The sequence below is a fragment of the Adiantum capillus-veneris genome, chromosome 17, assembly GCF_014529385.1.
Source record: "Adiantum capillus-veneris isolate H3 chromosome 17, ASM1452938v2, whole genome shotgun sequence".
NCBI classification, from domain to species: domain Eukaryota; kingdom Viridiplantae; phylum Streptophyta; class Polypodiopsida; order Polypodiales; family Pteridaceae; genus Adiantum; species Adiantum capillus-veneris.
Genome location: NC_140947.1, coordinates 81,714,536 through 81,786,624, shown reverse-complemented (window position 1 = coordinate 81,786,624; position 72,089 = coordinate 81,714,536). Strand labels below are relative to the sequence as shown.

The following is a 72,089-nucleotide window of genomic DNA, read 5'->3' as shown; positions in this document are numbered from 1 at the left end:
ATAAAGGGAATTCTTGATGGTGGTGCGGGAGTTAGCATCGTTACAAAAGATTGTTGGGAATCCATGGGAAAACCCCGCCTCAGTGTTACTAACATTGTGGTAAAGATGGCAAATGGTACCATAGCCAAACCTATGGGGATGCTCAAGGATCTTAAGATCAAAGTTCTAGGACACAAGGTACGACATACGTTCATTGTAATGGATTTCTCTAAACACCTTATGTCATATGAAATGATTTTAGGACGACCATTCATGAGGGAAGCACAAATGGTTCACGATTGGTCTAAAAATCATGTCTATTTGCAATTCCAAGACTCTGTCCTTAGAGTGGATTTGGTGACTGGTAAGGTACACCCCTTAGGGAGTAAAACCATTATTGATCATCGCTCTGACACCACAGTTCACTCGGCCCCACTACAATATTGTTACACTTGTAAGAAGGATACAGACATTGGCCAAGATTCTCCTTATATGGATATCCTACCTGGGATGACTGAGTCGGACAATGTGGATTGGGTACACCTAGCTGCAACCATAGATACCTGGGGAAATAGAGGAACCACTTGGGTCACACCAGAGGGGGAAGAGGTACCACAAATTGCACCTCTGAACATGATAAGTGCCATACATGCATCTTCTAAGGGCAAGGCAATTGTGGACCAATCTGACAGTGACACTGATAGCTCAATAGAAGACTTTGACCAACACGACTTGGACACTGACTCCCATAGTGAAACGGATTCTGAATCTCATGAATTAGAGAGTGGAGCAAGTTCACAATCAAAACATTCGGAAGGATCGAGCACATCAACCGATGATAGCTCCTCCGAGAGTGAAGAGGACACCAACGAGGACTCCTTTAGTGAGCCAGATCTAAATGCAAATCAAAAGCAGGTCTCAAATAAGAAAAAGAAAAACCTTAAGAGGCGTCGATATCGAGCCAATGTACGTGCTAGGATAAACAAGAAGAGATCCTCAGCAGAATGGCTCAGTTATATAGGAGCATGTGATGCTCATCGAAAATTGGTAGACAATTGGGGTGAATATCTCCAAAATGTTATGTGGTGTAGACCACGACCCCATGACATAGCCCAATTAGAGATCATAGACAAGCCAAAGTTGAGCCGCACTGCAAGGAGGCGTCAAAACCAAGAGTTAGCTCGACAACACAAGAAAGCAGAAATGGAAGCACAAACCAACGCACAACCAGAATCCACAGACTTGCATCCTGCACCAGAACATTTCAAATCTTACACCACAGGGGAAGCAAAGGTTGTGTACACAAAAGCCCAAAGAATACCTATCGATGGGAATAATGGAATCTATGATGGTCCGGCAATAGTTAAAGAAATAGAATTAGCTGACCCCGGTGAAGAATCAAAACCTGTTTTTATTGCCCAAGACCTCACAGAAGTTGAAGAGGCGGTCCTCAAAGAGCTTCTCAAGGAATTCAAGGACGTATTCGCTTGGACATACCATGATATGAAAGGTGTTCCGCCTTCTGTGGTCCAACATACAATCCCTATGATTAGCACTACGAAGCCCGTACAACAAAGACCCTACCCGATGAATCCTAAGTACGCAAAGATCATTCAAGAAGAACTAGAAAAGCTTATCAAATGTGGGTTCATATATCCTATTGAACACTCTGAATGGGTGTCGCCAATAGTTATCGTGCCAAAAAAGAATGGGAAACTCAGGGTGTGCGTGGACCTCAAAAAAGTTAATGCAGCTACTAGAAGAGACCATTACCCCCTACCATATTCCGAACATGTACTCGAAAGAGTTGCAGGCAAGGAAGCTTATAGCTTTCTAGATGGGTGCTCAGGCTACAACCAAATCACGATAGCCCTAGAGGACCAAGCTAAAACTGCCTTCATCACAGAATTTGGCGTGTTTGCATTTCGTGTGATGGCTTTTGGCTTAACAAATGCCCCTGCTACATTCCAACGATTAATAAACGCTGCTTTTAAAGAATATTTGAGAGAGTTTTGTGAAGCTTTCTTAGACGACCTTTGTGTTTACTCTTCTTGGAAAGAACATCTATCATGTTTGCGGAAGGTGTTTGAAAAATGTAGGTTATATCGTATCTCATTGAACCCGTTCAAATGCCAATTTTGGGTCAAGCATGGAGTTATTTTAGGGCATATAGTATCCAAGAATGGTATCTCAACCGATGAGAGCAAAATTAAAGTGATTCTAGAGTTACCACCACCAACCAATTACAAGGGAGTTCAAAGGTTCATGGGACACGTGGGTTATTATCGACGGTTTATTTTATTTTTCGCTGAGATAGCACGTCCTTTGTACAAGCTTCTCATTGAATTTAAATGGACTGAAGAGTGTGACCAGGCCTATGAACAATTGAAGAAAACACTAGCAAGTGCTCCAATTTTAAGGACACCTAACTGGGATGTCATTTTCCATGTGCATATTGATGCATCAAACTTTGCTATTGGGTGTGTTCTCACTCAACCAGGAGAACATAAATTGGACTATCCCATTAGCTTTGCAAGCCGTCAATTGAACGATGCTGAAAGGAACTACACCACTACAGAGCGAGAAGGTTTGGCAATGGTTTATGCAGTAAAGAAATTTCGCTACTACCTTCTGGCAAACAAGTTTGTATTTTATGTGGATCATCAAGCGTTGCTGTATCTGGTAAACAAGCCATGCTCCACAGGAAGAATCACACGATGGTTGTTAATTCTTCTTGAGTTTGATTTCACGATTGTAGTGAGACCCGGTAAAAGGCACGTCATGGCTGATCATTTGTCTCGCATACCCAATGGTGAAGCCCCTACAGGAGTTGATGATGAATTACCCGATACTTCCCTATTCATAGTTGAGACTATGCCTGAATGGAGTGAGAACATTGTTAACTTTTTAGTTAATGGTTTTCCACCCAAGGAACTTCGTAAGGATATCGCTCGAAGGCTAGTAAAAGAATGTGAACCCTATTGTTTGATTGCCGGAACCCTGTATAGATTAGGCAAGGACGATATTCTTAGGCGTTGTGCCCGCGAGGATGAATATTTGTATATCTTGCAAGAAGCACATATGGGCATAGCAGGAGGACATTTTTCAGGGGACCTGACTGCTAGAAAGGTGCTGCAATCAGGCTATTGGTGGCCAACTTTATTTAAGGATGCATCACTTTTTACAAAAGGGTGTGATGAGTGCCAACGTTACAAGACCACACAGCGCAAGGATAGAATGCCCTTACATCCTATTAAAGTAACCCAACCATTTGAAAAATGGGGCTTAGACTTTGTAGGTCCAATTAGTCCCGCAGCTCACAACACTCAATCTCGATATATTCTAGTTGCTACGGACTATGTAACAAAGTGGGCTGAAGCTAAGGCTTCACAAAAAGCTGACGCGAGGACAACAGCTAAGTTTCTTTTTGAGAACATTATCACAAGATTTGGTTGCCCTTTTGAAATTGTTAGTGATAATGGTACCCATTTTATAAATGAGGTAATAAGAGAGCTTACCACGACCTTTATGATATCCCACCATAAGTCTACACCTTATTACCCGCAAGCTAATGGACAAGCCGAGAGCACCAACAAGACTCTAATCTCTATTTTAACCAAGACGGTAGAGGCTCATCGCACTGATTGGGATTTGAAGTTGACATCTGCTCTATGGGCTTATCGTACTGCTTATAAAGTGGCTATTAATTGTACGCCATTCAAAATGGTATACGGCCAAGAAGCGGTTATGCCTTGGGAGTTTGTCATTCCTAGTCTTAGGGTAGCTTCGCAAGAAGGATGGAATGGTAACCCCTTAACCGAGCGTTTGTTTATCTTAGAAAAACTAGACGAAGAGAGACAGTTGGCTGTGCAAAATGCTCTTGTGGAAAAGGATAGGAGAAAGAAGTGGTTTGATCGCCATGTGAAGGACAAGGATATCAAAGTTGGTGATAAAGTCCTTATGTATGGAGTACGTAAAGAGAAGAAAAAGTTGAAATATGCTGGTAAAGGACCATATAGAGTATGTGAAATTACCCCACAAGGTACCCTTCGTGTGGAAACTCTTGATGGAGTTGAAACCATTGGATTCCTCAATGGGAGTAAATTCAAAAGATATTATGATCCTTTAAGCCAAGAAGAACTACGGGCCATTCATCAAAAGAAGGCCGCCAAAGCACAAACCGAGTTAAACAAGATACAAGCTCAAGCTGAGGCTAAGGAGCGACAACAACGTATAAGACAAAAACGAGAGGCTAACCTTGGGGTCACAAATGCATTCCACGTGGAAATCGAAGAGGATGGGTTGGACTCTGACACACGTCTACGATACCCCATTGAGTTAAATAGTGCCTATGGAAAAGTGCTATATAACGCCTTATTGGACACGGGTGCTAAATACAATCTGCTATCCTATGGGGTGTGGTGTCAGTTAGGGAAGCCACCTCTATCTGAGAGTATTATCCAAGTCAAGGGTGTCAACAAGAAAAAAACTGCGGTTTTTGGAATCTGGCACACTTCTGTCAGTTATGACAATGGGGTGGTAGCTCAAGACTTTTTGGTCATGCCTACTGGAACTATGGAGGGTAATATAAACCTAAGCCGCACGTGGATGATAGCCACCAAATGCACTATTGATTGGGGGACTGGGGGTGTTACAACGCAAAAACCAACTCTTAGCCCTACCACTCAAGCCATAGTCCCTGAGATATTGCCCAAGGAAATAAAACCCAAGACATTGCATGTCCAGGAGGTTGAACCATACGTCCCCATAGCCCAACTCTCTAGAGCTTCAACTAATGTAGTTGAAAGAAAGCTTGAGACACACAAGAACCATCCTAATATAACAGAGAAAACATACAAGTGGGTCCCTAAAACCTCTGTAGTGAGCATGGTTGATGCAAAAAAACGGAAACCTAGTAAGAACCGTACCACTCGCTCCAAGAAAAGTAAGAAAATGTTGCGATGGATCCCTAAACGACTATTGGAAGCCCAAGGCTACTATCAAGGAAATGATCAAATCTGGGTGCCAAAACGTAGATTGTGCTCTTACCTGTCACCTGGCCCATGTAAACCCAATCCTGTGGCTCCAAAACAAATTGAAAATCGCGGAAAGGAAAAAATCATGGAATGTTACACACCTGTTCTAGAGCTAGTTTGGGTACCAAAGAAAGAACGATTTGTTCCACCTAGCTCAGGAACAGGGAAATCAAATGAAGCTTCTTGCTCTTCATGTAGTCCCTATATGCAAATAGAAGCTTCGACACAACCTCCACCTAACACTGTACATATCCATCCAAGCACGAAAGAGTTTGCACCTTCCGGGGTAAGTTCACCACCTACAACAACGTTGCAAATAAGATCCTGGGAGAGTACCTTACCACCCTTACAACTTGACGAGGCACCTAGGGTAATAGAAAACTACTGGAAAACATCATCACCTATTACCAACTGGAACAATTGGTTTCAAAGGGTGACAAGCTCATTTCAAACGGTATGATCTACCCAAGGAAGGGGGGAATGTTTGTGGACATCCATCATTCACTTGCTTCCCTCTCAACCTTTTTCCCTGACCTCTTAATCTCCGATCTTAGGGAATGTATATATATAGCCTTATACTCACAAAAAAACAAAAATAGTAAAGAGCAAGAGCGCCTAGCAATGAGAGAGCACCCTATCAGATCTTACATATAAGTCCAAATTCACCGTGTCAATTCAAGCAACACACAAAAACAACTCTTATGTTTTAAAGGCCTAACCAAATCTATCTGTCTTGTCAGAAATGGCTACTTCACCAGAGGCATGCACTTCTATTTTTGATGAAAGGTACCCCTTGTCTTTTCAACAAGTGTTCTACGTATGCTACCCTATACTTTCTTGCGAATGGGATTTGATAGAGAGCCTTGCATGTGAGAGAAATTTTGAGGAGTTAGAATGGCTGATACGTCTATGGCTAACTAGTGATCCCTACCCAGTGGCGAATGTGTCTCCAATGGCACATGCTTATTCTTTTGCACAAGATGAGTATCCACGCATCACGAGGTTCTTGATTAGCATGCTTGCACAAGAGGATGATGAAGAGAAACTAATAGAGACCGAGGAAGACTATGGCCTCACGGACAACGATTTTATTTATCTAGATGATGAGGATAGAGGCCTAGCCTTAGGGTGGCCACCCGGTTTATATAATATCCTCTTTCCTTGATTCTAAAAGGGGTGACAGATAGGTAGGTTAGGGGTCTAGATTGTGTTTTGAGTTTGTTTTTTAGGAGTTTTAAATTTTCCCACTGATGTGCCTCCTAGAGGTATTCCTTTTGTTTCCTAGTGTGTACAGGAGCGTGTTGCTATTGATAGGATTTGGACCTTCATGGACCCTTTCTCTCGTTCACACTTCATATCAAGCGCGACCATCAACACAAACAGGTGTTTCTTGTCCATTAGCATTGCCCTTATCTTTTTTGCATCCATGTTTGTCTGCTTTGATTGTGATTGGTAGCATACTATTCAGCGCATTGGCTTAGTATCAAACATTTAATTCAATGCAATCTTTTGTCATAATCACTTGTTTAGGTGTAAAAATCAAGCAGTCCGACTAAGCTAGTTTGACCAAGCTAGGTACTAGAAATCTTCTCTTAATACCATGGGGAATGCCTTCCTAATAAGCAATGGTTACTTAGGTTCTTAATCCGATTTAGGAAGCATTGTATGAAATGTACTAGGGCTTTCTAGTGGGCTTAACCCTATTGACCTTTAGCTTAAGTATTATAAAGGGAGTTTACTAATGTGATGAGCCTGGGGAGGGTAACAGTGTTATATGACCCCCCAAAGTTACAAAATTAAAATGATGAAAATGAACAAACAAAAAATCAAAGTGCCACAATGTAAAATTTTAAGCTGGAAGAGAAATCTCAGCTTGATTTGGTACTTCACTCACATGTATTGCCTATGGTACTAGAGCCCTAGAGGTTCCCAGTGTGGGCGCTTTTCCTTGAAAAGCAAAAAACCCAAGGCATACAAAATAAGCACACACATCATAATTGAATCAATGTGAAAAGACCTTGGGGGGTCAAAGAAAAAGTAATCAGTCAGGCGATGATTTCATGAGAAATTCCTTTTATGGTAGCTTAACTACAAGGTTTTCTAGATATAGCCTCTAGTCAGCCCTCGAACATGAATACTTGGCTCTCGCGATTAAACAACTTAATTGACCACAGAAAGTTAAGAAGCTTACCCATGGTATTAATATTCGATCTCTAGTGCTTTTCGACTGTCAAATTAGCGACCCCAGACTTGTTTAATTTTTTGCCTTTACATCTGTTTATGCATTTGATTACATTGCAATTTAATGTTCATTGCTAACAAATTGTTTGAAATTCTTTGACCAATCAATTTTTCTATCTAAAACTGCATATGCTTTTTAAGAGAATGCAATTACTGTGCCAATGTTGTTTGATTTTGCAGTGACTGAAGAAGGCTAAGGACATTCATCTCAAATGCTCTTCCACCTCGACGAACCAGCTTCAACTCAATAGCTTCCGAGGACGGAATCTACATCAGGAAGGGGGGCATGTTAACCCTCACGGCACACGGACACCCTATGATCTATAAACGTTGTATTATGTATTTGGTAGAGTCAGGTACCGGGCTTGTCGGACCAATAGGGAAAGGTAGAGTGATCGCCAATGAGAGGCGCACTTTAACTTGGACATTCAAGGGATTAGTTGGTTAAGCATGGGCGCCCAAGTGTGAATGGGGTGAGCTCCTATAAAAGCCAACTAAACCTAATTTTTACTCATTCTCTCATTTGTGCAATTGAAGAGTGCTCTTGCTCCATCTCCATCTTCTTCTTCTTCACCTCCTTGTGTGTGTGTGTGAGAGAGAGAGAGAGGGAGAGTGTGTGTGCGATCGAGCATTACGAAGGCACGACGGCGGCGAAGCGGTTGAGCGCGGCACGACTGCAGCTTCTTCTTCATCGCGGCGAGGAATCCACTACGAAGGCGAGCGTAGAGCGGTGAGTGACACACCCTTTGTTTTCTTGAGCTTGCTAGTTTAGGCTTGTTGTGTGCTTGGAGCCGTTTGTGGCTCGCATACGGTGTATTGGCAAGTCCCTTGCTTCGATAGTGCGGCAAGGAGCGCACAGTAACTCTTACCAATATCGATGGCGAACGTGATGCGTCTAGCACACGTTTAAAGGAATGCAAATAGTTCTGAAAAGAAACGAAATCTTTATGTTGCAATCTTTTGCAAGCTTTGCTGAAACGTCTGAACCATAATAGAAGGTGAAACATTGATCACTTCTAGGTACAGACAGTGAAACTTTCTCATTAACAACTTATAGCCTTGCTATATGTATAAACAACCATCTGTAATGTTGTTTAGTAGTATTTGTAGCTGAACAAGTCATTCTAAGTACCCGACAATTTTTGGCCACTAAAATTGCGCCTGATACGTCGTGCTAAAAATGATCTAGAAAACAGATTTGACCAGCACCTAGGGACTTTGTCGTGACACATATTTGAAATAGAGGCGCCAGTGTCGGTCCCAAAGACTCATATTCGCCACATGTGGAATATGTCTCAACTAAGGATGTCTGGAAAAAGAACATCCTTCAAGTACAAGATGTACTTATGTGTGGAGGTAGCTCTAAACACTCTACGACAAGAGTGAGAGGGACCCTCATTCATTGCTCCACACCGGCTAAACCGAACTCCTTGAGTTCCTAGACCACGTTGTATCCCCTATGACAACATGTGCAAAATCAAATCCTACAAGTGGATTCATAATAACATAAGGCAGAAAGATCGATTGGACACTTGGCCCAAAATACTTTGTGCCAACATGCCCTTGGCATGGTTGTGTAACATTCAAGAGTACTTATATGTCTTGAAAAACCAGCAAAGCATACTAAAAATGGAATAACACCAAATCAATAAATGCGTACCTGGAGATTTGAACGTAATGTTCACTTAACCGTATTCAAATGGAGAGGAGCACGTCCCCTACCTGGAAAAAAAACAAACACCATTGCACTGGGAACCCTGGGTGTTACCTTTGCAATCCAAACTCGTTGGGTAGAATCTACATAGTCAACCCCTTGGTAAGACCCTATGTAGAAACTGCTCAACTAGGAGGTAAAGATAACCAACATAGGTAACCGTGTACAGAATGATGAGAATCAACTTGAAAAGTTGAATTTTTCCGCTGCCGCCTGGTAGATTGCGGAATTCTTTCCTTGAAAGTGTAACGGGAATAGATCAAACTGTGATCCTCAATGTCTATGGGTGATTTAGTAAGCACCCGCTATGGGTCGTACCCCAGAACTGTGATGTCATAGACACTCGTAGTACTATAGAGAGAGCAAGAAATCTACACAAGTGAGATGCCTAGCTCGTATCAATAGCCATGCTGTCGCAACTGTTTGCTGTCTCTAGACTCCATGGTATAGATCAGCTGATGTAAGTGCAAGAGTATCAAAACCTCAACTTGAGCATTGCACTAGAAACATATAGTGCAAAAATGACACCCTAATCCTCCAAAATGACAAGACTCTTGCTCATCCATTAACGTCGATGTATTCAAAGTGTACTCCACTGGGCAGATCTGTTCGATCATAAGAACAATCACGGAAGGAATGTCAATAGTTGGGTCCTACCCAAAATTTGACAATGGCTCTTAGCCAGCCTGTGTGCGGCTCCTAGCTCTTACGATAGTAAGTGTTCAATCGATAAACCGATGAAAAATAATGTGAATGGCATCTTGGCCCATTTCTAGCTGAGAGTTAGAGCACCTTGGCTCATGCTGACTTCCAAACAAAACATGTATGAAAAGCTTCTTAGGAAGGTTTCACTATTCTTGAGAGAAATAAGAAAAAGAGAGAGAGGAATAGCATGCTGGGCTGAGGAACTTTCCTTAAGTGACGAGCTTGTATATGTTGTGCCCAATCTGTGTCCTCTGACGCATCTTATGCGAGACTTGTAGCTTATCGTATAAGCATTCCCCAGTTTTCCGGTATGACTCTTGCATCAAGAGAGGTAACAAAAAAACACAAAACTCATTCCGATCCACCTACCTTGCAGGGGTCGTGATTGCCCGTGAAATCAGTCCTAGAATTAGTCTCCTTTTGGTGTTGTGTGTTGATAGCAACCAACAATCATATTAAACAATCTATCCTTAATATGTCCTTGACAGAGTTGCGTGTGTGATAGCGGAAGCGTAATTGCATGAAGTGGGGGAATTGAATCCACCTCACTAGCATGCCTTGCATTCAGAATTGTAAGCCCTTGCGGAGAGTGATGGCATCAATCGTGAGAACCAAAACCATAAGTGTTGTGCACAGTTTAGACTGGTAGGGATTCTATGAGTGATATTCCCTATTTTGCCAGTTCCTTGAAGCCTTGCTTCATATGAAATTGCCGAAGCACTTTGCTTTGCACAATGACAATAACTGCCAAGTAAGGTGTAACTTGGCTAACCTGGTCGTTGTTGCTGCAACCAATTGTCATGAAATTTGGAAGAAAAAACTCATTCCAAAATGGCCCATATCCATATCTGCACAGATGCCCTCGTATATCCTATACACCCGTCTGGTACATAATGAAATAACCTGCAATATGAAATATTCTGCAAACACATTGCCTATTTCTTCCCAATTTTGTATGCTCATAGAATATGCCACACATGGCCAACCTCAATGCAGGTGTATGTCTGGCCTCATTGCCAACAAATGCTATTGATGACAGATATCATAACAAAGAGACTCGACCTTGTCGATCATGCACAAAAAATAGACCTTGTCTACTTGTAGATCTGCTGGAAAAACAGAATGATATCTGCAACGTATGTTTATCTTGTACGTGCTTGAGTGTATGAATGATATCGACGATCAATCGTAGACGCACTTTGCATAGCATAGTTATGAAGCACATGCTCAATAAACAAATATCAACTACGTACCTTATTGAGTACACCTGTCGACGAAGCTTACCGCCGGAAGAATTGAATTAGTTGCCAGCAAGAAGAAAATCGAGAAATGATTTTCCAGATACTGATGTTTGGTTCAATAGACATGGCCGACAATGGATTCAACTTCACCTGTTTTGATTGCCTGCTGTTGAGAATGGAATTTATAATCGGGACCGGTCTTGCTAATCCGTTGCCTTATAAGGCACAAGCCATGCCCGAGTTGCCTCTACTATGAGACAACCATGCCTCGTGGAAAAACCCATACAGAGGTTATCTTTATTGGAGCCGTGCTCCGTAGTCCAAATCATGGTAATGACTACCAAAATTGGACGTAATATGTCGATCTTGGTCATACTGGACTCGTAGGAAATCTCTCAGGGCACCATGGCCGAGATTAACATAATAACAAACGCTTGCAATATAATTGTACATAAAGCTATGAAAATTGCAAGAACGTGAAATTGCAAACCTGAGAATCCGTTTGTGTGCCTGTCCGAGGTCAAGTATTGTCTTCATCATCGATTCTTGGGAAACTCAAAAACGTGACCATATAATTGCCACTATCGACTCCGAGGCAAGTCGAAAACATGACCATAGAACCTTCCTTGATGAGCCATGCTTTCATGGCCGTCGAATTCAACGTGATGGAGTACTACGCCCTTACTTTGTGTGACAAATCATGGCCCATTATCGAGGACATCCGGCAAACTGTCGCTGCTAAAGCCATATCTGTTGGTATGGAGCACTTTCGGATGCTCAAAAATTCAGGCACGGTGGCCTTGCAGGCTGTGCTTTGCATGTCGGATTGGCCACATGGCTAGTGCTTTACTCGAGCTACTGCCGGTTTGCCTTCTGAACTTCTCTGAAATTCTGCAACCCGATTGACCTTCTTGCCATGGTTTGGTTCGGCGACTCAGTGTTGCTTTTGCATGGGCTTCAACTGTGGGAACTCCTCTTAGGAACCTATTTTGGGCCAAACCCCAAAATAGGTTATCTCTAATGGGAACATAAAGTCCCAAGCTCAGCGATGGCGAAAACCGCAAGGCTGCACAGGGAAAAACGCTCGCACTTGTTCCAACCACACCCCTACAACGCTCCGGACTGTGATGAAAGTTATACATCTTATCGGGGCGCATCCTTTTGGTTCTGCTTTTGCTTGATTCCATGCAGGTCGACTACGCTCCACTCCCCGGCTAAGCCCGCCTCCCAGGCTGGGTCTTCTTCTGCAACATAGGCTCTATAGGGGCGGTGTCCCATCACCCGAGAGAGAGAGAGAGAGAGAGAGAGAGAGAGAGAGAGAGAGAGAGAGAGAGAGAGAGAGAGAGAGAGAGAGAGAGAGAGAGAGAGAGAGAGAGAGAGAGAGAGAGATCATGCAACCATGCGTGCAAAAAACATGCAAGGCTCCCTCCTCCTCCATAGCTCCTCCCTCCCCCCTAAGCTCTAATACCAATGTAAGACCTAGGGAACTGAGACATCGGATCCTCCTCCCTACCGCCCTTTATCTATGCCTAGCTCCTAGCTCTTGCCCTAAGCGGATCCCCAGTTCACACTGGTCCTGTCCAGGCCCTTGGCCTAGGTCCCTGACCCCCTAGGTTGGGCCTTGCCCCGTAGGACCCTTGTCCTGACATCTGTTGGGCATAACCTACAATCAATGCATTCCAAGAGACCGCATCTCGATAAGGAAGCTCGTCAAGAACTTGTTGAGCTTTTAAAAGTACACCACACTTGGCATACATGTCAACCAAAGCATTGCCAAGCATGACAGTTGTTTTCATTGACAATCTGATCGTGAATTTGTTTGCTCATATCAATGTCTCGCATAATGCCACATGCCTTCAAAATGCAAGCATAGGTGATCGCATCTGGAGAGAAACCCTCACTTCGCATACAATGGAAAAAATTCAAAGCTTCCTGGCCCTGGCCTTGTTGGGCATATCCTGCAATTAATGCAGTCCAAGAGATGACATCTCGGTTGGGAACCTCGTCCAGAACTTATTGTGCTTTCCAAAGTACACCACAATTAGCATACGTGTATACCAGCGCATTGCCAAGCACGAAATTATTCTCCAACAACCTCTGACTGCATCCAGAGAGAGGCCCTCGCTTCGCAAGCGATGAAAACAGCCCACAGCTTCGTGACCCTACCCATGTCGGGCATATCCTGCAATAAGTGCAGTCCAACCGACGACATCCCAGACTGGAAGCTCATCAACAACTTGTTGTGCCCTGACAAGTGAACCGCACTTAACATACATACTAGCCAACAAGCTCTGTAACGTGTGAACTGCGTGTGGAGAAGATCGGGTAAACCTCTGACTGCATCTAGAGAGAGGCCCTCGCTTCGCAAGCGATGAAAACAGCCCAGAGCTTCGTGACCCTGCCCATGTTGGGCATATCTTGCAATAAGTGCAGTCCAACCGACGACATCTCGGACTGGAAGCTCATCAACAACTTGTTGTGCCCTGACAAGTGAACTGCACTTAACATACATACTGGCCAACAAGCTCTGTAACCTGCAAACTGCGTGTGGAGAAGATTAAGTAGCTTTTGACGTCGTAGTTTTTTATAGAGGTTGTCAGCGCTAGGTTTTTTTTAAAAAAGAGGAGCCACGTGGGCTAACGAGAGGCCAGGAATTTGGAATTGCCCACTACACTAACGAAGTAAAGAGGGAGAATAAATTCTTTTCACATCATACGGACAATCTCAAGATACCTCCAAGATTGATGGGATAGGGCTTGAACTCAAGAACTTCAACATAAGCGAAAGAGAGAGAGGCATGGGACAGAGAGAAAAGGAGAGGGAGAAAGAAGTCACAGGATTGTTCCTCCACAAATATCCTAGATCTAATGCATAGGAATGATCCCCAGAGACCTCCAAGATCTAACAGGACCTCTGTCAATCATTGCATGCCAACGTGCACTGTTTGCGAGCCATTTTGTAGAGTGTTATATTGAGGGATCATTTTGCTGCTCAAATCCCTGGACCTTCTCTTTTCCTACTGCCAACAAGAATAATTCTGTATGGGGATTTTTGCCTTGGCAAGGATGCCTCCTCAAGCACTTGCGCCATTGCATCCTTCTCTTGTTTTCTCTGGTTTGTTGTGTCTCATTTTCATTTGCTTTGTGCACGATGGAAGGAAACGTCAAGTTAGCAGTTAAGAGAAGCCCACAAGAGAGGAGGCTTTTGGGTTATTACCATGGAAACATGTCCACCTAGAAGCAAGCCGAGTCTAGGAGCTTCACAATGTCATCTTCACATGATGCTCATACAAAGGATATGTCTGCAAATGCGGCATGGATGCATTCTCAAGCTGCTCTCCATGGTCTTGGTGCTGTCTACATGAAAGGCGCAAAACCCATGTAGAACTTGATCATTGCAAACCTTGAAGAGCCCTGCGACATGCTTGATTTTAGTCTTTTCTTGCGGACTCTGTATTGGAGCCATACCATGTTGCAGTAGCAAGGGTTTTGTTAGCGGGCCACTTTTTGTCTGATGCATTTTTTGCGGCGTGAATTGTTTGTAGAGTCCATATGGTTTGACAGCAGCAATGAGGAGCTCCATATGGCCACTCACATCAGCAACGCGGAGCTCCATTGCTCCATTGAGGGACCATTTTGTAGAGCGATGCATTGAGGGATCATTTTGTCGGACATTTCAGGGATATTGTTGAGAGATGCATTGTCGCTATACTGCCGTATAATAGGCTTGCATGAGATTCACAATGATAAATATCTACCTCCAATTGAAGTTATGATGAGTTGGAATTTGTTATGGTCACCTATGCATGGTCACGTGCTGAAGGCAAAATGACCCATCTTGTGTTGTCTACTAGGCATCATTTCCTTGACCTTCCATCACGGAGGTCCAACCTCTCCATTTCTAGTCGACCAAGATGGGCTATTTTGACAAAGGATTGCGTTCTTGGTAGGATCAATGAACCTTTGCCACTCTAACACTTAAACCCTTCCTAGTGCCTTTCTTGCATTATAATGAATCTTGCACTCGTGTGCTAACTACAAACTACCAGATTGTGTTATGTTATTAATGGAGTTAAATTTTTTCTCATTCAATTGGAAAATGAAATCATGTTGTCATTGTCAAAATGTCTTTCATTTCAATTGTAAGCTACTTTATTATTTTCATGTTCGCTCGGTATTTCTTGCTCGGCTCACGGTAAGACTCTCATACTTGAATGGAAGTAAACAAAGGTAGTGTCGTGCCAAATCCATGGGAGAGATGGCCACACCAACAATAGCTCGTTGATGTAAGAGGTCTTTTATGTAGTTGATAAAGGCCTCAACTTTCTTTCCTTCAAGGTTTTCAATAGTCAATTGATTTTCTAGATTTTTAATTCTAGTGTGATTGTGAGACTCATATGGCAAAGACAATATGCTCCAAGTTGCATGTGCTTTAGGAGTGTGTTGAATCAAAGTGGGGACATATTTACTTCCACACATGAAAATGGTGCGAAGAACATCTACATTTCTTCTCTTCCACGCATGTAGAAGCATTGCATCAAGAGGAATTGTTTGACTTGAATTTCTTCAATCAAATTTGTAATGGACTTGGTTTTTCACTTCCAACACTGTATCAAACAATTTGTAAGCATCAAAAAATGCAAACATTTTGAATTTCCACAAGGTGAAGTTTGTGCCATCAAGTTTTCCTTTTTGTGAAGGTTGATGATTGGAAGAATGCACAACACCATCAATAGAAACATTTGAAGAGGACAACATCAAATAACAATAAGAGTAAATATATAGGAAATATTAAGTATTCTTGCATAATAATAACTACTAGCACCTTCTCTCTGTTGATGCCATGAAAGACTAAAGAATAGCAAAGTGAATTCCTTCAGTAAATGAAAGTAGATAAACACTCCATATTAGACAATGAAGAGAATTGTTTCAATTACGAACTTGATAAAATGTGATAGAGCCATCCACCCATGTGCTCTCAAGGTAGATCTTACATGGAAACTTAGACAACTCAAGCTAATAGAGTGTGCAAGTAGTGGGTTGGGGATGGCACAACATTGGATACTTTGGCTCATGCTAATGGCCTCTATCCATAGTGTTGAGAAAGGGTGGTAGTTAGTGTATATAGCATGGGCGCTTTGGGTAGCATTGACTACACACCCTCCACCTCTCCTAGCCATGACCATTGACCAGTGTCCAATTAGCTTCCAGTCATCAACTGAAAGGGTATGCGCATGTGCTTATGTGTGCATGCGGGAAGGGGAAGAAGAGGAGAACAATAATTATGAGAAACATCACACCAAGGAATAAAGTGTGTGTATTCTTCATTAGTATATGTATATGAAGAGTATGTGAGTTTGTGTGTAGAGGGTACCAGTCACAAAGACGGGCGGTCATAGGCATTTACCCCAATAATCTCCCACTTAAATGCTAATGCGGAGGCAAGTGGCTATGACTAAAACTAATATGTGCAACCATGAAGCACAACAGCTTCACCATTGTAGAGATGTGTTCAATCTACACCCATTAACTCGATGCAATGTGCAAACTGCTTTGTAGTCAGGCTCTTTGTAAGAGCATCCCCTGGGTTTTCATTAATGTGGACCTTGACAAGCTCCAGTTAGCAATGGCACTCTAACTATCACGATCCAAAACAAAAACCTGTTGAATGTCTTAATTTCTCACTAAACATTCCAACCATATAGCTTCCTTGCTAACATCTAACTCTATAATGTACTTAGCCTTTTTAGTGAAATAAATCATATAGTCTTGGAGAGATCATCTCCAAGAAATTGCTCCTCCTACAAAAATGAAAATGTAGCGAGATGTAGATCTCCTATTGTCTTTGCAACCCACATAATCTATATCCGTGTAACTAACAATAGATGCATCCATGTTACCAAAGCGTAAACACCTACTCATTGTATCCTTCAATTATCTGAGGATGTGTATCACCGCTATCCCATGTTGCTTGCCAGGATAGCCATATACCGACTAACCACATTGTCACCAAAAAATGAAATTTGGTGGCACACTCCCAGTGCAAATGCAATGTCTAGCCTCATAGCTACCATAGCATACCTAAGATTGTCTATAGCTAAAGAATATGACATACTTGCCATTTTTTTCTCTCTTAACATCTGACTTGGGAGAATCTTTCTTGGTTAGTTTTTAAAAAAATGGTAGTAGGGTACTCATTACATTCCCCCCATCATACTGAAAAGTTGCAAGACCTTGTGGATATAAGATTCTTGAAATAGCTCATGAATACCCTTTCTCTTGTCTCTCTTGATACACATACCAAGAAAAGGATTCGCTTCACCCAAATTCTTCATAGCAAAGTTTTTGCTCAAACATTTGCTTCAGTATGGCAATCTCCTTAGTGGACTTCCCTGCAATGAGCATTTTATCTACATATAAGATGAGAATACCAACAAAACATCATTGAGTTTTAGTATATACAAGCAATGATCCTCTTAAGCCCTTCTAAATCCTTGGGATTGCATAAAAGCATAAAAATTCTGATATCACTACCTTGAACCCTGCCTTAAGCCAAAAGCGCTTTCTTGAGTTTGCATACATGCTCCTCCTTGTTGCTAGATTATTAAAAACCTTGAGGTTTCTTTGTGTAGACATCCTCTTTTATATCTCTATGAAGAAAATCTATCTTCACATCCATTTAGACAAGCTTCATGTCCTCAATGGCTACTATTCCAAGCACTATGCGTAGTATAGTGTAGTCATCTAGACCATGCGCAAGAAGATTTTGTCAAAATCAACTCCCTTTTGTTTCTTGAATATCGTAGCAACCAATCTAGCCTTATATTTAGGTTTGGGATCATCATATGTAAAATTCTTTTTGTAAACCCATTTGCAAGGTAAGGTGTGCCTACCTTTTGGAAATTCAACCAATTCCCATGTCTTGTTGACAATCGAGTTATACTCAAATTGCATGGCCTACTCCAACTTGAACTTGTTATCCATTTGCATGGATTCTTTGTAACAAGATGTCTCGCCATAGTCTATCAGCATGGGATAGTCCATTGCTTAGGTGGATGTATCTACTAAATTATCTCAAATCCTAACTATAATTTCTACCTTGTCAATTGGGGCACTACTAGTGGAAGGTACATCACTAGTCTTCTCAGTTTTCATAAATTTTGGGGAAACGTCCTCAAATGTGACTTTTCTATATTTGATTTCTTTGATGCGTTTCTTGTGCAGCTTTGAATTGTTAAAGATAACATGTGAACTGCGAGTTGCTTGTGAGATTTTGGGTGCCAAAGATAATATGACATCTCTCCATCTACATCATATCCAAGGAAAATGCATTTGTGTGTCTTTGAGTCTAGCTTTTTTCAAAGCTCTTTGGGCAGATGTGCATATGTTTCACATCCAAAGACATGCAAATGATCATAATGTGGCTTCTTTTTAGACTATAACTCTGCTAAAATCAAGTAATCCAAGGCATACTTGATGAACTAATAAAGATGTGTATCATTGTCAATTGCCTTGCCCGAAAACCTTGAGTTAGATTTGCCATGGAAAGCATGGCCATAACTTGCTCCTAAATCGTTCGATCCTTCCTTTCTATAATTCCATTCTCACTATGTGTATAAGGACTATTAAGGAGCATTAAGCTATCTCTCAATTCCTCTTTTGCTATAAAATCTCTCAAACTCCTTGGAGACATATTCTCCACCATTATTAAGTCCTCAAGATTTTAATCTTCTTGTCATATTGATTCTCTACCAATGCTAAGAAATTTTGGAAATTAGAGAAGACTTGATCCTTATGATGAAAAGAATAAACCCACACCTTTCTAGTAGAATTTTCTATGAAAGTCACAAAATAGCTAGCTCCCCGTAAGGACTTGGTCGGCATAGGACCACAAACGTTGCTATGGACAAGCTATAATGGCTACAAAATCTTTCTATCCAATTGTGATGAGGTGTTCCTAGTTTGTTTACCACCATAGAAGCAGTGGTCACACATAGAAAAAAAAAAAACATATTTACTAAGGTTTTCATTTCCTTTTGGCACATATCACCTAGTCGGCTATGCCACAACTCAATAGATGGTAGCGTAGCTATGGATATACAATCCTCTTTTACACACAAGACAAATGTAAAGTAAAGTGTTCCATGATTTTGACCTCTAAGAATCACAAGATTTTTCTTTTTGATTGACCATGAACCATTCCCAAAGGTGGTTGCGTAACCCAAGTCAATAAGCTGACCAATAGATACCAAAATCGTCGCTAACTTGGGGACATGTTTGACATTTTTTACTGTGAATTCCATGCCATTATGCATACCTAGCTTGATATCTCCAATTCCATGTATCTCAAGCTCATAGGCATCAACAACCTTCATTTTACCATATATGCATACATAGAGAATCATTCTCTATGAGGTGTCACATGGAAACTGGCTCCAGAATTTGTGACACAACTTTGATCAAAGCTACCATCTTGTGCAATAAGAGCATCTGGACTAAGATCTGTTATAAAGACTAGAGCAATTGAGGAAGTTTGAAGTTTGGACCTTGGGGCACATTTACAATCTTAGGACATTGAGCTCCTCAATCTTACCTTTGCCCTTTCCATCACTGTTAGACTTCTTGCTATCTTGAGACTTTTTCCTAGCTCTTTGCAGTGCACGATAGTCTTCCTTTAAGCGTCCTTTATTGTGGCAATGATAGCACTCAACATTACGCAAAGAACCTCTAGATTTGTTGCAAAAAGTCCTACAATCCTTACTTTTGGCACGATTATGACAGTGACCTCTTTGACCTTTGCCACTGGCAATATATGCATCACCTTGCTTTGCATGTTCCATAGACTTCCTGTGTATTTCTTCATTGAGTAGACTATAAACTACAACATTGTAGGCTAGTTTTCCCTCAAGCATAGAGGTGCTAATTGATGTGCAAAATATGTCCCATGGAGAGGGTAAAGAGCACAATAAGAACTTATACCGTACTTTGTTGCCAAAATGGAGTCCACATGAAATCAATTGATGGAAAAGTACATTCAAGACATTCAAATGCTTAAAAATTGTGTCACCTTTTTTCATGCAGAGCTTGAAAATATTCTTCATCAAGTACACTTTTTGACTTGCGCTATTGTTGTCATATGCAATGTATAGCTCGTTCCATAAGGCTAAATTAGTAGTAGCTTCACCCACATGATGAAATACACGGACTCTGTGAGGTGTATACGTTTATTGGACTTAGCTTTGGTGTCAAGCATCTTTCAGTACTCATATGTATAGTCATCACCTTCTTGGCACTCAATGATTGGCTCCAATTGGCCCTTTTGGATTAACACGTCCTCTCACATGTCAACTATGAGGTCCTATTCAAATTGAAGTTCGGCTCATCAAGGTTCAACTCTGATAGTTGAACCTTGATAACGAGTTGATCATAGTGCACCCAAAATGAGTTGCAAGATGTTGAGGATATAAAGCAAATATCATTAAACATGCAACCAATTCAAGGTGAAACGACAAGTTAAACATGTATGGTCTTCTATTCAAAAAAGAGAGAATAGATACATTGTATGTTTTTTATAATAGGTCCCAGATTTTCCCCTATTAATGGTGTTGTGCATCAAATTGCCTACGATCCCTTCCTACTTGGTGGCATGCTCCATGTTGGGTTTCCAAGCGCTCATTTATTTTGGTGTCAGCCCGTGGGAACAAGCCCTTATGGCATGCATGAAAGCTTTAGTTATTTTTAGCAGTTTTCATGGCAAAGCTCTTTTATATTGTAAGGTTTTACAAAGTAATTATAATCATACATAGCGTTGCTTTCCTTTGTTGTGTCGAGCCTCTCTCCCTCTCTGCTCTCGTTATCTCTCCTCTCTTGCCATGGATACACCAATGTTCCACCTGCCATAGGCTGTGCACCTAACACCTGGTATCGGAGCTTGGCAAGGCAAGGTAGAGTCTATAGGCAGTTGTTCCCAGGTAGACAAGGGCGGACTCGCTTATCAAAATAATGCGTAGAAAGTGCATCTCAAAACGCCATTTGATAGCAAGGTGTTCTCTATTTCAAGAGATTCAATACTTAGGTCATATTATCTCTCAAGATGGTATCTGTATGGATCCATTGAAGTTAGAGGTAATAAAGCATGGCCTAACCCAAGGAATCTACATGAGCTAAGAAGCTTTATTGGTATGTGCGCATACTATAGACGCTTCATAGCAAAATTCTCTCAAGTAGCAGGGCCACTACACGACTTGACTAAGAAGAACGTTAAGTATGTATGGACTAATAAGGAGAAAAATGCTTTTGATAAGCTCAAAGAAAAGCTTACCTCCCAACCAGTCCTCATGCTTCCGGATCTCTCAAAACCATTTGAGGTCCAATGTGATGCTTGTGGTGATTGCCTTGGAGTAGTTTTGCTTCAATAAGGGCATGCCATAGCATATGAGAGCTGAAGGCTCAATACGGATGAACGAGTATTGGGCATTTATGAGAAAGAGCTTTTAGCTATTCTACATGCCCTAGACACATGGAAGCAATACCTATTGGGGACTCCATTTATCCTACGAACCGACCACCGAAGTCTCAAGTATTTCATGATGGAAACCAAGTTTTCCGACAAACAAATAATGTGGGCAAATTTTCTTTCGCAATTTAATTTCCATGTTGCTCACATTGCTGGTAAGCACAATCAAGTGGCCGGTGCACTTTCACGACGACCAAAAGTTAATGCGGTGTCTATCGCTACTCACAATGATCTATCTTCTATGATAGATAAGTATGCTACTGACCTTGACTTTAGAGACATAATGTCATCCCTTGCTTTGGGGAAGAAAGGGGAACCATTCACCTTGCAAGATGGTTATCTTGTCCGCGGCAATAGGCTACGTGTTACACATTCCCTTCGTGAGAAAGTTATGTATGAATCCCATGCTCCTCCCTATGCGGGGCATAGGGGTATTCAACCTACTCTTCGAGGAGTAGAGACGTATTTCTATTGGCCTACCATGAAAGTGAACATACAAGAGTATGTTTCAAAATGCGTAGTATGCCAAAAGACCAAATATGATAGAGGGAAGCAACCTGGATTACTCCAGCCATTGCCTATCCCAAATTCACCATGGGAGAGTATACCCATGGATTTCATCTTTGGATTGCCCAAGTCTATCCACGAAAATACGAGAATATGGACAATAGTCGACAGGTTTAGCAAGCAAGCACACTTAATTCTTGTCAAAAAGACTATTAAGGCACACCATATGGCAACTCTCTTCATATCACAGATTTTCAAACACCATGGATTACCAACATCCATCGTGTCAGATAGAGATCCTAGAGTCACCATTAATTTTTGGAAAAGTCTCTTTGAAAATCTAGGAACAAGATTGAATTTCTCTTCGGTCTATCACCCACAAACGGATGGCCAAAGTGAGACAGCTAATCTTACGATACTCGATCAACGCTCACAATGGGAAAAATACTTACCTCTTGTAGAGTATGCCTCCAATAATACTGTACATACTTCTACGAGAAAAGCACCTTTTGAGATCATTGAGGGAAGACCTAAAAGTTCCTTGGTACTCAAAGTACATGGGAAGATCTTCACCGCCGATGAGTATAGCCGTGACCTACAAGAATCTTTTCAAAAGATTAAGGAGGCTATATCCTTCTCTCAACAAAGGCAAAAAGCTGCTACTGACAAGTATAGAAGGTCCTTAACATTCAAAGAAAATGATTGGGTCTTGCTTAAGTTTCCTAAGGCTCGATTAAGGCAAACCACGGGCAAAAATCCTACGGGCCATCAAAAGTATTATGCTAAGTTAGCAAAAAGATATTATGGCCCTTTCCAAATTTTGAAGCCCATTAATGAGACGGCTTATCAACTCAAGTTGCCCAACCATTGGCTCATACACAATGCTTTTCATGTGAGCCTACTTAAGCCCTACAAAGGAGAGCAACCAAGTGAACCAATTATTGAAGATCCTCCCGAAGTTGAAGACCAAGAGGAGGTGCTACAACCCAAAGCTATCCTTCGGCATGAAGACAAGGTACTACGACATGGTAAGATTATCCGACGATATCTTATTAAGTTCAAAAATAATCCTTTTGAAGATGCTAGATGGATGCAAGGAATACAACTTAAGGATAGTATGAACCTTGTCATAGCTTCCAATGCTACATTAGAATAAGCAAATGTACAAATTTCTTTTAAATGACCCATGTTTTTGTCTTATAACACTAGTTCTCCTTTTAATTGTGCACAAATTTAAATAGTATGCATGCTTAGAATCATGTTTGTGATGACGACGTCTCTCAAACACCAAGTAGAATTTGTCACACTACTTTGGGAGAATGAAATGGACTAAAGAGCAGGCATGCTTGCGGCAGCTATGTCTCCCAAGCACCAAATGGATTAGTCATCCATCTTGGAAAGATGTCGTAGGGTAAAAAGGGATCCTCTATCCGCTAAGTAAGATTGACTAATGACTAAGGCTTTATCTCTTCTACCTCATAGTTGAGGACGACTATGATTTCAAGAGAGAGGTAATGTCATAAAATCTAATATCTCACCAACCCAAATGATTTTCTCATATTAAACTGATCACTTAATGTGGGAGAATAAACGGGACCACAGGTTAAGATATAGATATGTGCTTATAGATCTATTTCAACACGAGGCCAATGGTAAAGGGACCCAAATGAGAAATGGTCTATCAAAGAGCAAGGCTAACCAATGGAGTATAAGACCTTAGGGTTAACTTCATTAAAGACCTCCAATAATGTGTGTAAAAGTCCTTTGACCTTAGGTAAGCTAGGGGTGAGCTCCTGGGGAGGTCACCTAATAAAAATGTAACTTATCACGTGAATTCAACTGAAAGGTATTTAAAGTTCTTGAAAATTACATAAATATATATACAGAAGGACATTATTTTTTCAGATTTGAAAAAAACTTTACAGATTTTAAAAGAAAAGGGTACATTATATTCCTAACAAAATTCACAAATAAGGGGTTTTACAAACATGTTTTGAACGCACGTGATATGGTAGTTTTACACATAGTGAACCCCCCGAGACTGAGGTTGAGGTGAGAACCTGACCCAGCTCGAGGTGCTTGTCCTGCTGGATGACTAAGGTGCTTGAGATTCTTTCTTATGCTTGCTTGAGAATCTTGTGGGAACACCCCCAAGCTAGAAGTGCTTTGTCATGCTTGATGAGTAAGGTGCTTGAGCACCTAAAGTCAAAAGGAGCCCTACATAAGAGGGGGCGAGCCCATATCGTAGGGGCTAGTGAGAGAACACACACTCAAGGTAACCCCAAGCCTTAAGAGGCAGCATGACACATGTCAAGCTCCTACCCATGCTACATTCATGAGGTGCTTGAATCCTATCGGCCATGCTTAAAAGGGGTCCAATGATAAATTACTTGAATTATCTAATTGTTTTTGCATTTATCAAGTCCTCTCTCTCAAAGGGGAAAGGGGGACACTTGTCCCAAGGCTACCCTTGTTGCTTGTAATGCCTCCTGCTTTTCATTGGCTAGGCCTGGAGGGGTCCACTGAGCTTCAAGCATGAGGTACAAGGGGGGGGTCGACCCAAGCAAGCTAGGGGGTTGCTTAGGGGGTATACTCTCCCACACTCACTCACACACACTCTCATTATGCAATGTGCAAAGTGCAAGAGCTCCCTCTCCTTCTCCAAGCAAGTAGAGGTCGAGAGCCTACACCAACACTCTTGGCTATGGAGTGCAAATCCAACCAAGAGCCATGCTTCAATGCTTAAGCTTGCCATCTTCTCCTTCTTCATTACTATGCTATTATGTATGCTAGCAAGAAGAGTTATGATAAGTGAGGAGCTAATTATTTCTCCTATGAAATGTTTCTTCTTCCTCTTCCCTACCCTCATTCCTTGCTAGATCTCTCCACCTTCGAAGGTGTTTGAGGTCTTGGGATGGTTAAAGCTTTCTTCAAAGTTTATGTTATGCTTGTGATGTATGAAGCTTTCCATGTTCATCGCATCACCTAGGTCATAAGGAACACAAATATTGTATTGTAACAAGTCTCTCTTAATGGGAGAAATCATAATACAAATGCCTTTTGGAGGGGGGACCGGCTCCACATAAATCGGTCCTCAACTTTTGTCACGTTCTCTAAATTCTTTCTCTTGCAAAAGTATTGTTCATGCCAAGTTAACTAATTGCTATGCCTATGTTGTTATGTTCACCCGCTATGCTCACAAAGTAATTTCTCAAAAGTACTCTCATTAATTTCCGCTACTCTCAAGTTAATAGGAAAATTTCATTACAACCTTTGCTACGAGCACATTGATAGAACTAAGTAAGGCTTAATAAGGAAAATATCAGTGCTCTTAAACAAAGTTTTCTCAGTGATTCTTTTAAGGACAAAATCTCCACTTTTAAGGGAATGCCATGACAAAGTTCTTAGTGGCCATTAGCCTACGAAATATGGGTAAGAGTCAATGGGCTATGAGCCTATGGGAATAGGGGCTAATGAGCTTCTATTCTAAGAGTTGCACATAGGTATAAGGGTCCTTAATATAAAGTCACAGTTGTCTATTTAAGGGTGGTTGATACGGGGTGCTTTATCTAGAGTGAGGGTCGTGATTAAAGGTCCTCAATGTTTCAACTTAGTTGGAATAAACTTATACACCTTGGTCAACCCATTGACAATAACCCAAGTCGACTCATGCCCTCTGATTGTAGTCGAAAGACCTACTATAAGTCCATAGAAATACTTTCCCACTTGCCATTGGGAATCTTTAGGGGATGCAAAACTCCACTTGCTTTGATTCTCTCAGCTTTTATTAACTTGACACTTTTGACAATACAAGACATAGTTTTGAATAAGTATGGGTAAACTTGTGTAGTAAAATTCTCATTGTACACGTGCATAAGTCTTCTTGGGTGTCCTACAATTGAATTGTCATACCATTCATAAAATATTTGGTGCTAAATGTATGCGTCTGCCGGTTCACATAGTCTGCCCTTATGAAGTAGCGTTAGAGGAGAATTGTTTGGAGGAACTAGAAACATTACCAGCTCGGATCCACACCTTGGAATATGGCTTATCATTCTACCAAGGGAATTTGCTACAACATTATAACGAGCTTTTTGATATTGTAAAGAAGCATCATATTCTACTCAATGGCATGTGACCCTTCATATTTGTTTGATTGGTAAGCCGTTTGATACTCTTGTGGTCAAACAAAATCCAAATTGAGCTCCCTAAAAATTATGTCTTCAGTTTTTCAAAATGTACTACGAGATGCATGTCACCTAACCACGACCTTAGACTCTAGAATCGCACCTTCTATCTCCACCCAACCACCCTTGTCTAGAGGATCATGCCTCTATATTAAGGATCTCTATACTTAAAGTCAACTCTTGGATATAAAAACTCTCTGGTCCATATTTCTATAGGCTAGCTAGCATAGGCTCCAAGCCACATGACCCTTGTCCTAATAGTACTCCCGCTTCAAAGAAAAGTTGTTGTGCTTGACAACATAAGTAAGAAATCCCTTCCTAAGAGCACAAATTCCAAATAAACCTACTTTATGCCTATCTTTTGCACATTACCAAGGCTAAACACCTTAAAATCATACGATTACAATCAAAGTGCAACAAGAATCCATAGAGAGACTATCCCTTTGACAAAAAGGGATCTCAAAGTAATCGAAGATGCTACCCTTGTAAAGGTGCTCCAATTGAGCAAAACTTATTGTTCCTACTTGTTAAGCAACTCCTTCCACAAACCAAGTGTAACATTTAATGGCCTAATAACTTGTGTGTAGCGGAAATGAGCATGAACATAGTGGGCATTTCATTAGAATAGATTCCTAATGAGGATTACAAGAGTGCTTGGGTGGAGAGAGCAACAAAAAACATAACGCCTAGTTAGATAGCATCGACAATACTTTCAAAAGAGAGAGAAATTAAGCTAATGACAACAGTTGAGGACCGGATTTGCATGGAGCCGGTCCCCCCTCCAAAAGGCTTTGTATTATGGTTTCTCCCATCAAGAGAGACATTGTACAATACAATTCTTTGTGTTCCTTCAAGACTAGCTAGTGCAATGAAGATGAGAGCTTCATGCACTAAGCAAAACACTTAGCAAACACAACTTGAATTATCCCCGTTCTCAGACCCAAGACCTCACACACCTTCGAAGATGGTGAGAGCTAGCAGGGTATGAGAGTAGATTGAGAGGAAGAAGGAGTATCTTACGAGAAAGATGTACATCTCCTCACATAATCACTCATATTAGCATAGCTTAGCTTAGTAATTAGCTTGGTAGAGGAGATGAGCATGCATTGAAGCTTGGCTCTTGGTTGGATTTGCATCCACATGCCAAGAGTGTGTGGATGTAGGCTTCTATCTCACAAGCTTGGAGTAGGTGATGAGCTCTCCATTAAAGCTTGGGAAGAGATAGTCTTCTCTTTCTTCACACATGAGATTGTGTGAGAGAGAGTGTGTGATAATGCCTTGCAAAAATCAGCCCCCTCTCTCTCTTGGGCGAGCCCTCTTGCTATTTGCTCTTGCTGAGCCCTCATTGGCTCTCCCCAAGTCAAGCCAATGACTATTAACACTAGGTTGGTAACCTAACAGGACATAAAAGTGTCCTTTCAGGGTTTTGAAAAAAACCTCCAAAACCATAGTAGATCCACTCATTTTGTAAAATCCTTTCATGGGGTTATAGTTCAAGGCCTACTACACATGGAAAAAATAAGAAACTTGTAAAATTTCTCATCTTTTGGTCACACCAAGCCTCCAAAGTTGATGGACCATTACATTTTCATCAAAACAGTCATTTCTTACGTTTTGTTGCATAAAAATAAGATTAGGGATTTTTATAGGACTTGAGATAAATTCCCTAGTTAACTTCAATGGGTTGGTGATCAGAACATATGATTGCTTCTCACTCACTATTTTTTGTTTTAGGTACAAAAAAGTTGAATTTTTACCATTCTGCAAACCTATCATCAAAGTTTCTATAGCCACGCTCAATACAAATAATATATGCATGTTTTATTAGTTCCCTATTGTCCTTTAAGTTCATAAGGAGCCATGGAGCATGTCAAAAGAATAATACATCTCTTACCAAGGGGAATCTTGGGGACAAAGATGAAGTGCTAAATACAGCAAACATGAAAAAACTGGGTTCAACATTATGAGTTGTAGAATCCCATAAAAACTATTCAATATCTAGCCAAATTTGATCCTTATGACTAGATATGGTTACTACCTACAAAATGCATGTAGTTGTCACAAGAAATTAACAATATTGAAAAAGCTATACTTGATATACTAGAATGTTTCGTTTTCTTCTATAATTGAAAAAATAAACCATCGTTGTCTATTATGAAAAATAGGGTATTAGGTGCCCCAAAACTCAAGGAATATTACCTTTATGTTACAATATGTGACATAGAAAATCAAAACTGCATTTGGATATCATGAAAGACACCAAAAAAATCATAGAAGAGCTAAAATTGGCTAAAAAACAGCATTTGACAATTTTTGTAATTTGGTCATAATGTACAACTTTAACATTTATTTCTCCCTAGAAGCATCAGGACATGTTGAGGACTACTAAAGATAGTTCTCTAGCATTATAGACCTCACAAACATGAATTCTAGAGTGGTATAGTTGCAAAAAGTTGAAAAAAGCCAAAAGCAGGACCCGTTTTTTCACACAGTTTAGGTTGTGAAATGTTGTGCAAGGACAAGGTTAAAGATGGAATTGATATTCCAAAAAAATGTCGAGTTTTTTTCAGCTCATGAGACAACTTTCTAGATAGATAGCACCTCAAAATCCATTTTGAAACTCTTGACATGATTCAAGGAAAATGGTCACTTAACAAGACATAAAAGTGTCCAATTACGAACCTAGTGTTAAGTAGCATAAGTGATAGCCTTCTGACATGTGTCCCCCTTTCCCCTTTTGTGAGAGCTTTAGGTAATTAAATAATTAAACTAAACTCTCATTGGACCCCTTTGCCTCCTGGCCAATAGGAATCAGGCAAGCCATTGGGCTCCTGAATGCTCATTGGACCCCTTGTGAGACTGCCCAATAGTCTTTTAGGAGACTTAATTCTCATTGGTTTCTTTTATTAAATGTTTTTAAATTAATTAAACTAGATTTACTCTAGCTTAATTCTCATTGGTCCACTTCAAGGGTCATCCAATAGAAACTGGGCACACCTTGTGGGCATCTGGCCTACGGAGCTGACATGTGTCCCTCATTCCCTTTGTGTAAAGGGAGCCTGTGTGTGTGTGTGTGTGTGGCTTTCTCTCTCATCCCCTAGAAGAAGGGCTCGCCCCCTCCCATGTAGGGATATGTGTTGACTTTGGAGAGCACACAAAGCATCCAATTCCCCCTAAGCTTTCACCCTTTGGACACAACCTTTGAATTTTGGAACCTTAGCATTTTGGAAGTCTTAATGGGCTGAACCTTAGGGTCTTTTTAGCCCATTGTTGCACATGGCTCTTTTGCAGATGCCCCCCCCCCCTTTGGATCCCTATTTTCCCTCCTTTGGATCCCTATTGTGGCCGGTCTGCTAGCTTAACCAATATTCGAGCCTTTTCTCCCCTGGCACTTCCCCACATTAAATGATCAGTTTCATTTGAGAAAATCATTTAGGAGAATTAGATATTGATTATTATGACATTACCTCTCTCTTGAAATCATAGTCGTCCTCGACTATGGTGTAGAGAAGATAAAGCATATTCATGAGTCCTTTTCTTAGCGGGTAGAGGATCCCTATGTTACCCTACGACATCATTCCACAATGGATGACTAGTCCATTTGGTGCTTGAGAGCCTGAGGCTGCCGCAATCATGTCTCCACATTAGTCCTATCAGTCTTCCATAGTAGAGTGACAAGCTCTACTTGGTGTTTGGGAGACGTCGTCTCTGCAAACTTGATTTAAGCATGCATACTACTTCATTTCTATGCACAATAAAGAAAAAGAGAGTCTTATAAGACAAAAACTTTGTTCATTTTTAACATTTTGTACATTTGCTTACTCTTGGGAAGCATTGTAAGCATTGACAAGGTTTAGGATATCCTTTAATTGTATGCCTTGCATCCATCTAGCATCTTCAAAAGGATAATTCTTAAACTTAATAAGATATCGTCGGATAGTCTTACCGCCTCTTAATACCTTGTCTTCATGTCGGAGAATGGACTCGGGCTGCAGCACTCCTCTTGGTCCTCGATCTCCGGTGGGTCTTCAATAGTTGGTTCTTGAGGTGGCTCTCTTTTGTAAGGCTTTAATAGGCTCACATGGAAAGCATTGTGTATGAGCCAATGATTGGGAAACTTGAGTTGATAGGCCATCTCGTTGATTGGCCTAAGAATCTGGAAGGGACCATAATACCTTTTTGCTAGTTTAGCATAGTACTTTTGGTGGCCCATAGGATTCTTGCCCGTCGTGTGCCTTAATCGAGCCTTGGGAAACTTTAACAAGACCCAATCATTTTCTTTAAAGGCTTGGGCTCTTCTGTGCTTGTCAGCAGCAGCCTTTTGCCTTTGCTGTGAGATAGAGATAGCATCCTTAATCTTTTGGAAAGATTCTTGTAGGTCTCGGCTATACTCATCTGCAGCAAAGATCTTCCCATGTACCTTAAGTAGCAAGGGACTTTTTGATCTTCCCTCAATTACCTCGAAAGGTGCTTTTCCCGTGGAATTATGTACAGTGTTATTGTAAGCATACTCCACTAAGGGTAAGTACTTCTCCCATTGGGATCTTTGATCTACTTCCGTTACATAGGCTTTTAGTAGTATGGTTAGGTTAGCTATTTCACTTTGGCCATCCGTTTGTGGATGATAGGCCGAAGAGAAGTTTAGCCTTGTCCCTAAATTCTCAAAGAGACCCTTCCAGAAATTACTGGTCATTCTAGGATCTCTATCCGACACTATGGACATTGGCAAGCCATGGTACTTGAAAATTTGTGAAATGAAGAGGGTTGCCATTTGATGGGCTTTGATAGTCTTTTTGACAGGTATAAAATGAGCTTGTTTACTGAACCTGTCTACTATCGTCCATATTCCCGTATTCCCATGGATAGACTTAGGCATCCAAAGATAAAATCCATGGATATGCTCTCCCATGGTGAATTAGGGATTGGCAAGGGTTGAAGCAATCCAAGTTGCTTCCCTCTATCAAAATTTGTCTTTTGGCATACCACACATTTAGAAGCATACTCTTGTATGTTCACTTTCATGGTAGGCCAATAGAAATATGTTTCAATTCCCTTTAAGGTAGACTGAATCCCTCTATGCCCTGCATAAGGTGGAGCATGAGATTCATACATTACTTTCTCACGTAGTCAGTTAGTAACGCATAGTCTATTGCCATAGAGAAGATAACCATCTTGTAAGGTAAATGGTTCTTCTTTCTTCCCTAATGCAAGGGCTGAAATCACATCTCTAAAATTGGGATCAATAGCGTACTCATCTATCATTGAAGATAGATCATTGTGAGTTGCTATGGAAACCGCATTCACTCTCGGTCGTCTTGAGAGTGCATCAGCTACTTGATTATGCTTGCCAGCAATGTGAGCAATATAAAAATGAAATTGTGAAAGGAAATTTTCCCACCTCATTTGTTTGTCAGAGAGCTTGGTCTGCGTCATGAAGTACTTAAGACTTTGGTGATCCGTTCGCAGAATGAAAGGAGTCCCCAATAAATAGTGCTTCCATGAGTCTAAGGCATGTAGAACTGCAAGGAGTTCCTTTTCATATATGCCTAAGGCTTGCTCAACAGGGTCTAGCCTTTGACTCTCATAGCCTATGTCATGCCCTTCTTGGAGTAAAACAGCTCCAAGGCAATCACCACAAGCATCACATTGGACCTCAAATGGTTTTGAGAGATCTGGTAGTGTAAGCACAGGTTGAGAGATAAGCTTTTCTTTAAGCTTTTCGAAAGCATTGTTCTCCTTAACAGACCATGTATACCTAACGCTTTTCTTTGTTAGGTCATGTAATGGTCCCGCAATTTGTGAGAACTTTTCTATGAAGCGTCTATAGTATGCACACATACCTATAAAGCTTCTTAGTTCATGAAGATTCCTTGGTTTAGGCCATCCTTTTAGTACCTCTAACTTAGATGGGTCCATTTGGATGCCATCTTGAGAGATAATATGACCTAAATATTGAATCTCTTGCAAGAAAAATTCACTTTTCTTTCGATTAACATAAAGTTTATTCTCTCTCAAAACTTGAAATATTACCTGGAGGTGTTGCTTGTGTTCCTCCAATGAATTAGATTAGATGATAATATCATCAAAGAACACTCCAGTGAAGGTTCGATGAGGCCTGAACAGCTTCTCCATCAAGCGGTTGAATGTGGCTGGTGCATTGGTCAAGCCAAAAGGCATGACAATGTATTGGTACAGACCAAATGTGGTGCGAAATGCGGTCTTTACAATGTCTTGATCAACTATCCTTATTTGATGATAGCCACTTTTTAGGTCAATCCTACTGAAGTAGGTCGATCCTTGTAGCTTATCAAATAGGTCTTCTACCCGTGGAACGGGAAACCTATTCTTGATAGTGATCCTATTTAGTGCTCTATAGTCGACACACATACGATATGTGCCATCTTTCTTTTGCACTAATAGCACAGGTGAGCAAAATGGAGATGAGCTTGGCCTAACCATACCCTTCTCAACTAACTCATGCCCTTGCCGCATAATCTTCTCTCGTTGAGCTTGAGAAACTCTATAAGGAGGTTTGTTAGACTGTGAACTTCCTGGAAGAAGTTCGATTGCATGGTCATCATTACCTCTTTTAGGAGGTAGCTCACAAGGGATGTCGTCAATAAAAACATCTTGAAACCCCTTGAGAAAATTGGATAACTCTAATTCCTTTTGGTTGCTTTTATTTTCTTTTGCTAAAGCATTAGGTTCATTTTGAGAGTCTTTAACAAAAATCATGTACACGGAAATAGAGCTCTTTATTGACTTGTTGAAAGCTGGTGTATGTACAATGGGGATAGTGTTACCCATTTCCTTAGCATCTATATACATGTCTTTTTCCCTGAACTTAAAGGAGATTCTCCTTTCAGGAAATTTAACATCGGCAGCTAGGCGGTCAAACCATGGTGCCCCTAGGATTACATCCTCATGCTTGAGAGGAGAGATAAAGAAGTCCTCTTTGTCCACATAGCCTTGGACATGAAGCCTCAATTTCCCAATTAAGGGAGTGATTGAAGCTTCTTGCCCCTTGAAGACACTGTCTGCGGGTAGGACATCTCCCATCTCGTAGGATTGTATGCTTAGCTTGGTGGCTAACTCCATAGATATAAAATTGTGAGTAGAACCAGGGTCAAAGAGAATAAAAGCATCATGTTCTCTTACCTTTCCCCAAGCATGGCATAGAAGAGATCCTTTGTGGTGAGTTTGGTGAGTCTCCTCCTCTTGGATTTCAACCAAGGAAGCTCTAGGAGGATCTTGGCAGTTGTTCTTTTGGGGACAAGCACGGTACGCATGCCCTTGTTCACCGCACTTGAAACACCGGTTATCCTTACGATAACGCTCAAGCTCTTCAGGAGAGAGTTTATTCTTACCTTTGTAAACTCCCTTCTCTTTAGCTTTGTTGGAGTTGCCCTTATGAGACTTTTGGACATTGTCCTTCCCCTTAGGCTCATTGGAACCCTTGTTTTCCGAGGGCTTATTATTTCTTTTAGCCCCCGTTTGGAAATTGATTCAAGAGGCCACCATAGTGTGGTGTATTACCGCCGATATGGTACGTGGCCTTTGGGAGTTGACATACTTCGCCATTTCTTCGGTTAAGTCCGCACAAAATTGTTGCTTTTGCTCTCCAAAATCCAACTTTTTGAAGACAGTGGCTTTGAGTTGTAGGTCCCAAAACTTGTCTACATATTTATGGATGGATTCATTGGGAGAGAGCTTTAAGCTTCGCCATTCGGTGAGTACCATGTCTTTGGCATCGGTGGCCAAAAACTGCTTCATAATGGAAGCTCTTAAAGCTTTCCATGTTCGTGGAGCTTCACCGTTGGCTCGTAGGCTAGACCACCATTGTCCGGCGGACTTTTGAAAGTGCATAGCTACATGGCGTAGCTTAGAGGACTCCGTGAAGCCCTCATCTCCAAACGCCGCATCGAATTGCTGGATAAAGGCCAAGACTTTGTCCGTAGCACCAAAGGTACCATCATAGGTAAGGAAAGAGATGTTCTTCCCTCCCTCTTTGAATTTCTTCAGCTTGGACGACCTCTTCCATGCGGCATAGGATTTCCTATGGCCTCTTCTTTTTGATGGTTCAAAGGTTGCACCATCACTTTCTTCAGAAGGTGAAGAATTTGAAGAAGGTGGAGAAGAGGGTGACCTCTTTCTCGCCTTTTTCTTGTCTTGATCTTTGTCATCTGCACCATCACTTTCATAAGAGGAAGAGGATGAAGAAGATGGAGAAGAGGGTGTCCTCTTTCTCACCTTTTTCTTCTCTTGCTTTTTATCATCCCTCTTTGAATTGTGGTGAGGAGAAGAATACGATGGTCTTCTCCGCTTTGGTTGTGATGGAGAGCGTTTAGCCCGCCGTCTTCGTGGAGCCATCTCCGCCGAGGTGGCGGGAGACTCACTTCTTTCTCGTTCCTTCGGTGGAGGCTCTTGAGTTCTCCTTTGGGAAGGAGATGCATCATCAAGAAGTAAATTCTTGAGACCTTCATATGGATTCTCTTCTTCTTCCCGAATCGGAGAGAGACCTCTTTTGGGAGTCTCACAAGGAGGCTTCCTAGGTGTTCTCTCATCATGGTGATGAGCTTGGAGAATCCCATGAGCACGGAGCTGCCGTTGCACTTCACTTTGGAGAGATGGATTGCCCATGGCTTGTTGAAGCCTAGAAACAAGATAGTTAACAAGCATTGAAGCATCATTAGTAGCTTGCTCATGAGTAAAATCAAAGTTATCAACATTAATTTCACTCTCTTTACTATTGTCAGCCATTCTAACGACTTTTAGGTGTAAACTTTTTAGGTGTACTTTGGCACTTCAAGCCCTAGTTGCTACTCCTCTTTACCCCTTTAGAAAAAGCACTCAAGCTACTGTACCCACGGCTCGAATACCATTAATTGCAAGGAATAGAAGAGAGGGTCTTTCGACACCAAAACAACACCGGCTCCTGTCAAGCTTCTAATAGCTCAATAGTGGTTAAGCCGTAGGCAAGCCCCATAGTCTTCCATTGTTAAGACCATAGCTCTCGACGGTGATGCCCCGTTAACTGCACAAAGGCATTCGCACTGCAAGGCTGAAAAATCCCTATTCTACTTACTCACAGGCAATTAATAATACCAACCATTTGTAGCTAGCTTGAGGACCTCCCTTCTTGAGCAAGAAAAGAGAAACCTTGAGCTCTGATACCAATGTAACATTTAATGGCCTAATAACTTGTGTGTAGCAGAAATGAGCATGAACATAGTGGGCATTTCATTAGAATAGATTCCTAATGAGGATTACAAGAGTGCTTGGGTGGAGAGAGCAACAAAAAACATAACGCCTAGTTAGATAGCATCGACAATACTTTCAAAAGAGAGAGAAATTAAGCTAATGACAACAATTGAGGACCGGATTTGCATGGAGCCGGTCCCCCCTCCAAAAGGCTTTGTATTATGGTTTCTCCCATCAAGAGAGACATTGTACAATACAATTCTTTGTGTTCCTTCAAGACTAGCTAGTGCAATGAAGATGAGAGCTTCATGCACTAAGCAAAACACTTAGCAAACACAACTTGAATTATCCCCGTTCTCAGACCCAAGACCTCACACACCTTCGAAGATGGTGAGAGCTAGCAAGGTATGAGAGTAGATTGAGAGGAAGAAGGAGTATCTTACGAGAAAGATGTACATCTCCTCACATAATCACTCATATTAGCATAGCTTAGCTTAGTAATTAGCTTGGTAGAGGAGATGAGCATGCATTGAAGCTTGGCTCTTGGTTGGATTTGCATCCACATGCCAAGAGTGTGTGGATGTAGGCTTCTATCTCACAAGCTTGGAGTAGGTGATGAGCTCTCCATTAAAGCTTGGGAAGAGATAGTCTTCTCTTTCTTCACACATGAGATTGTGTGAGAGAGAGTGTGTGATAATGCCTTGCAAAAATCAGCCCCCTCTCTCTCTTGGGCGAGCCCTCTTGCTATTTGCTCTTGCTGAGCCCTCATTGGCTCTCCCCAAGTCAAGCCAATGACTATTAAGCAGCATAAGTGATAGCCTTCTGACATGTGTCCCCCTTTCCCCTTTTGTGAGAGCTTTAGGTAATTAAATAATTAAACTAAACTCTCATTGGACCCCTTTGCCTCCTGGCCAATAGGAATCAGGCAAGCCATTGGGCTCCTGAATGCTCTTTGGACCCGTTGTGAGACTGCCCAATAGTCTTCTAGGAGACTTAATTCTCATTGGTTTCTTTTATTAAATGTTTTTAAATTAATTAAACTAGATTTACTCTAGCTTAATTCTCATTGGTCCACTTCAAGGGTCATCCAATAGAAACTGGGCACACCTTGTGGGCATCTGACCTACGGAGCTGACATGTGTCCCTCATTCCCTTTGTGTAAAGGGAGCCTGTGTGTGTGTGTGTGTGTGGCTTTCTCTCTCATCCCCTAGAAGAAGGGCTCGCCCCCTCCCATGTAGGGATATGTGTTGACTTTGGAGAGCACACAAAGCATCCAATTCCCCCTAAGCTTTAACCCTTTGGACACAACCTTTGAATTTTGGAACCTTAGCATTTTGGAAGTCTTAATGGGCTGAACCTTAGGGTCTTTTTAGCCCATTGTTGCACATGGCTCTTTTGCAGATGCCCCCCCCCCTTTGGATCCCTATTTTCCCTCCTTTGGATCCCTACTGTGGCCGGTCTGCTAGCTTAACCAATATTCGAGCCTTTTCTCCCTTGGCACTTCCCCACATTAAATGATCAGTTTAATATGAGAAAATCATTTAGGAGAATTAGATATTGATTATTATGACACCTAGAATGCTTACATACTTATGCGATCAATCAAGCTAATGATTGGGCATGTAGACTTGTGTGTGACACATGAAAATTTTTGGCGCTTTGTGTCTAAGTTGATGGGCACATTTACTCTCCACTTGTGAAGTAAATCCCAAAATTGGTGTTGTCCTCTTGAAAAGAAGAAGAGTCACTATGTGTAGTGACGAATTGAACAAGATCCTAAAAAAATTATAAATCCACAATATGGTGGATGTTACACTGTGCTCACCCATGCTTGCATGATATTTGAACCTACATCCCTATACTAAAAGAATCTTTGCCCATATAGCTTCACAATGCTTCCGAGTTGGGTAGCCCAAATGTTGATCTTGAATAAGATCAAGGTTAACCCAAATTGCACACTAGTAGTGACTTGATTGGATGCTTTAATGCATAATTGACACGATACCTCTTCATAGAGGTATTGGTAAAATCTATAATAGTACTTGTGATGACAACAAATTGAAAACTAAAAGTACACATTGTAATTGCACCAATAACATATTATGAGAAGATTGTAACTCATTTTCTTGAGCCTTTAAGACCTTATAAAGATCGCGCTTTACATTTTCTATTGTTACGTTCCTTCCGTAGGTGATTGTTGAAGCCATGCGAGTAGTGAGGACACAACATATTGCAGAGGGATATGGGAGGAGCTCTTCAAGAAGTGTAGCGGCCAATGGTTGCCATTCTTCCTAAGGTCACCTTCTCCTTTACAATTCTGCAGATCTTGCAAGAGTTGGTGCTACCTCACCTCCCCATCGTAGAGACACTTTTGTCAGTCACTTCTCTCTAGAATTGCATACTCACTCTTTTACTATTGTTGCTCCTGCATGTGGAACTCCTCTTAAATTGTATTTTGGAAATAGGGGGAGTGTAAAACATCCTTAAATGCTGGCTGCCTGCGCCATTGGCCAAATAAGTATTCCTCGAATCCTGATTCCTCATCAACGGTAACCGCTGGAGAAAGACATTCTACAAGTTAATTAATAGGGGGAAAATTGCATTACATTTGGCATTGTTGAACCGGATGGTGGGGCCCCGGCCAATTTAAAACAAGAAGAGCGGAATCGTGTTGTCGAGAAGCCGGTCCTCTCTCTCTCTCTCTCCTCGTCGAAGAAGCTTGCCATCGAAGCCGCCTCTCTGCTCTCCGAACACTTCACCCACACAGGCTTTGTCCTTGTCTGCATGCTGCGGCTGCAAAGAAGCCCTTCCTCTTCCGCAAAAGTCGAAAGCCACTTGCTCCCGTACACTGCATTGCTCCATCGCCCACAAGCAGAAACTGCACGAGAAGGTCGCCCAAAGAGCCCTGAGCGTTTTGGGTTCTCTGCTTGATCGCTTTCTTCTTACATTCAGGTCGGAGTCGCAAGAACGTAGCTCCTGCTTCCTTTTCTTGGCAGCCTTTCATCATGTTTTACTCCCAGTTTATATTGGCCAAGAAAGGCCCTCTGGCTACCATTTGGATTGCTGCGCATCTTGAACGCAAGCTCCGCAAAAACCAGATTACAGATACCAATATTGGCGAATCCGTGGGTATGTTGAGTTACCATCTTTCTTTTCGGGGTCTTGAATGCGTGGTTGTAAAACAAAGAAATCCTTAGAATTTTCACTCAGTTTTGCAATTCACAGGACTATAATGAAGCTTCTATTGTACGTGCATATGGTTTTTTTGATCATTGTTTTCTTCAAGCTGTTGTGGTAGATTAAGTCAAGCTCCTTCATGTCGTTTGATGTTGGCTTGGTGTTATTATATCAGACTCTATACTTTACCCGGAAGTGCCAATTGCTTTGAGGCTATCTGGCCATCTTCTGCTTGGTGTGGTGAGAATATATTCACGGAAGGTAAACCTACTCTTCAATGACTGCAGCGATGCACTTGTCAAGATCCACCAGGCATTTCAGTCAAGTGCCGTGAACTTACCTCCAGGGGCTGTTGTTGCACCTTTTAATTCTATCACTCTTCCTGAGTCTTTTGATTTTGATGACTTGGAGGCACATCTTAATCGCGAAAATATGGCTGCTCAAATTGGCAACAGGTTAGACTTAAAGAAAAAGACTGATTGAATTTGTTTTTCTGGATCAAAATGTAAGGCTTACTGTGGGTTTGCATAAGTGACTTTGAACACCACGTCACAGCACGAGACCTTATCACTCTGCAAGAACAGAACGATGATCGTCGGTTGCTGTTCACCCTTGATGGTAAGGGCCTTATTGTTATCTATTGCTGGCATTAGGCTGCATTTCAGAGCATTCAAGACTCCCATGTTGTTGATATTTTGACAGAAAGGTTTGAAGATGTGGGCAACCCTTATGCTGTGTTGGATTTGACTCTTGAGGTGCCTCCGCATTCACTTCTCTGTTTAATAAAGCTTCATGTATACATCTTTACTAATTTCTTTCTCAATTCAGGAACTTGCCCCTGAAAAGCCCTTGTGTCCCAGTGTCGCAGCACACACAGACAGGATGCCAGTCGAGGATGAGTGAGTGTTTGGAGTTTTTTTTTAACACTTGAATTCAATCTCCTACTCATTAATTGTGGTACTGTGTAGTGTGCTTCCACCATTGCCTATGGAAGATGAGATTGATTTTGATGGCATGAATATAGACAAAGATATTGCCGACACTCCTACTGTGATTGAGCCAGATGCTGGCGAAGTTGCAAAGGGAGTCTCAGAAGCAACAATGGAGGTTCCTGACGTCGAGAAGCTGCGTGCTGCAAGGGATCCTGGCAGACAGGAGCAACTTATGGGACTTCAGGAGTTTGATGAGCTCAGGGAGACGTCTGTTTCGATGGATGTAGACGACAGAGTGCCAAGCACTGTACATGTTCCTGATGCAGGCATCACACATAATTTAGAAGAAACCCCACTCTTGAGGGAGGATCCAACTCCTTTGCGTCCTGAAAGATCATCTCCTGTACTGAGTCCGGAAGCTTTCTATGAAGATAATGACGCTTTGGGGAGCATTTTAGGTAGCTATTCTGTTTTTCTTTTCTGCAGGTATTGTGGGTCGCTTGTTGCATACTCAGTCAGTGCCATGTTGTGTAGGCAAGAGAACTCCCAAGCTGGAGGTTGCACCTACTCCAGTGTCAACCAAGCGAGTCGGAAAGAAGAGGAAACATGCTTTTGATGCCATAGTGTCTCTTTCTAGCGCGTAAGTCTGTGTGCCATATCAGGGTTGCAGTACAATGTTGTATGCTGGCAGTAGCTTACCCTGCCTCTCAACTGTTATAGTGATATGAAGAAACAGCTGAAGAGCACCAGTGACATCTGCCGGTTGCGACGGAGGGCTCCATCGACTGAGTATGAAATCTGGATGTCAAAGCGGGATAACCATATTGAGCAGAGTTTTTCAGAGCCTTCTTTTCCTGGTAAGACAGTGTAAAAATTTTCATTTCACACGCTGGTGAAAGGATTTCTTGTTTTTTTGAGGAAGGTTTCACAGCACCTCCAACATTCATCCAGGATTGTGTGAAGAGGTGAAAACCATATATGAAAGTGTCGTTAATGAGAGGATCAGGTCACATCAAAACCCGCCTACAGTTGAGCAAGTTTCTTTGAGGAGGACACCTAGAAGGTCTGTTGTTGATGCTAAAGGGAAGATTGATGATCTGAGGGAGGTCAGTACTGAACCAGCTGCAGAAGAGGTGCAGATTGAAGGCATTTCTCTCATCATGCCTTCTGCAACGGAAGAGCTGATTGAGAATGGAGAGAATGTTGATGCGATTACAGCACAACATGACGAGGTGCTTTCTCCGGACCATGAGCTTTCATTTGAACCAGTACAGGGCATGGCTGCTGGAGATTTAGATGTTGCCAGACAGCAGGATGAAGGGGTTTTAAACAAGGAGCAGGAAGAAGGGGTTTCTAATACGGAGCAAGAAGAAGAAGTCTCCATTAAAGAGGGTATAAATGGTGCAGTGGCCAAGGACATCAGGGAAAGCAATGATGAGGCTGCTGCCACTATAGATGATCACTATGAAACTGGAGGGCCCAAACCACAAGTAGGGTGCTTTTGGCTTCAGTAGTGCTGAAGTTTACTTTGTCCCTTTCTCCTCTTTTGTGAGATAAGACTTCGCTTGCTTTGAACAGGTACTGGGCTTTCTTGCTGACTCCAGAGATCCAGGTACGCGTCTTTCCAAGTGTTGAAATTTTGGAATAGCTAGTGCTTGTTGAAGCCTTTTGTTTGACGAAATTTCTGATAGCTATGAGGATATTGAGCTTAGTATGCTCGGGCATAAGTTCCAATACTTAACTTACCACTGCAGTTTGGTTTTATCTGCTTTAATATACTTTCATTCAAGGTTGACATTATGGGCACGTAAAATTACTGCACAGGCATTCTTATTTTGTTGCTTGAAGTGTGGTGTACTATACTCATCTAATTTTTGTCTTGGTAAATGTGTATTGCTGTTTGAGAGTTTCTCTCTGTAACAACAACTAAATGTGGCCTTTGGTTTATTTGATGGAGGATGAGTGGGAGCCTCCTTCCATAGATGTGGAAGTGACCCCTCGACATCCTTATAAAGGCCCTTGGTTGAGAAGCAATCAATACAAGATGCTAACTCTATTGAAAAACAACTGAGAATATTATTGGCACCCAAAAGCTCTGCGTAAAAGTGCCATGTCAGCAGTATGATATATTGTAATTTTCACCCTGCTTCACGAAGGTGCCACATCAGCATTGTACGGTCCAACCACATCATCACCCACATCATTACCCGGTTTTCTCTATTCTCTTACCGCCCCCTTAAAAGAAGAGTAAATGCCCTCGATTACGCTTGCAAAGACAGTGGACAATAAAGTAGTTTAGTATACCATAATGCTATGCTCACATGCATTTGGCGACTGTCACATACTTTGCTATGGACTGCATGGCATTATCTTTTGAGAAAATCGGCACCTTGAGAGATCTTTGATTCTTTATTGTGGTTCCCTAGGGCATAGGTGTTGTCAAACTGCTGCAGGAATAGTAAGGCTTGCTTTGGTGCTATAGATGCACCATCTTTGAAATCTTTTGGTTGATGCGGTGCTAATCCAGGATGTGGATAATAGGGGTAAGCATACGGGATCCAACCGTTTTACCCAGATGGCTGTGAGAAGACTAAGTTAAGTGGGTTGTCGAGAGCAAGCTTTGGTGCTTTCTGGTGCCGGAGGAGGAGGAACAGCCTGAGGCAACTAAGGTCGCAAGATGTAGTTTAGAAACTGTTGTAGAATCGAAAGGGTCTGCTGAGGATGCCTCAAGAGTGTTGCAAAGTTCGTCGAAGAGGAATTGTAGGTACTTTGTAGAATCTAGAACCCCCATCTTGCTCTTGTCTGTTCTTGGGGGACTGGTTTGCTTAGTAGAAGCTCTGATGCGCGAAGGTACGACGCGCCAATTTAAAAGAACAAATTGGAACAAAATATTAGCACTTCCGAACAATTGAACAAAGAGAGAGAGAGAGAGAGAGAGAGAGAGAGAGAGAGAGAGAGAGAGAGAGAGAGAGAGAGAGAGAGAGAGAGAGAGAGAGAGAGAGAGAGAGAGAGAGAGAGAGAGAGAGAGAGAGAGAGAGAGAGAGAGAGAGAGAGAGAGAGAGAGAGAGAGAGAGAGAGAGAGAGAATCCACGCGAGACACGGAGTGTCGAAGTTCAGTTGCAAATTCAAGTCTAAAAGTAGACTCAAACCTTGGCGTCCCTTTTGGTATTTCTTTATATTGCTTCCACAGGTTATAACTTCTGCCCTGCTCCTTGGAAATCTGGGAATGCCAGAGTGAGACCCCCTTGTACATATTTAAAGGCCCTTGGAGCCCAAATACATCTGCTATGAAAAGCAATTGCATCTAAAAGTTTGTGGTCAAAATTTGGCACCCAAAATCGGCCTGCAGAAATCACGGAAATCGTATAGTATCAACGCAAAAACGTGGGCAGGTTAATACAACTTGACCACGTCAGCATCTATGCAATATTTGAGTGTTCTGCTTCTTTTTGGGTTTAGGCCCCTCGGCCAAGCTTTTCCAAAGTTAATTGGGTTCGGATTTTTAATCCTAGCCCCTCTACTCTAGTTTTCAATTGGCCCCTTAGCTGTCTTCTGTAAGTTGGTTAGGGTTGGGTTCCCGTCACGCGACGGGCACCACGTGCCAACGGAAAAGAACAAACTGAACATACTTTTAGCACCTCAATAACAATTGGACTGAAAGAGATGCACAACACACGAGACGGGGAGTGGCGGAATTCCACCCCAAGAGAGCACTGGCCCCAAACCTTGCCACCCCTTTTGGTATTTCTTTATATTATTTGAACTCAGTACAACGCCGATACTCTAGACTTTGCACCTTCACCTGGAAGAGTGCCAGAGATTGAGCCCTCTGCACATATTTAAAGGCCCTTGGCCTATGAAAAGTAGTTTACATGAAAAGCTTCAATTCTAAAAGCATATGGCCCAAAAGCACATGTTGAAAATCAGCCAGCGTGATTTTAGGAAATTCATACACTTGCCAGCGTAAAACGCGGAAATCCGTACACGGACGTCCGTACAGTTGCCACATCATCATGCCACTCGCAAGAGATTGAGTGCGTGTGTGCGGTCCTTTATTTTGATGCCTTTAGGTCTCGTGGGCCTCATTGGACGGGGTCCCATAAGTTGGTGGAAACTCTTCTTTAAAAATAGGCCATTCGACCAAGCTTTGCAAGTTGGTGAAACTGAGAGAGAGAGAGAGAGAGAGAGAGAGAGAGAGAGAGAGAGAGAGAGAGAGAGAGAGAACGAGGGGTCCTGGAAACTATGCCCAGAAGGATGCAACCTGCTCTATCGGTTGTGTAGGCTCGCGAGGACCCCTTGTTCACTTTCTCCGATTTGGGTGAGCTTTGGTTAGGGTGTAACGGGAGGGTACCATGTGCCAACAGAAAAGAACAAATGAGACAACTTCCAGCACTTCAAAACAACTGAACTGAGAGAGAGTGCATGACGCATGAGACGAGGAGTGGCGGAATTCCACCCCAAGAGAGCACTTGCCCCAAACCTTGGCGCCCTTTCGGTATTTTTTTAATATGCTTCACCAAAGATACAACTGTTGGGACTCTTGCTCTACTTTTGCTCCTGCGAGATTACAAGAGAGGCCTTCAACGTGAATTTAAAGGCCCTTGGCCTACCAAAAGCAGTTACATGAAAAGTATCGAGCTTTAAAAGCATCTGGTCTCCAAAAAGCAATCAACGCAATTTCAAGGAATTCCATATAGTCTGCTACGCCATCAGCAAGCAACGTAAAACACGGAAGTCCATATTGGTTGCCACGTGGCATTGGCAGTGTAAATCGCGGGCGCTCGTGTAGCCGCCACGTCATCACCTTTTACGCATCTTCTTTTGTGTGTGTATGTGGATCCTTCTTTATTTTATTATGGGCCCCATCGGACGGGAACCTCATAAGTTGGTTAGGAACTTCTTCTAAAAATAGGCCTATTCGGTGAGGACCTATATGTTGGTAAAACCTCTTCTGTTGCTTCTACTCCTAGGGTTTAGGTCCCACGGCTAGGATTTGGTCGGCTAGGATTGGGTTTGGGAACTTCGAAACCCGCCGGGTCCTGAGTGGCTTGACACGCTAGTAATTTGTGACAGAGGGTCGAGAGATCGATAAAATACTTTGGGTGTGTCACAAACTGGTGACGTGGCGTGCCAGTACACACACCCACACACACCTTGCTGTGGACGAAAATACTGACGTGGCTGTCGTACGGAAAAGCTGACACGTGGCCTGTTGTACGGAATCTCCGTGTTTTGCGGCGCATATTGCGGAAATCTACAATTGCGACAATTCTGCTTTTGGACAATTTTTGGGCATTGCTTTTTGCTGTGCCATTTGACGAGAGAGAGACTCTTTTTAAATTGCTTTATTTAACTGAGAGAGAGAGAGAGAGAGAGAGAGAGAGAGAGAAACTCTTACTTTATTTTTCCAAAGCTTTTAATTTTTAGCTTTTGGATTCCAGCTTTTGGGGCTTTGCTTTTGGCATCCCTTGTACCTTTAAATATGTGAGTAGGCCACTCACAACTCGGAGCATCTGGACGCAGAGTTTGAGCGTGAGCGCCTGCCCGCACTCTTGTACTTTGAACAGATTAATACAAAAAGAAATACCGAAAGGGGCGCTAGTCTTTGGGGCCAATATCTCTAGCCATGGAACTCCGCCGGGCCATTGTCGAATAAATTGTGAACTGTGAACTGTTTTGAAGTGGTTATTTGGTGCTGTCGCGGTAGATTCTTGACTTGGGCTTCAGGCAAGGATCAGTCGACTCCCTCTGCATCCAGAGATACGGGAAGGGATCACAACGAAGATTCACGCGAGGAGTATGGCCCGCCTCGGCCTACTCAGGCGGAGCGTCAAGAGATGGAGCGTCGACAATTGATCGGCGATGCAACAAAGATGATGCTTAATTTTGCCAAGGACCCGAAAATGGCAAAATATATGAGCAAGATCTCTTTGGAGGAGGTGCATACGCAGTGACAGAAAACCACAAAACCACCCCCAAAACCCGCTCTCAAGAAACCTCCTACTCCCAAGAAGTATACAGAGAAAGAATTAGAAGAGGTGGTTGATGCACGAATTGCTCTGATACCACTGTAACAGACTTGGACACTCCAAGTCAAGAATCAACCGCGACAACACCAAATAACCACTTCAAAACAATTCACATATCACAATAGATTTGCACTGGCCCGGCGGAGTTCCGTGCCTAGAGATATTGCCCCAAAGACTGGCGCCCCTTTTGGTATTTCTTTTTATATTAATCAGATCAAAGTACAAGAGAGTGGCTAGGGTTTCACTCTCAGACTTTGCGTCCAGATGCTCTGAGAAGTGAAGCCCTCACCACTTATTTAAAGATACAAGGGATGCCCAAAAGCAGAGCCCCAAAAGCTTTTAAAATAAAAAGCATCAGTTCTCTCTCTCTCTCTTAGAGAGTCTTTTCTCTTTTTTTTTAATAAAAAAAGCAAAATTCACGTCGCTCATCATTTAAAAAAAAAAAAAAAAACTTTTTGACGCGTAGAACAAAGCTGAAAAGCACGGCAAAAAGCAGAAGAAAGACGCTGACTTCCCGGGTTATTTGGGTCGTCAGTCGACATTTGAAAAGGCAAAGAAACAGAAGAAGTGTGTTCGATTTGAAGGAGTACCCAGTTCTTCTTCTTCTTCTTCTTCTTCTGATAGTTCTTCTAGCTCATCTGACTCGAGTGAAGAAGACCGAAAACGCAAAAAGCGAAGCCAGAAGCAACGCTTCGGAAAGGGCAAGAAAAAGGCAAAGAAGCCAAAATCTCGCCCCGTGAGTGACAGTTCTACAGAGGACTCGGCTACAGACAGATCAGACTCTGATGAGAGCAACTTTTATGCAAAGAAGAAGAATTTTTACAAAGCCAACCTGTATGACTTTCTGGAAGACAAAACGAAGAAAGTCTGAGAGTTTAAGGAAGGTGGACAGTCAATTAAGTTTGACACGTTTTCGGGATATAGAGATGCTTCGAAGGCTTTTTCTTTTGTACAGCAGTTTGACATCGCTTTCGCGGGAGGACAACACTCTAAGATTCGGAGAGCTGCCTCTTACTTTAAGGGGAATGCTCGAACTTGGTGGTCCACGCTTCTATTAAGCAAGACTGCGCCAGTTAAATGACTAAAATTCAAGAGGTTTTTATTTCTTCTTGGTTGACTCCAGAGTATGAACGTGATATCCGAACTGCTTGGAACCATCTTCGGATGACCAAGAAAGATATAGTGGACGCTTATTGCGAGAGATTCTGGAGCTCTTTTTTACCCGTCTCTTCATTTAAGAAGATCTCGTTCAAGGAGCAGATTGAGCGGTTTACCTTGGGTCTTCCTACAGAGATTCGAGATCACTGCTTGGAACAGAAGTCAACTTCTATTCAAGAGTTGATGAGTCATGCGAAATGGGGTTTTGCCATCTACTCTGGCAGTCTGACTTACCCCACCGATGAGATCATGACACAAAGAGCTGAACAGACTTCGACAAATGAAAGTAGAAAGAGAAAGAGCAACTCAGAAAAGAAAGATGCACGACCCAAGCTTACTCCTCAGGAGCGAGCTCGCTTCATCAGGGAGGGGAAGTGCTTTGGATGCGGGGAAACTGGACATATCTCACGATGGACGAAAGTACAGAACTTTGCCGAGCTTGGTTCAAAGTGAAAGACCAAGAAGCCCTGATCTTCTTTGATGGGGGAGCCAAGGCCAACTTCATTTCACCGGAATTGGCGGCGCGGCTCGAGATCACTCTTGATCGGGTGTCACTCTTGATCGGGTGGGACCACTTGCGGAGGCAGTTCTAGCGGCACCCGGCAGAGACGTAGCCATTACACCTGTCATTGGCAAACTTCGGTTGCATTGTCAGGGGTATTTGGGGCATGAGGACTTTTACATTATGCCTTTGGAATGCTGTGAGTCCTCTTGGGAATTCCCTGGTACCACAAGAACAACGCCGTGGTTGACTATCGGGCGAAGAAAGCGACATTGACAACAAAGAAGGGCATAACAATTGTACTCGATATTAAACTTAAGGGCGAGTCTGTCCCTATTGTATCGGCTTCGGCCATTTCAAAGTTAATGAAATCCAGTCTGTTTGTTTACTCGATCTTTATGAAAGAGTTGAGTGACGAGGATAGGACAAATATGTCTAAACTTGATAAAGAACGCCAAGATTTTCTCCACTCTCATGTCGATTGCTTCTCAGAGAGCCTGCCAGGAGAGTTACCACCTGCTCGTCCTGAAGATCATACCATTGATCTGATTCCTGGAAGCACACCACCGAACTGGCCACCTTACCGTGTGAGCCGAGCACAGAATGAAGAGATTATGAACCAAGTGAAAGAAGCCTAGTACTTCACCGTATTGCTCTCCAGTGTTGTTGGTTTTGAAGAAAGATGGATTTTGGAGAATGTGCATCGATTATAGAGCTCTCAACAAAATCACCATCAAGAACAGATTTTCGATTCCTAGGATCGATGATATACTCGACAGATACAGGGATCCTTGTGTTTTAGCAGGATTGATTTGAAGAGTGGATATCATCAGATTAGAATCGCGTTGGGAGATGTCTACAAGACGCCTGTCGAACGATTTTTGGGTTATTTGAGTTTTTGGTGATGCCTTTTGGCTTAACCAATGCTCTTGCGACATTTAACCGGATGATGGTCAGGATTTTTCGAGAGTATAGGCTACTTGTTGGCACTTTCTTTGACAATATCATTGTTTTCTCCAAGAATGAGGCCGAACATAGAGATCATCTGCTTCAGGTCTTTCAGGCATTACGAGATCACAAGGTAGTGATTAATGCGAAGAAAAGTGAAATTTTCCTACCAAAGATACACTTTTTGGACACATTGTGTCAGTAGCAGGAGTGCAAATAGATCCGGCTAGAGACTATCCGTGATTGGCCCGATTTGAAGAATGTCCATGAAGCTAGTGCAGAGCTTGCTTCCCCTTTGCATATCTTGACACAAAAAGGAGTCCCTTTCTCGTGGGGACCCACAGAGGTGATTGCCTTTCAGACTTTGAAAGAGAAATTGACTACGGGACCAGTCTTGACTTTGTCGGACTTGCAGAAGTCATTTGAAGTATATTGTGATGCTTGTGGTCATAGTCTGGGTGCGGTCTTAATGCAAGAAGGCCATGTCATTGCTTACTAGAGCCGATTGTTCTCAAGGCTGGAATTGATAGCACAGATTTATGAGAAAGAGCTTTTGGCGGTTATCCATGCTCTTACTCAGTGGCGGCACGACCTACTTGGAGCGGATTTTACTGTCTTTACAGACCATCATAGTTTATGCTACTTCTTGTCATAGAATCAGCTATCGGAAAAGCAGATGCGGTGGGCAAATATCTTGTCACAGTTTCACTTCCAGATTGTCCATGTTCAGGGACAAAAGAATTTGGTAGCAGATGCTTTGTCTCGGAAGCCGTTGGTTTTGGATATTTCCGCGATTCATCATAGGAGCTTCGAGAATGTGGTTGACCAGTATGCCACAGATTCGGATTTTTGCAGATGTTTTCACACGGATACGGGATGGGAAGACAGTAGCAGGATATTCCATTCGGGATGGCTACTCGATGAGGAAAACCATGTTGTGCGTTACACAGCCGTTGAGGGAAATGGTTATGACTGAATGTCACTGTCCCCCTTTTACGCGTTATCGCGGCATTGCTACCACCATGAAAGGGGTAGAGAGATACTTCTTTTGGTCGAGACTCAGGAAGGATGTGGACGAGTTTGTGTGCAGTTGCTTGGTATGTTAGAAGGTCAAGTTTGACAGGCATAAAGCATAGGGATTGTTACAGCCTTTGCCCATACCCACCCACCCCGGGAAAGTATTGTAATGGATTTCATTTTTGATCTCCCGAGAAAACAGTGGTCACGATGGTATCTGGATAGACTGTTATTGACAGATTTAGCAAGCAGGCTCATCTCATTCTAGTGAAGAAAACAGTCAAGCCGGATCACTTAGCGAGACTGTTTGTGGCCCAGATTTTCAGATTGCATGGCATGCCTGAGACGATTGTCTCCAACAAGGACCCCAGATTTACGAGTTTGTTTTGGAAGGCAATTTGGGAGAACATTGGCATGCGGTTGCAGTTCTCGTCATCTTTTCACCTGCAGACTGACGGGCAATCTGAGATTGCCAATTCAGTGATTTTAGATTTATTGAAGTCTTATATCTTAGATCAGAAAACTCAATGGGAAAAGTATTTACTTTTGTTGGAATTTGCCTACAATAACACAATACACTCTTCGACGGGGAAGGCGCCATTTGAGATTATTGAAGGTGCTCCGAAGGTTCCACCCTTCCTAAGCACGAAAGATAAGATTTTTGAAGCTGATGAGTATATGCGCGACCTAGACACGTCTTTTGCCAAGGTCCGCGAGGCAAAAATCTCAAGAACGACATAAAAAGGCAGCGGATCGCCATCGTCGCGATTTGAAATTGAAGGAGGATAACTTGGTGCTCTTACGTTTTGAGAAGACACGCTTGAGAAAGAAAAAGGGAAAGGAGAGGCTTTTCCCAAAGCTTAGTATGCGATACTATGGACCTTTCCAGATCTCCGAAATGATCAATGATGTCTCCTTCCGTCTGAAACTGCCTTACACTTGGAAGATTCACAATGCATTTCATGTGAGTCTCTTGAAACCTTTTAAAGGTGATGTGCCCGAAGATGGGGAGCCCGATGAGCAACCCGAAGTGGAGGAAAACGAGGCACATAAGGACACAAAGAATAAGGGTAAAGTAAGAAGGCGGTTCTTGGTTAAATTCAAGAACTATCTTGCATTGGATGCGAAGTGGATGGAGGAGTAGGACCTAGGAGATACTCCTTAGATTGTGAATCTTTACCCTGAAGCTTTTGGTTTAGCATAGTCTATTCCAAATGGAAACCAGAATTCAGCTTGGCCGCAGATCTGGTGCAGTGGGATGCACAAGAGGGGAGTTACTCCGCTCTTTTGTCAACAAATGCCTTGATTTTTAGAATACTAGAGTCATTGATGTCTCTTTGAGCTTCAGGGATACTGAGAGCTGACAGTATTTTGCTGTATGACTTTATGAAATGGAATTCTGGAATATGAAACTGATTTGTTCTTGACTTGTTTTTTAAGTACAGGAACTGATAGATGAAATGACTGCAGCATTTTGGTATAATTGATCTCGAATAAACATGGTTGCAATAGGGGTTAGACAATTGGGCATCTATGAGGTCTCGACTGGATCTAGATGCGATTGCTAATTGCATTGCCGATAAATCATGGTCTAAGATCCAAATGAATGTTGAATGGCATGTGATGTCGTGTGATGTGACTGTCGATTGGTACATGTGTTGGATGTGTGTCTATAGTACGTAGGTACTAATAGTCAGTGTCTGCTAAGGCAGTTTATGGCTTTTGTCTGTTTTGCAGGCGTAATCGAGGGCGATTACAATGCTTTCAAGAGGGGGGTATGTCACAAATTGGTGATGTGGCATGCCAGTACACATTCACACATACCCTGCTGCGGACGGAAATAATGACGTGGCATGTTGACGTGGCTACCGTACGGAAAAGCTGACACGTGGCCTGCTGTACGGAATCTCCGCGTTTTGCGGCGCATATTGCAGAAATCTACAGCTGCGGCAATTCAGCTTTTGGACAGTTTTTGGGCATTGCTTTTTGCTACACCATTTGACAAGAGAGAGAGAGACTCTTATTAAATTGCTTTATTTAACTAAGCAAGAAATGTTATATTAACGTCTTCGAAAGGCCAAAGTGACCTATGAGACCAGAAAGTTACAATGCGGTGTATCTGATACAAAGTCAAATTAACAAAATAAATTAAACTAGGATAAAGAGAGAGAGAGAGAGAGAGAGAGAGAGAGAGAGAGAGAGAGAGAGAGAGAGAGAGAGAGAGAGAGAGAGAGAGAGAGAGAGAGTCTCTTGCTTTATTGTTCCAAAGCTTTTGATTTTCAGCTTTTGGGGCTCTGCTTTTGGCATCCCTTGTACCTTTAAATATGCGAGCAGGCCACTCACAACTCAGAGCATCTAGACGCAGAGTTTGAGTGTGAGCGCCTGATCGCACTCTTGTACTTTGTACTTTGGGGCCAATATCTCTAGGGACGGAACTCCGCCGGGCCAGTGTCGAATAAATTGTGAAGTGTGAACTGTTTTGAAGTGGTTATTTGGTGTTGTCGCGGTAGATTCTCGACTTGGAGTGTCCAAGTCTGTTACAGGGTGAGCTCGAAGAGCTCGATGTGCTCAACATTTTGATTCGGGCGGAGCTAGTTGGAGGACTTGGACTCGGCTAAAAATTTTGTGTGCTAAAAAAATTGTTGGTCTTCCGCTCCATGGCTTGATCAATCTCCTTTGTTGCTGCAAGAGAGGAATTCTTGTTGGATTTTGGTTTTGAGAGGAGGTTTGGCGACCTTTCGCCACCTCTAATAATAACTCTGAATCGACTTTTCTTTAAGAACTTCCATATTTTAAATTCTTAAAATACTTCATCAGGCGCTTTGCACATGTAATATGCAGTAAAAGTGATTTATGGTGATAACTTAGGATGAGTGCTCAGTGTATTCTCAAGGTTCCTTTTACTTCATGAGAGAGATGTGCAGTAGGCTAGAGAGAGGAGAGAGAATCATACTATGAGTGAAGGTTCTGCGAGTGAAGAGAGAGAGAGGGGATATCAAAACTGTGGACCGTTTCGACTGTGCAAACTCAAGGGAAGAACCCAAGAAGAATGAAGAACCCAAGGAATGTTGCCCATATTTTTTCTCTCTGCATCAAACAAGTTTTGTGCCCCTACCCAAACCAATACATGTTGCCTACTGATATTAGCCACTCCCACCCTTAGTCCATTGAACATTGGGCACTCCCGTTTTCATCGCTAGTCTTTGAATAGAGATCAACATCAGATACACAAAGATCCAGATCTTGAGTACCAAGATCTACTCGCCTCCTATGCAAATATAGAAGCTGGAGAATGGATCCCTTACCCTCTTCTGTATCGCAATTGCATGTAGCATGCATCCATTTCTGTCGACATGGAACCCTTGGAGATTCCTCCAAGCACCCTTACCTTTTATCTTCACCCACAATGGTGGTAGTACTTACACGCAAGGCAGAGTCAACAGCAATGTTGGTATTCTTCGACAATCGTAAGTCTACCTAGTAACTCGGCTGGTCGGTGTTTACATTGCAGCAGTAGCTACATCCGTAGTATCCACAAGTTTGGAGGAGTTTTCATCGGTTTATGCATCCACAAGCATCAAAAGCATTCGGCCTAAGAAGTATAGAAAACATCGACTGGATGAAGTACGACAACTGTAATAGGGATGGATATCACAAACACAAGGTTGCTTTACTTCACTTGAGAGAACTGAACACAAACATAGATCTAGTACTTCGCAAAAACACAAGGTTGCTTTACTTTAATAATTGAGAGAAGTGAACACAATGAAGGAGAAGCAAAGAGAGAGAAGAGAGATGACATTGCGTGTCAGGTCCCAACCGCCCTCAAGGGCCCCCTTACTCCGTTTCTAGAGCAAGTACTCGCACAAATGTTGATACAATGGATAAATTCTGAATATTGTATGCTTCTTGCTGATGCTGTCCTAATGCAAAAACGCTAAGGCTGATCTGGTGCAAGAATATTGGGCTGAGTGCAAAAATGCTGGCTGAACTGATGTAAAAACGCTGATGATGTTGTGGTGCTGTGGACGTTGGATGCACTTGTGGTTATTGGGTTCTTATATACTTAAAAATTGAAAGCCAAGTCACTCTTTCATTGTCACTTATTACTAAATAACATTAAGTGACTATTCATATTTCTTTTTGCTTAAGTGACTGTATTGTGCAAGTGAGGAGATGCAATTATGACCTGCTTGATCATGCACGTCCGTCTAGAGGCTCACAAAGTGCAGGCTAGATCCTAAGCTATACTAACTAAGATTGATGCTGACGTGTAGCAGTAGCTTGCCCAAGTGGCTTAATTGCAATGCACACGTGATAACACAAGTGCTAACTTGTAATTGGCATCGAAGATTTGCAAGCTGTGGATCCTCGATGAGAGTTTCTTTGAGGTTGTCATCCCACTCCTTGTCAATTGATCTAGTATTATTTGAATCTCCATTGTCTTTGAATCCATCTTCGTGCAAAACTGTAGGCTAATCTGAAGCTGTGATACTATTGTAACGGGCTTGGCACTGACAAGCCGGTAATCTCATAGCAACACACGAAAACTCAAAGTAGTAGCGACACAAAGTGGTGGAGTCCGACTCCTAGATGCAGTGGCCTCTAGAGTTTGGCACCCCTTTCGGCCCCCCTCAACCGAAAGTGACGCTTAGGGCATCCTTATAGAATAACTAGTGCAAATAGATTACAAGAAGAGAGAGGCATATATGGTATTCTGTACGAGGAGATGATAGCTCCATCTTATAGGACATGCTCTCATCTACGGGCTAGTACCAATGACATGGTTCCAAAGGATGAGGTTCCACTTGAGGAGCATGATGTAGATGAGAGTCACGATGTAGAGCTCGAGGATGCTACAAAAGAGGACGATCCAAGTATGCATGTATGGATTCGTGCGTAGTGTTTGGATCGTACTGTACCTCCTGTAATTTTTTTATTAAAAGATTTTTGGGTCGGTTGCAGCCAGTCGTCTATGGTCGCTTTTATTGTTGATGGTTTTGAGTGAGTAGCCTTATAAGTAGGCACAAAGGCCACAAGAAACTTACAACATTGTTGCTGCTCGCGGTTACTTCGGTCGTTTGATCTTCCAATATGCTAGCTTCAACAATTCTCGTTCTTTGTGTATACTCTGGTTGTTTATAGAATATATTGTTCAACTACAAGTTCTCTAATTTTGTACAATGTGTGAGTTTTGTGTGTGTACAAGTTCTTCATTAGATATGGGTAATTGTACATGCACTGTGTGCGTGTACAAGTTCTTAATTAGATACGGGTAATTGTACATGCACTGTGTGCGTGCGCAATATGTATTATGCGGGTATTGGTAACTCTACTCCTAGTCTCTTAAGTCTCTTCACATCAATGTGGTGGGTAGATATCTCATGTATCTCTACATGTCTTTTGATGTGTCCTAATATGTTATCTAATTTGCGATTTTTTAACAACGGTATGTACTTCGATGTACTTCAAAATCCAAACCATTCAGCACAACGTACTTACGGACATATTTGTAGGGTATGGTTCCAGCTTGGGATGATTAGGAGGGGATGAGGCTTGAGCTTTGAGGATTAGCCTTTATCTTGAGTTTAGACTTTCGTTTTATACATTTGTATGTTGACTACAGCTATTGTATTGTCGTGGTGTCCAACATTTGATGACTCATTCAATGAGAGCTTTGAGATCTTTGTTGATGTGCTGATCAGACTTCTACTGCTATATGGTGGTTTGTGGAGACCTAGGTGTGCTCTGTCAACTCTGAAAGCATGGTTGTAACTCGTCACATGCATCATACTCATTGTGCTTGCAGTTCGAGTCTGAAAGTCAAGCCATGGAGGTCTTAGCACAGGGCCCTATGGACTTTCATTTTGCCTTAGGCTTTCTTGCCAAATGGACACAGGGAATGGATCTAAATGGACTTGTAGGTGGAACTGCAGTTACAACTAGATTCCCAGGACTTCTTCCAGAATTTGCTCCGCATGTTAATGAAATTGGGAGATGTATGGGTTTTGTGGTTGGAGATGCTGCGATTCCTGATGATGAGGATCGCACAATCTCCATAAGGATGGTGCTCTTCCCATCCTTGGCGATTGTGCAATTTATTTTGCTCCCGACCATTCATGGGGGAGAAATTTTACAGAGGGTTTTCTTCATTGGTCTTCCTGGTCACTGCTTTGTTTGTGGCAGAAAAGGCCATGTTGCTGTAGATTGTACTCGACGCAGGATTTCTCCTGATCAAAGGCAGCAAGCTTCAAAACAAGAGGCACTTCATGCGAATGGGGATTGGAAGATCACTTGGTAAGGAGAAGAAGTGAAGCAGAGAAAGCTAGGAGGAAGGAAGGGAAGAAAAGAAGACGACGAGCTAGGAGAACAAAGGCTCCAAAGCTTGTGTATAGAAGAAGAGAAAATGTTTCTCCTCTCTCCTCGGATACTACTTCTTCACCAGTTCTTCACGATCCGCCAGTTGATCCTTAGGGTAGTGATTTGGATATCAGTAGCAGTTCCGAAGGCATAAATTCAGCTTATGAGCAGCATTTTCCTTCTTTGGTAGAAAGTGCTAAGAAGTCTGCTGAGTCTTTGAAGACGCCTAGGAGGTCTTCAAGACTTAACCCCCATATCTAGCCTTGATTTGAGGCAATCTTGTATCTTAGATTGCCCTAGGTTTTTATTTTTTGGTGATACCATTTATGGTGTTCTCTCTGTATTATTCTGATGTAATTTTACCTTGGGTTTTGTGCCCTTGAGGTGATTTTAATAGAAAGATTCTCTTTTGGGAAAAAAAAAAAACTGTGTAACTTGTTTTTTTTGAACCTTTGAAAAAAATGTTTTCCGTGTTCTGTACGTTTAAAAATGCTTTTTGAAATACATTTCATACCTATGAAACCCCGTTTTGAATGTACGTTTTGGTTTGTAACTCTATGCAAGGTGGTGTTTGTCTGTGTGTGCTATTGGTCGACCTGGCTTGCAGTTGGTGTTGGCCTCTTCTCTCTAGATGTTCATCGGTTTGTCTTGCACTTAGCAGCTTCAGGGACGTATTATATGGGGCGGGGCATATAATATGCGTACTAAACATATTTTTCATGGATAAAAATAAAAAAATGTTGTTTTTTTAATAAATTATATCTTACAACTATTAAGTACACTTGATGAACTAGTTTTGCATGTATTTTGATTGACTTGTAAAGATTAGAGTACACTTAACACAATGTGACCCCAGCCTAGTACGATACGTTTCATAATGTGGAGTACTGTACTTCAAAGATAATATGTGTATTTTAGTTGCTATGGTCCTGGAGGCTGGGGTATTGAAGATTTTGATGGAAGTTCTGGTGTGATCCTCTCTTAGTGAGTGGTTTTGATGTTTATTGGTATTAAGATTTTTACTATGGGCAGTTGTCAGCTTTGTTTTGTCCTGGTTGCGAGTGGTTAGTTAGGGAAGTTCTTAGAGGATGGCTTCTTGACAGCTTGGAGTATTTGAGTTGTACAGCTCTTTGCGGGAGTCATTAGCCACTTCGGCTTCCTATCCTCCTTGTTGATACCTGTAATGATCCATTGGTTTTTTGCCTCAGCTATGTATAGCTTGAAGGGTCTTTTAAACGTATGGTCGTGTGGCTTTAAGCTGTAACACAAATAGGTGTGGCTTTAAGCTGTAATACAAATAGGCAGTTTTGCCACCTCTATAGTATGAGAGAGAGAGAGAGAGAGTGTTTTGTTGTTTTGTTTTATAGATGAACTTGGGAATGAGATGGCTGCAACCAAACAGACTGGAAAGAGTTCTTCAAATGACAATGGCTGGTCATCGCGGTCAAGGTGAATGCCATGCACTGAAGTTTATGTTGTCTTATGGATGACTACCATGAGTCTATAACTTTCCGTACACATCTCTGGGCCTTTCCTGGATTCAATCAGGCATATATACGTGTACGTGAGGGTAGCTTTCATTTTTGCAGGGCGGTTGCTATGTATCTGAAAGAAAAGTTCGAGACCATGGAGCCTGTTGAGACCTCAGCTAATATCAGGAGTTTGAAATTGGAAAAGCTTTTGACAGGAAGAACACGCAGAGAAGCAGCGCGTTTGTTCTTTGAGACACTGGTGCACTTGAAGGCTGTTTGCTTTAATAGTTTATCTTTGTCTATGCGATCATTGTATTTATTAGTGGTGTGCACATGACAGGTTCTGGGAACGAAGGGTTATCTTCAAGTGGAGCAGGCATGTCCCTTTGCTGATGTTCAACTCACTGCTACTCGAAGATTACTGAAGGCAGCTTTTTAACGATTTGAATGGAATGCGAAGTAGATTTGGTGCTGGAATTGTAGATACAAACAATGGGTATTGAACTTACAAATCAGTGGTCCTTTGGCTATTGTCATTTTTGAGCAATTTTTACTGCGGCAAAATTTTGTACATGCTGGAATTGTAGATATTAACCTGGGCATCATGGCATTTTCTATCAATATTTTTTGGTGTGTATAATACAACGGGAGATCCATAAGCTGCAGTCTTCTAGTCGCTTTCCAATCATGTCCTGCACTTGATGTGAGATGGTATTCATGGCCTTGAATAGATTAGAATCGTTCTAGTCTCTTCATGGCATCAAGCGCATCAGGCACCGGCATCTCAAGATTCCAGGATCGGGGAATTCTACGCAATTTTTCTTTGTTTAAGCCTATTTAAGGAGCCATTTTCAAAGCTCTCTCATGTGAGAATTTTCTTTTCACTTCTTATGGATGGACTTGGCATTTTGGTGTGACATCCAGCTATCCCCTGTAGATAGACTTTGCTTCGCATGAAAAGAGGGTTGATTAAGCCCATTCTCAAATTAGTCAGCCACTCTCTCCTATAACAGTGGGAACCCATCTTAATGACGATAGTTGCTTACAAAATTATTGTCAAGATTGTAGCTAAACGAAGTGCTCACCCCCCATCAACATTTTGGAAGATCAATCTATGATAACATTTTGGTAGCAAAGATTTGCATGGAGTATGTAAATTTTACCAAACAGGAATGCATCCTACCCCCATCAATATGGATTCGCCAAAGGAAGATAAATTTATGATACAATTTTAACAGCAAAGATTCACATCCAACATGCAAATTAGCAAAGAGAAATGCATCCTCATGCAACTCGACGTAGACAATCCGTATGACCAAAGCTTGTGGTCTAGTAGCAAAGCTGTTATGAAGGCGTTGGGCTTTGGATCCAAAATGTGTGCAATTTTTCACACTCTGAGCTCCTCTTCAACACCATATTTGAAGTGACGAGATCAAACAAGCAAGGTTGCTTGCTTGCCTCGCTTCTCTTTGCAATTGGTTCACTTCCTTTTGTGACTTTGTTCAAGGATAGTGCTACTTAGTATCGAGGGGTGACAATTGTTGGCAAAATTATTTTCAAAAGATTCTTTGCACTCCGTAAGTTCAACATTGAAAAATCAAAATTGATTTCACGTGCTGGTGTAGGGGAGGGGAGAGGAGAGAAAGGATAGAGAGCATGTATGTGCACTAGCATAGGCGATTGTGTTTGTCGAAACAAAAACAAAGAGAAATAGCACAAGCATTGGGTGCAATCTCCCTCTTGCATGTATTCAACTTACACCTCCAGATTTATGCTATTTTTCAATTGGACATAAATATGGTTTGCTCATGAACAACTTATAAAAATTGTTTTGACAAAAGGCGAAATAATCATGTTGTGCAACTATCCAACTCACTAATCTGCTTCACATTACACCATCCAATCTTCTCATGTCATCCTCAATGCATTGGTTAAATAAAAAAAATATTCAAATATTTATTTTCATCTCTCTCTCTCTCTCTCTCTCTCTCTCTCTCTCTCTCTCACACACACACACACACACACACACACACACACACACACACACACATTAGAGCTATTTGTTGAACCCATATTTTGAATGAAATTAAATAACCTTGACCCTTCTTTGAAAAAAGGAGAAATGCCTTGTTGTCTTTGCTACCGTCATCACATTTTCAATAGTGGAGAACATTTTCTCTCAAATCCTAATATCTCCTTGGTAATGTTGCTGTGCTCGATTATGGTTCTACTTCTATCTCTATACCTTTCCTTGCTTGTCTTGGTGGGTTTGCTCTCTTAATATATCTCAAATTTATTTGATGATACTTGAAGCACCTTCATCCCCTAGCTCTACTACCTTCAAAATTGCTACTTTTGTTCAAATTAATATTCAATTGCATAATGCCACTTCAGTGCGATATCTTATTCTTGTGAGCTACAACACTATTGACAACACACCTTAACCCCTCTGCTAAAATCTCTCTAACAATGGATACCCTAAAGTTTCATCCTGATGGCCCAATGCTATGGGACTCCAATGCCGCTTCTCCAGTTTGGAAATACCATTTTTGTTTTCCTTATACCCCGAAGTTCTCGCTTGGAGTCCCCTCCTTACTAATCACACCTTTTGAGTGAAGTGCTTACAAAAGGTGGGAACCTCCCCTTGTCTTCACATATGTACCTTATAAAAGAATGGGAAGGCAATTATTTCTGCCTTCCACATTCCAGTACCAAACTCAAGGCTCTCCTGCCTCCTCACTATCTCACACGGGCATTTTAGGAGGGGACCAATGGCCCGCGTTTACTACGTGGATTAGGTGCAATCTGAGCCATCGGATCCACTTCTTGTAAATTCGGGAAAACGGGTAAATTCGGGTGCACCAAAACTTGTAAATTCGGGTGGCCTGCACTCCTCCTTCCTCCCCAACTCAAACCCATGGCAGTACCGTTGAGAGCCTATCACCTTAACCACTTCGCCTATACGTGTTTTCCTGAGAAATTTGAGTTAGTTAAGTAAATTTTGGCCGATTGGTAAATTCGGGCGGCATCGCAAGATTGATGGCCCGCGATGCCCCCACTCCCCCAATTTAAAATTGGCCATTGATCCCCTCCTAAAAAAAGCCCGTGTGAGATAGTGTTGAGGACTCTCTTGTGTCCTTGACTCTTATCACGCTATGCACATTTAACGCCCCCCATGCTATCTGCTATAAGGGAGCTCTTGTGTCCTTGACTCTTATCACGCTCTGCACATTTGACGCCCCCCATGCTATCTGCTATAAGGGAGCAGTAGTCATCACGAATTCCTTTTTTGGCTTTCTAAAAGAAACCCTTAGTGTTGGGCTTGGTTAGAGGGACTTTCATAGTTTTCAGTGCATGATAAAGACTTACCTTTCATTTCACATCCTGTCTTTATTTTTCTTGCATTCTATTATTTTAGAATGCTAGGCAACTTTACTTTCTTTGCATGCTTGAAAATGACTTTAGAGATCAAAACATTAAACAAAGTATTCATAGGAGTTTGATCTTATGATGCAGTCTTCGAGAAAGTCCTTTTTGTCTAAGCGGCAAGTTTTCTCCTACAAATACAAAATGGAAATACTAGTAGAAAATTTTAAATTTGCAAAATATTCGAACTATTTTCTAGTATATTTTATCAGGTTTTTCCTCCTTTGCCATCCATTGCAACCGGCTAATCTCGATTTTCAATCAGCTTAAGCCTAAGTTCAAACATATCTTTCTCCAACACTGAGGTATTGATAAACGATTCTCTCATTTGAGAATTTTTTTAAAAAATCACTTCACTAAATTGTTTAATTATTTTCTGCTTTTTTGAAAGTATTAAAATATTCTTTTGTTTTGATTTTTAATATGTCTTTATTTTATTTCCTTTTTATTTTATTTTGTTTCAAAATATTAATGTGCAATGCGCACCAATTACCTTATTATTGGGGCCCTTTCATAATATATAAGCCATTTGCGAGTAGCGAGTATCGACTAGAAGAACATAAAAAAATGGCCTGATTGAGACTTACCTTAAATGTTATTTAAATTTTATTTGTTTTCTCTTGCATAGCCTTATGTACCATAATGAACTTTCACATTGTTTTTTTGGGACTCCATAAGGCCCTTGTAAAAGGGTTACATTTTGGGTGCAATTGTGGACCATTGGTTAAAAAGCTTGTTGATTAGTGATACATGGCAACAAACTATCTTTTTTGGCTTTCTAAAAGAAGCCTTAGAGATGTGTTGGGTTATGATACTTTCAATGTTTTCAGTGATGATTGAGACTTACCTTAAATGTTATTTTAGTTTTAAAGTATTAAATGGATATTTTTATTTCATCTTAATTCTAGTAAGTTCTATACTACATACATACACATACACACACATATATATTAATTAATCCCCCTCCCTCCCTCCCCCCCCCCCCCCCCCCCTCCCACACACACACACACACACACACACACACATATATATATATATATTATGAGCAAACCATGATAAAGAGAAGAAAAACTGGTGCAATGATGTCAAAACTTAGCTCAAAAATCTTACAAATTATAAAAAATTTACTAATATATTTGGTTTGCTTCTTTGCGAGGAGGACACTTGATCGCTTAATAAAAGAGACATTCTTGAATAGTGCTTCACCTTATATAATTTTAGTTAAACTCAACCTAAAAATTTTATTACTTTCTTATTGTTTTAGAAAGCCATCGTGATCCTTTCACTTGTTTTGCTGTCGACGGTCTACAGATCCCTTGAAAGGGTCCCTTTACTGAGAGGGCTGCTCAATTTGGCATCGTGAAGCAAATGGATTCCCCCTCTCTCTATGCCCTATTAGTACCATATGGGCGCCCTCTTGATATCTTACTTACAGGTTCATCCTCTATGTGCTGACAGATGCCTGACTTCGTTTCTTTCCTCGCCTACCCTCCTTTTGCTTTACTCAAGGACGATGTCTTCTTTCTCCCAAGGTATGGTGTGCAAGGTCATTGCTATCACTTCATTGCTTTATAGTTCTTACTAGGAGTATTGGTGCATCATTCCACATTTGATTCACAATTTGTTGAAAGCTTTTACCTTGCCAGGTTACAAGCACCAATTGTCTCCTTCTCTTATTGACACTTGGGCTAGATAGGCTAAGATTTGGCTTGGTGGATGGTGGTTGTCATCAAACTGCAGAGATCTTAGAAGGTTACTTAAAGTGAGGGAGTCAGTATCCCTCACTCAACCTTGGTGTTATGTGTAACTTGATTTTGAGTGGAGAAAGTGAGAATCTTGGACTGCTTGTCATTTGTATCTTTCGTGTTGGAGAGTGTGTGTAAGAAATTATGCATCTATTGTGATGCTATCTTGTTGATCATTGAAAATTATGGTTGCTACTCATCATAAAAGATCAATGGCTTTTACTTGCCTTTGCCTACCTGTAGATACACGTTGATGCCGATGGGACTACCTCTGCCTAACTTTCTTAGACACTAGCTGTGGGAGATGGCTGTTGACCTAGCATACCGTCCCTTGTCTATTTAAAGGTAAGGGATTTGTATCCCTTACTTAGCCTTGTGAATTATTATTTTCTGTATGCAAAGAGAGTCAGAGTGTGAGAGGATGTGGTGTGATTATGGGATAAGTTCTTGAGGTGGCTTACATGCTGGTTGATGATTTCTATGATCTCTGATCATCATGAATGTTATGGAAAGATCTTTTTCATAGGTCTATACTTGATGCAAGAAGTTGTTGGTTTGCTTTTAGTTTATGTTTTTAAAAATATAATGCGGAAATACTCTAGTGTTATGGTATGAGGAATACTAAGTTTATGTTGACTTAAAGTTCTTGCACTATATAGGTCAACTTGAATTTCTCTGGTTAAAATTTCTTTGGCTTGTTTCCTTTCTTACTCCCGATTTTGACTAGATTATGTGAATACTTTAGCATTTCGGCATAATAGGTAGGCACTGACTATACAATCTGGATACACTCAATAAATTTTGTTACTAATCCTTGAATCTTAATGATGTAGAATTTAAATAACAAGGGTTTGGGTTTCTTACTAGATGTGGGTTGAGAATTTTGGCTCTACTTTTGTCTAAGGAATTCTTGGGAATATCGAAAGGAAATTTCTTTGCTTGAATTATTGAGGTTCCACTGAACTCTTAATTTCATGGTTTTGGTTCCTTCTCATGACTTCAAATCACAAACCTGAATGCTATGATCTGAGTGTGTTATGGATTTCTATTTGCTTACCATATATGAGTGGCTTGAGGGTGATTGATGTTCTCATGCTATTGTTTGACCAGGATAAATTCTGAGCTGATTTAGAAGATTAGGTGTCACCCTTCTTATGGTGTTCTTCTTGTTGGTGATATTCATCCTACTAATGATTAACATTGTTGCTATATTTTGCTAAAAACTATATGGTTTGCTGGCATTTTTGTGGATACACTCTCATAGTCCTTGACTTACTGATTACTCCATTTGGCCTCTAGTAAGTTTTCTCTAACATCAAATTGTTTTGAAAAGCTGCTATATTTGGTTTTAGGTTTTTTAGCATTGGCTCTTAATTTTTTTTCTATTTAGTATTGGAACCCTTTTATGAGCTTGGGCTTTGATATAGTTTACCTAGCTTATGCTCTCTTAGAACTAGTCTAACCAAATCTTATGATATTGCTACAAGGCTTCTGAATACTCACCTAATAGTTCTTTATCTGGCTTTAGAGTAGTCTAGGTGATTCTTGGCAACACCCTAATGTTGATTCCTTTTTGTGACCTGTGAAGATCCTAAAGGTTGTTGACTCTTGGGATTTGACATGATCTACACTCTCACATTGATTCTTTTACCCCTCATCTGAATATGTTTTGATCCTGTTTTTCTCTTATTGCTGCTTGGGTCCTACCAGCAATCTTGATTTGAGGCTACTTCATTGCTTGGCGAGGCTCTTTTACTTTACCATACTAACTAATTTTGGGCTTTTGTTCCTTGATCTAGTTTTTGTCACATAAAGAGATTTTTGTATGTTAGCTCTTTTAATGGTGCATATCTTTATTCTATTGATTGAACTTAATAGTTGCTGATCATATTGATTAGTTTTTATTCAGATAAAATTGGATGCTGTTAATGGGAAATGTCACGACTGGTTTTTTTGATATTTGAGGCAGAATCTTGGCTCATCTGATTGATGTCTTGGTTGGGAAGCATTATCTCAATAAACCCTCTTGTAAGTTGTCAGGTATATACATGTACTTATGTTTTTTCAAAATACCTAGAGCTATCCAATTGGGTTCTTGCAGCGTGTATGATTTTGCTGGTTGTTGCTACTAATGTATTGCTAAAGATTCACTACATCTATCCCCAAAGAGTTGGTCTAACGGTAAGGCTTTGGTCTCTCAACCTACAGGTTGTCGGTTCAAATCCCTTGTTGGGTTGCACTCTAGAGGGACACCTTGTGCTCGCCCTTTGTTCACGTTGCTAGGTCTCTTTCCCTTGGAAACTCGAGTGCATCCTCCTCTTGGGGTGGGTCATCCGAGGAGGAGGTTCCTATCTGGTTGCTATGAGTTCTCTCCGTCATTCCCAACACGTGGTGCATCAATTAGGTGGCCATGGTGATGCCTATGTGTGGCTCTTGCCTGATGGTACACAGCCCTTGCCCGACCATGTAACATAGCTAATATTTGGAAGGGATAAGCACCTCCCCCTATGGGCCCTCTGGTGTGTCGAAAAAAAAAGATTCACTACATCTATATTATTCTTATGGATTCTCTAACCTAATGGCCTTGATATTTTTCTATGGTTTTTTTATAATCATTGATAAAAAATGGGCAGGGATAATCTTAATAGCTTTCTCTTAACCTAATAATGTTTTGCCTATCTAAGCCATACTCGAAAGTGCTTACAAGTGTTTTGACTTAGCTTTACGTAAACTAATTTTGCTTGTTGTTGCATTTTTAGCACTTTGAGCCTTGCTATTTTTACATCTTTGGATGGTTGTCATCAAATGGACTGGCACATCTGCCTTGGCACATATTGAGGTATTTTGAAAACTGATGTAAGTAGAATGTGTAAAGAATTCATATGATCACTTTGTCTTTGGTCATGTAACATGATTTTAGATCATCGCTATATTCATCAAAAAGTAGCTACAAAAACGTTCTTGTATCGCTTATGATTGATAGTTTTTAAGTAGAATTTTCCTTTCTACATAAAGAGGACCATAGCATTGGGATAAACATATTATGAAGTTGAGAATTTTTTATATCTTCTGATTCCTCTCGCCAAAAATTCTTTTGATGAACTTTCTTCCACCAATGGAAGCCCAAAATCGAGCCCTTGATGGTAATGGAATGGAGAGCACATCATTTTTCAATTATTCTCACAAAGGAGAATAGTGTCACCCCTCCCATACACTCGTTAAAAAAAGCTTGATGTGGTGTGTCTTATGCATTGTCGTTGTATTGTAGAACCTACACAAATGACTAATACGACATGCATGGAACTATGCCTGTGCATGCGTGCACAAAGGGGAAGATGACGAGAAGGGTAATTGAGAAAAACAACACACCAAGGAATAAAGGGTGTGTATCCTTTATAAGTATATGTATATGAAGCATATGGGAGCTAGTGTGTAGAGGCTGTCAGGCACATGCCTTTACCCCAACATCGACCATTGATCAACCACCCACTAACCATTGATCAACCACCCCCTAACCAACACTAATCGGCTATTTTCTAGTATAGATTATACAAATGATATATATAGAATCCAAGAAATTATTCCCTAAAAATTTTCCCTTAAGCACTGCCCCCGAACCTAGGGGGCCATTGGCCCCTAGACCCCCTAGTCAAGAGGCAGTGACGTGAATTAATTCACTACCATCTTGATCACAACAACAACCACTTCAATGTTTAAGCTCTAGAAACCACAAAAGATGTTTGCACTTATGGGTTATCCTCCTATTGGGGGCCTCATAAATGTGCAACATACAAAAAAGTGAGATACATGATGCCGAAGGATTGTATATATACTAACAAGAACCCATAGGTACTCTTGTGCCACTTTGAGAGGTATTTGTCTCCATTAGATGTGTGTTTATAGCTACAAAAAGTAAATTATTGAAGAGATAGTTTATGTGTTCCCTATGACTCTCGATGAGCTGGTTATGTCTTTTTGGAGCTCAATGATACAAAGACTACGGGGCTGGAGGTCATAGAGGCCTTCAATGTTGTATGCAACCAAGGGACTATCAAAGGGAAAAGATCAAACTTGTGTGTGGACCTCGTATTTGCAGTCTTCCCTTTGAGCACTCCAATAGGGTGCCCTTTAAGGAACAAGCTACATGGTGACACATTTGAGTGTATAGATCATCACTTGAGTGACTAGGGGTTGTGTGGATGTTTGTACTCAATGGATAAGGGGGTGAGAGTGGAGTGTTAGGTGCACAACCTATGGCGGGCGGAGCCTTGGAGTAGCAATGGCGAGAGAGGAGAGTTAACGAGAGCAGAGAGGGAGAGAGACTCGACACAACAAAGGAAAGCAACGCTATGTATGATTATAATTCCTTTGTAAAACCTTACAATATAAAAGAGCTTTGCCATGCAAACTTCTAAAAATATTTAAAGCTTTCTTGCATGCCATAAGGGATTTTTCCCACGGGCTGACACCAAAATAAATGAGGGCTTGGAAACCCAACAATCCCCCCCTCAAGCCCGAAATAGACAAACCACTCTCTACGATACCTTGAGTTTTTGGTGTACTTGTCAACCGTGAGTTTTAGGTTCTCTTACAACCAAGGATTTCTGGTGTATCCATAAGCTGGTGGTATGATAGTAAACCCCTCCTTGAACAGATAGGGTGTAGGTCAAAAAATTAGCTACTAATAAATGGAGTTTTTGCTTCACTGCCAAACCTTGGGGGAAATTAAGGTGTACCCAGTAACCTCGTGAGAAGTGCAACAAAAAATGGACTGAGAACAAAAATGGTATTTTGGGAGGTCTTACCATTCATGTGTGGCAGTGTCTATAGCTTGTACAAATTTTGGCATGACAATAACTGACAATTTATAAGCTAAACAAAGGATTTGACTGAAAAGCATATGATTGTTTTGACAATAGGCAAGAAGGACAAATCTATGACACTAAACTGGCAAAAATAGTTTGCGAAATCTTGTATCGCAATCTCAAAGTAGATCTTCATGTGTTACATCTGTTGACCTGCTGAGTGCTTGAAGCAAATAGTTGAAAGAGTCTTCACTAGCATTATTGCTAGCTGTATTCGATTGACTAGAAAAGCCACAAAATTGGTCAAATATGGCATACATATCCAATGTGAAGCTTTGGATATTGTCACTGAAGAATGGATACATGCAAGTGCATGCCATTCTGAGCAACCAAAAAACAAGCATGTACCTTTGGACATGTTGCACACCAAAAACCAGACGGAGTATCTGTGTGTACTTTAAATTGATTACTTGCAAAACCACCAAGATCACTACCACTTTGCTAAGAATCACCTTAATGGCTACATTCACCTTTATTGACAAGGCCGTTTTGAAAATCATCCTCGGCAACTCACTGAGAAATAATCTGATGGGTATTGATTCTTCAATGCGTTTTGAAAAGATATGCTATGTGAACAATTGCCCAATGTTGCCTAACGATGTTTGCAAGTGTAGATTTAGGTAGCCTTTTGATATGCTCAACAAAACTGCCAAATTTTGTTGCCAAGGAGCCTACTAGAACTGTTGTGGTGTTTTGATATGCTTGCAAAACTATCAACCTTTAGTTCTCACCAATTAGCTGTAGACACCGCAGCCAAGACGGCGTTTTGAGAAGCAACCTGCAGCGGTCACGAGTTCACTGCCCGCCTGGGTGTTTTGAGATGCAGTTGAAAAGCTTTGGCCTGCTGTCAAACAAGTAGCATTTTGAGACACTATGGGGAATTCGGTTTTCTTTTGGTTGAGAAAAAGCTTGTTCTCCCTCAATGCTTGAAAAATCACTTGGAGATGTTGCTTATGTTCCTCCAAAGACTTGAAGTAGATGATGATATCATCAAAGAACACTCCATTGAATTTACGATAAGGTCTAAATTTTTCTCTATTAGACAATTGAACGTAGCTGGTGCATTAATCAAGCCAAAAGGCATGACTAGATATTCATAAAGGCCAAACGTTGTGCGAAACATGGTCTTTAGGATATCTTCATCCACTATCCTTATTTGATGATAGCCACTTTTAAGGCCAATCCTACTCAAGTAGGTAGAACCTTGTAGCTTATCAAACAGATCTTCTACCCGAGGCACGGGAAATCTGTTTTTGATAGTGATATGGTTTAGTGCTCGATAGTCCACACACATATGGTATGTACCATCTTTCTTTTGCACTAAAAGGACTGGAGAACAAAAAGGATAGGAACTAGGCCTCACCATCCCTTTGTCTACCAATTCCTGTACTTGCCTCATCATCTCCTCTTGTTGAGCTTGTGAAACTTGGTAAGGAGGCTTGTTAGGAGGTGAGCTTCCTGGAAGGAGCTCAATGCGATGGTCATCATCCCCTCATTTTGGAGGTAAGTCCATAGGGATATCATCGATGAACACATCTTGGAATCCTTTTAGAAAACTAGACAAGTCTAACTCTTCTTGATTCCTACCATTTACATTTGATGAAACATTAGGATCTTTTAGAGACTCTTTGACAAAAATCATGTATGCAAAAACTGAGCTCTTCATTGACTTATCAAAATCAAGAGGATTTACAAGTGGAATGGTGCAACCATGCTCACTAGCATCTATATACATGTTCTTTCCCCTGTAGGTGAAGTAGATTCTCCTTTCAGGGAACTTTAGATTGGCAACCATGCGATCAAACCATGACGTCCCTAGGATAGTATCCTCATGTTGGAGAGGAGAGATGAAAAAGTCTTCTTTGTCGACATAGCTTTGGACATGAAGCCTCAACTTCCCAATCAAGGGAGTAACGGAGACTTGTTGTCCCTTGAAAGCTATGTCAGCCATTACCATATCTCTCATCTCGAAAGCTTGAATGCCCAACTTGGTGGCCAACTCCGTTGATATGAAGTTGTGAGTAGAGCCAGGGTCAAACAAGGTGAAGGCATCATGCTCTCTTACCTTTCCCCAAGCATAGGAAAGAGATGATCCTTTGCAATGAGAATCCTCTTTTGGAGCTTTGATAATCAAAGCCCTAGGAGTCTCATTGCGAGCATTCTTCTTGGGGCAAGAACGATAGCCATGTCCTTGCTCCCCACACTTGAAACACTTATGGTCCTTGCAAAAAGCTTGAAGCTCTTTAGAGAGAGTTTGTTTTTGCCTTTGTAAACTCCCTTCTCCTTGGACCGATTATTGTTGTTGTTGTTGGAAGTGCCTTGGGAAGAACTTTGCACATTGGTTTTCCCCTTTGCATCATTTTTATCTTTGTTTTCCATGGGCTTGACATTACATCTAGCCCCTTGATGGAAATTGATGCGTGAAGCAACCATGGTGTGATGGATTACTTCGCTAATAGTACCAAGCCGTTGAGAGTTCATGTATTCGGCCATCTCTTCAAGTAATCCCGCATAGAATTGCTGCCTTTGCTCGACAAAGTCTATCTTTTGAAAGACAGTGGCCTTGAGATGTAAATCCAAAAACTTGTCTACATACTTGTGGATAGACTCATGAGAGAGAAGCTTCAAGCTGCACCATTTGGTAAGCACTTTGTCCGTTGCATCACTTGCAAGGAATTGCTTCATAATGAGAACTCGTAAAGTTTTCCATGTCTTTGGGGCTTCGTCGTTGCCATGAAGACTAGCCCACCATTGACGAGCTACTTTTTGGAAGTGCATAGCTACATGGCATAGCTTGGAGGAATCCGTGAAGCCCTCGTCTCCAAAGGCCGCATCAAATTGCTGGATGAAGGCCAACACTTTGCCAATAGCACCAAAGGTGCCATCATAGGTGAGAAAAGAGATACTCTTTCCTCCCTCCTTGGACTTCTTTAGCTTTTGTGACCTTGGCCATGCAAGGTATGATTTGCGATGTCCTCCCCTCCTGTATTCTCTAGGAGAATAGCCATAGCTTTCATCGAAAGAGGAGGAAGGTGAATAAGAAGGAGAAGAGGGTGACCTCTTCCTAGCCATTTTCTTACTTTGTCTCCTCTCTTCTCTTTCGGAATGACGAGGAGAGGGACTATGTGTTGATCTTTTCCTCTTGGGAGGAGTGGCCGATTGTCTAGACCACCATCTTCGTGGAGCCACATCTTCAAAGGAATTTAAACTTTCATTGCTTTCTTGCTCTTTGGATTCCTCCTTTTGTATGGGAGAGAGTCTTGTTTTGTGGTCCTCTACAAGAGGCCTCCTAAGCTCTCTCTCCTCTTGGGGGAGGAAGAGAAATCCCATAAGCACAAAGTTGTTGAGTAACTTCGGCTTGCCTGGCCAATAGGATTCAAGCACCTCATGAAGGTAGCATGGGTAGGAGCTTGACATGTGTCCTTGCTGCCTCTTAAGGCTTGGGGTTACCTTGACTATCTGTGTGTGTGTTCTCTTACTAGCCCCTACAATATGGGCTCACGCCCTGTTATGTAGGGCTCCTTTTGACTTTAGGTGCTCAAGCACCTTACTCATTAAGCATGACAAAGCACTTCTAGCTTGGGGGTGTTCCCACAAGCTTCTCAAGCAGGCATAACAAAGCACCTCAAGCACCTTAGTCATCCATCAGGACAAGCACCTCAAGCACCTTAATCATCCAGCAGGACAAGCACCTCAAGCACCTTAATCAAGCATGACAAGTACCTCAAGCATGACAAGAACCTCGAGCTGGGTCAGGTTCCCACCTCAAGCTCAGCCCTAGCTTACCTAAGGTCAAAGGACTTTTACATGCATTATTGGAGGTCTTTAATGAAGCTAACCCTAAGGTCTTATGCTCCATTGGTTAGCCTTGCTCTTCGATAGACCATTTCTCATTTGGGCCCCTTTATCATTGGCCCCGTGTTGAAATAGATCTATAAGCACATATCTATATCTTAACCCTTGTCCTCATTTATTCTCCCACATTAAGTGATCAGTTTAATATGAGAAAATCATTTGGGTTGGTTAGATATTAGATTTTATGACAAAGGTTGAACATTGTAAAAATGTATAATTGCAATCAAACTATCAACTAGAAATTCTAATGAGAGTTTCCCTTTGACTAAGAGGGATCTGTAACTAATTGAAGAGGAGCCCTATCTAGACAAAACTTATGGCTCTTGCTCCTGAAACAATTCCTTGCGGAGACCTAGAATCCTTGTAAACTTGTGCAAATCAATCAAGCAAATGATTGTCAGTTGGACGTGTGTATGACACCTCAAAACAAAATTGGTGCCCTATGTCTATAAGCCCAATGGCACATTTACCTTTCACATGCATAGTAAATCCCAAAACTGGTGTTGTTCCCTCAAAGAGAAGAAAACCCTTTTGTGGAGTGACTATATCGTTAATAAAATCTCAAAATCCTCTAACTCCACATTTTGATGAGCCTACATCTTTTTACTTCAAGAACATTTGCCCATAATATGGCTAAACAATGCTTCTTATCTGAGTAGCCAAAATATAATCATACATATTATCAAGCTGACTCAAACTGCATACTCCTACCGTCATAATGTAGTGAGAATGGATCTTGGTATGAACCCTAACCAAGGCATTACACTCATAAGTTTTACCATACCATCTCGTAAGAGGTACTGGTAGACTTTGTTGATGTAACTCCTATTGATAAAACAAACCCAAAACTAGAAGTACCCATTGTAGTTTCACATAAAACATATCAAATGACCTTCATAAAATCCCTTGAGAGTTTGAAAAATAATCACTTCATTAGAACACATTTGGTGTCACATACCGCTAAATATGCAGCAAACCTTTGTCCTAACATCTACTCTCCTTCCAACAACATCCTCTCACAAGTGTAACATTCCATATGGCAAAAAATGCCAAGGAGTCGATATTTGTAGATTATCTTAAAATACGCCTTGATATAACTACCCATTGAGAAAATCATAATAGAAGCACTTTGCTTTGTGAACCAAATGTGGCTAAAATCCATGCATATAGAAGCAACTTAGGAGACCATGACTGAATATTTGCATATGAAACCAAAAAGCCTAGAATTTGCAAGTAAAGCAAGACATTAGAGGATAATCCCTTGGCTGCCATATTGT

The 72,089-nt window shown here is 41.5% G+C and overlaps 1 protein-coding gene across 2 annotated transcripts; it reads left to right on the top strand.

The window, feature by feature from the left end:
- The first annotated feature begins 37,962 nt into the window (after window positions 1-37,962).
- LOC147437570 (sister chromatid cohesion 1 protein 4-like) lies at window positions 37,963-57,586 on the top strand. 2 transcript variants are annotated; one of them, XM_086487088.1, is made up of 13 exons: window positions 37,966-38,455; window positions 38,679-38,958; window positions 39,036-39,121; window positions 39,206-39,258; window positions 39,332-39,402; window positions 39,472-39,893; window positions 39,970-40,075; window positions 40,156-40,292; window positions 40,387-40,925; window positions 41,014-41,047; window positions 56,817-56,898; window positions 57,039-57,180; window positions 57,262-57,586. In XM_086487088.1, exons 1-13 carry the CDS (start codon window positions 38,332-38,334, stop codon window positions 57,358-57,360), a joined length of 2,175 nt encoding a protein of 724 aa, XP_086343214.1. In that variant the 5' UTR covers window positions 37,966-38,331; the 3' UTR covers window positions 57,361-57,586. The 2 variants fall into 2 exon arrangements, with proteins under 2 accessions (XP_086343215.1, XP_086343214.1); XM_086487089.1 differs by lacking the exons at window positions 56,817-56,898; window positions 57,039-57,180; window positions 57,262-57,586 and adding an exon at window positions 54,795-55,996 and having other exon boundaries at window positions 37,963-38,455.
- The last annotated feature ends 14,503 nt before the right edge of the window (window positions 57,587-72,089 follow it).

Coding starts and splice junctions, on each gene's coding strand:
- LOC147437570 (XM_086487088.1), top strand. CDS start 38,332: ATGTTTTACTCCCAGTTTATATTGGCCAAGAAAGGCCCTCTGGCTACC. Junction 38,456..38,678: donor CAATATTGGCGAATCCGTGG/GTATGTTGAGTT, acceptor TTATTATATCAG/ACTCTATACTTTACCCGGAA. Junction 57,181..57,261: donor GTTTGTTCTTTGAGACACTG/GTGCACTTGAAG, acceptor TGCACATGACAG/GTTCTGGGAACGAAGGGTTA.